Below are 72,089 nucleotides of genomic sequence, written 5' to 3'. Positions count from 1 at the left end.
AGCTTGCAATCGTCGAAGGGCTTGGTGTCGCTGATTTCTTGTCAATCTTGGCATGGGGTAGCAATTCAATAACGAATGAATAGAGCATGAAATGGGGGAACGGATGTGCATTTCAATATGCACGGAACTCACGTGCATCGGGTTACCATGGCCGTTGCCGTGATGCGATCGGTTTTATTGTCATCTGCTTTGTTTTTTATCATCAAATTTCATTTTTCCGGACAAGGTAATTTTAAATTGTAGAAACTTTGACAAAAATTACCCAGATATTTCAATGACAACTTTTCATGCAATGGGTGACGTTTCTTTTGCGGTTCAGTAATGCTGGTTTCACCGATGTGGTAAACGTCTGAGACCTGCATCGCTTCGGACTTTCCTCCCACATTAAGCTGACACGCCGTGATACAACTGGAATACTGTTAAAAGCGGCGTTAAACCCTAATCACTCACTCACACTATCCACAGGCCCAGGCAGGCGGTCTTAAAGTAAAAGGTGCAGGCATCGTAGTTGTAGTGGTAGAAGTAGAAGTTGTAGTGGTAGTGGTGGTAACGGTGGTAGTAGTGTTAGTAGTAGTAGTAGTAGCTGAAGTAGCAGTAGGAGTAGAGGTAGTGTTAGTAGCAGTAGCAGTAGCAGCAGCGGCTGTGATAGTAGCAGTAGTAGTGGTAGTAGTTCTACTAGAAGTAGTAGTAGTAGTGGTAGAAGTTGTGGTTATGGCAGCACTAGCAGCAGCAGCAGTAGTAGTAGTAGTAGTAGTAGTAGTAGTAGTAGTAGGAGTAGTAGTAGTAGTAGTAGCAGTAGCAGTAATAGTGGTAGTTGTAGTGGTTTCGGTGATAGTAGTATAAGTAGCAGTAGTAGAAGTAGCAGTAGATGTAGTAGATGTAGTAGTAGATGTAGTAGTAGTAGTAGTAGAAGTTGAAGTAGTAGTAGTAGTAGTTGTTGTTGTTGTTGTAGTAGTAGTAGTAGTAGTAGTAGTAGCAGTAGCAGTAGCAGTAATAGTGGTAGTTGTAGTGGTTTCGGTGATAGTAGTATAAGTAGCAGTAGTAGAAGTAGCAGTAGGTGTAGTAGATGTAGTAGTAGATGTAGTAGTAGTAGTAGTACTATTACTAGTAGTTGTGGTAGTAGAAATAGAAGTAGTAATGGTAGCGGTGGTAGTAGTAGTAGAAGAAGAAAATGAAGTAGTGGTAGTAGCAGTAGCAGTAGCAGTTATCAATGCTGGTATGTCGCTAGCACAAGCGTGATTCCCGTGTGTGTCAAGCGGTATCGAGAGGTGACCCCAATCACTGAAAGTTGTTGTGTGTTGACAGCCGGATTAGAGTTACCTCCCTTACATCAGTTGCCGCCATCGTGTCACTTCTGCAGGTAGCTGGAGGCCAGTTTTCAAGACATTGGGCTCCTGGTCACAACATCAAGTCAACTGTCTGAAACGCCATGAAACACCGTGTGACCTTGACATGGCCAGTGTTAGAGGTTACACCACAGCCGGAAATGAGCACGTTTATCCTCAGGGTACACATGTGTCATAACAACTCATAAACAACAATAATATGTCTTTGTGTATATTCACAACTGTCATGGTAATATTCATGATTTTAAATTGTGAAAGTAAAGCGACAAAGCAGCGTGAGTTGTATACTTCCCAGGGAGTACAGACTGATCCATTGAGCGGGGTAATAATGTCAGCGCTTTGTGTACGCGCCGCGTGTATGGAGGCAATTGCGAAAGATGTTAACGTATTATTATCATTAATAGTAGTAGTAGTAGTGGCCTTAGTAGTAGTGGTCGTAGTAGTAGTAGTAGTAGAAGTAGAAGTAGTATTAATATCACCAGTAGAAGTAGAAGTAGTAGTGGTAGTAGTAGTAGTAGTAGTAGTAGTAGTAGTAGTAGTAGAAGTAGTAGTGGTAGTAGTAGTAGTTGAAGTAGTAGTAGTAGTAGTAGTAGTAGTAGAAGTAGTAGTAGTCGAAGTAGTAGTAATATTACCAGTAGAAGTAGTAGCAGTAGTAGAAGTAGCAGTAGATGTAGTAATAGTAGTAGCAGTAGTAGAAGTAGTTGTAGTAGTAGTACTACTACTAGTTGTGGTAGTAGCAGTAGAAGTAGTAATGGTAGCGGTGGTAGTAGTAGAACAAGAAGAAGAAGAAGAAGAAGTAGTGGTAGTAGCAGTAGCAGTAGTAGTTATCAATGCTGGTATGTCGCTAGCACAAGCGTGATTTCCGTGTGTGTCAAGCGGTATCCAGAGGTGACAGCCGGATTAGAGTTCCCTCCCTTACATCAGTTGCCGCCATCGTGTCACTTCTGCAGGTAGCTGGAGGCCAGTTTTCAAGACATTGGGCTCCTGGTCACAACATCAAGTCAACTGTCTGAAACGCCATGAAACACCGTGTGACCTTGACATGGCCAGTGTTAGAGGTTACACCACAGCCGGAAATGAGCACGTTTATCCTCAGGGTACACATGTGTCATAACAACTCATAAACAACAATGATATGTCTTTGTGTATATTCACAACTGTCATGGTAATATTCATGATTTTAAATTGTGAAAGTAAAGCGACAAAGCAGCGTGAGTTGTATACTTCTCAGGGAGTACAGACTGATCCATTGAGCGGGGTAATAATGTCAGCGCTTTTGTGTACGCGCCGCGTGTATGGAGGCAATTGCGAAAGATGTTAACGTATTATTATCATTAATAGTAGTAGTAGTAGTGGCCTTAGTAGTAGTGGTCGTAGTAGTAGTAGTAGTAGAAGTAGTATTAATATCACCAGTAGAAGTAGAAGTAGTAGTGGTAGTAGTAGTAGTAGTAGTAGTAGTAGTAGAAGTAGTAGTAGTAGTGGTAGTAGTAGTAGTAGAAGTAGTAGTAGTAGTAGTAGTAGTAGAAGTAGTAGTAGTAGAAGTAGTAGTAATATTACCAGTAGAAGTAGTAGCAGTAGTAGAAGTAGCAGTAGATGTAGTAATAGTAGTAGCAGTAGTAGAAGTAGTTGTAGTAGTAGTACTACTACTGGTTGTGGTAGTAGCAGTAGAAGTAGTAATGGTAGCGGTGGTAGTAGTAGAACAAGAAGAAGAAGAAGAAGAAGTAGTGGTAGTAGCAGTAGCAGTAGTAGTTATCAATGCTGGTATGTCGCTAGCACAAGCGTGATTTCCGTGTGTGTCAAGCGGTATCCAGAGGTGACAGCCGGATTAGAGTTCCCTCCCTTACATCAGTTGCCGCCATCGTGTCACTTCTGCAGGTAGCTGGAGGCCAGTTTTCAAGACATTGGGCTCCTGGTCACAACATCAAGTCAACTGTCTGAAACGCCATGAAACACCGTGTGACCTTGACATGGCCAGTGTTAGAGGTTACACCACAGCCGGAAATGAGCACGTTTATCCTCAGGGTACACATGTGTCATAACAACTCATAAACAACAATAATATGTCTTTGTGTATATTCACAACTGTCATGGTAATATTCATGATTTTAAATTGTGAAAGTAAAGCGACAAAGCAGCGTGAGTTGTATACTTCCCAGGGAGTACAGACTGATCCATTGAGCGGGGTAATAATGTCAGCGCTTTGTGTACGCGCCGCGTGTATGGAGGCAATTGCGAAAGATGTTAACGTATTATTATCATTAATTGTAGTAGTAGTAGTAGAAGTAGTAGTAGTAGTAGTAGTAGTAGTAGTAGTAGTAGTGGTATTGGTATTGGTAGTGGTAATAGTAGTAGTAGTAGTAGTAGTAGTAGTAGTAGTAGTAGTAGTAGTAGTAGTAGTAGTAGTAGTATGTACAGATTAAATTAAAAAATGCAGCAAAAAGGGTTTGGGTGATCCTGGCACAGTCTGGCTGGTTTGGCTCATCATCAGCTCAGGGCTCATCATTCGAGTAGCAAACGGAAAGCCTTCTGTTTCACTTTTCAGGCCAGCCGACCTCATCCAAGCGAAGGACTCTTTAGGGTTGCTGATCTTCTCAACACACTGCACATAAACTCGATGTTCAGAAAGCCTCTCCTTGAAAACTGAGTCTGCGCCGATTTGATATGGCACTTCACATGAACACTCATTGCTGTACCGTACCTTGGCTCGTTTACGAAAACTGTGGAATGCCTTGTTTTCATTATGAGTCTTGACATGCTTCACGAGAGGATCATTAGAAAATTAATGTGTGCAAAAGTGCACAAAACAATTCTATCATGAAGAGCCTCCACATTAATCAAACCACGCCCTCCCATCATAATTGGTAAATATAACCGATTGAGGGAAGAGTGAGGGTGGTGGGATCTATTGTCTGACATGATTCTTCGTGTGAGGGTGTCAATACCCTGAATTTCCTGTTTCGTCCAATCAACAACACCAGAAGAATACGAAAGGACGGGCACAGCATATGGTATTATTATCATAATCATCATCATCATCATCATCATCATCATCATCATCATCATCATTATTATTATTATTATTATTATTATTATTTAACGCCAAAGTCAGCAATAGTCTAGCTATACAAGGCGACCTGTAAATGATCTACTCTGCAACTGGCAAAACTTGAGCATTCCATCATCATTTTAGTTGGCCCTCACCATAAATATGAAGCACTGGAGACCTATTCGGAACAGGTCCGGAATTCGAATTGTCGTAAATTTCGAAAAGGATATGTACCTTTTTTAATTTTCTAAACAGAAAAAAAACTAAAACAAATAAAATTACAGGTATGACAATGAAATTAAAAATCGTTCGTGTGAACAGTAATTCATGAAACGGTATCTGGTAATAAAAGTTGAGCGGGTCTCCCGCACTGCCTTTATCTGTGTCAATATCAGCGAATATAATTGGGAGTTAATTTAGAATCGTTTGTGCATGTTTGGGTAATTTGATTTATTTGGGGTGTTATCCTAAATGGCTTTAATCCGATCGGAAGCATGTCGACCCCTTTGCGCGGATTGTGACCTGTTCTCAGTTGGTTGTTACACACCACCGCACACGGACAAAACAACTGGTTGTTCGCGCCAAACACACGTCTAATTGTGATAGAGCATTGGGTAAACTACGTTATTGATCCCGGTTTGAGGGCTGCAATCAGTCTCACATTGCCGCAGTTTAACATGGATACCCCACTCAGGCACAGTATGCTGACAGTATAGCCGACCAGTCCTTGTTTGATCAGAACATCCTTCCTTTACGACTCTCTTCTCTCCCTGAACAATCCCTCCTCACGACTCTACTCTCTCAGAACATCCTTCCTTCACGACTCTCTACTCTCTCAGAACATCCTTCCTTCACGACTCTCTACTCTACCAGAACATCCTTCCTTCACTACTCTCTACTCTCTCAGAACATCCTTCCTTCACGACTCTCTACTCTCTCAGAACATCCTTCCTTCACGACTCTCTACTCTACCAGAACATCCTTCCTTCATGACTCTCTACTCTCTCAGAACATCCTTCCTTCACGTCTCGCTACTCTCCAAGAACCATCCCACTTCACGTCTCGCTACTCAATCAGAGCATCTTTCCTTCACGACTCTCTACTTTCCAAGAGCCATCCCTCCTCACAAGTCTATACTCTCCCAGAACACCCTTCCTTCACGACTCTCTACTCTCCCAGAACATCCCTCTTCACGACTCTCTACTCTCCCAGGATCATCACTCTTCACGGCTCTCTACTCTCTCAGAACATCCCTCTTCACGACTCTCTACTCTCCCAGAATATTCCTCTTCACGACTCTCTACTATCCCGGAACCATCCCTCTTCACGACTCTCTACTCTCCCAGAACCATCACTCTTCACGACTCTCTACTCTCCCAGAACCATCACTCTTCACGACTCTCTACTCTCCCAGAACCACCACTCTTCACGACTCTCTACTCTACCAGAACCATCACTCTTCACGACTCTCTACTCTCCCAGAACCATCACTCTTCACGACTTTCTACTCTCCCAGAACATCCTTCCTTCACGACTCTCTACTCTCCCAGAACCACCACTCTTCACGACTCTCTACTCTCCCAGAACCATCACTCTTCACGACTCTCTACTCTACCAGAACCATCACTCTTCACGACTCTCTACTCTACCAGAACCATCACTCTTCACGACTCTCTACTCTCCCAGAACCATCACTCTTCACGACTTTCTACTCTACCAGAACATCCTTCCTTCACGACTCTCTACTCTCCCAGAACCACCACTCTTCACGACTCTCTACTCTCCCAGAACCATCACTCTTCACGACTCTCTACTCTACCAGAACCATCACTCTTCACGACTCTCTACTCTCCCAGAACCATCACTCTTCACGACTCTCTACTCTACCAGAACATCCTTCCTTCACGACTCTCTACTCTCCAAGAACAATCCCTCCTCACGACTCTCTACTCTCCCAGAACCATCCCTCCTCACAAGTCTATACTCTCCCAGAACACCCTTCCTTCACGACTCTCTACTCTATCAGAGCATCCTTCCTTCACGTCTCGCTACTCTATCAGAGCATCCTTCCTTCACGACTCTCTACTCTCCCAGAACCATCCCTCCTCACGACTCTCTACTCTCCCAGAGCCATCCCTCCTCACGACTCTCTACTCTCCCAGAACCATCACTCTTCACGGCTCTCTACTCTCTCAGAACATCCCTCTTCACGACTCTCTACTCTCCGAGAACCATCACTCTTCACGGCTCTCTACTCTCTCAGAACATCCCTCTTCACGACTCTCTACTCTCCCAGAACATCCCTCTTCACGACTCTCTACACTCCCAGAACATCCCACTTCACGACTCTCTACTCTCCCGGAACCATCCCTCTTCACGACTCTCTACTCTCCCAGAACCATCACTCTTTACGACTTTCTACTCTCCCAGAACCATCACTCTTCACGACTCTCTACTCTCCCAGAACCATTTCTCTTCACGGCTCTCTACTCTCCCCGAATCATCACTCTTCACGACTCTCTACTCTACCAGAACATCCTTCCTTCACGACTCTCTACTCTCCCAGAACCACCCCTCCTCACAACTCTATACTCTACCAGAACCATCCTTCTTCACGACTCTCTACTTTCCAAGAGCCATCCCTCCTCACAAGTCTATTCTCTCCCAGAACATCCCTCTTCACGACTCTCTACTCTCCCATAACCATCTCTCTTCACGACTCTCTACTCTCCCCGATTCATCACTCTTCACGACTCTATACTCTCCAAGAACATCCCTCCTCACGACTCTCTACTCTACCAGAACATCCTTTCTTCACGACTCTCTAATCTCCCAGAACCAACTCTCCTCACATCCCTATAGTCTCCCAGAACCATCACTCTTCACGACTCTCTACTCTCCCAGAACATCCTTCCTTCACGTCTCTCTACTCTCACAGAACATCCTTCCTCCACGACTCTCTACTCTCCCAGAACCATCCCTCCTCACGACTCTATACTCTCTCAGACCATCCTTCCTTCACGACTCTCTACTCTCCCAGAACATCCTTCCTTCACGACTCTCTACTCTCACAGAACCATCCCTCCTCACGACTCTCTACTCTCCCAGAACCATCCCTCCTCACGACTCTCTTCTCTCATAGAACCATCCCTCCTCACAAGTCTATACTCTCCAAGAACATCCCTCTTCACGACTCTATACTCTCCCAGAACATCCCTCCTCACAACTCCATACTCTCAAAGAACTTCCCTCTTCACGACTCGCTTCTCTGGAAATTTTACCTCCGTGTACAAAGTAACGAAATAACACAAGAATGGAATTAATCTTGATTCTGACCAATACATTCCTTCATTTAGATAGGTTTACACTATTTTTGCTATCAAACTCTTTCCAAAGTTATTCACTGACTTGGTCACATGATAGAGTAACTGTCTTGTTCTCTTGGGGATTCTGGGTAACATGTCAGCAACCTATGTTTATCGTAAGAGGCCCGGTGGCTGCATAACATCGTACCCAGACGATGCAGAACCATGCTGATTATATCAACCACTGAATTGTATGGTCCAGACTCGATTATTTACAGGTCGTTGAAATGTAGCTGGAATATTGCTGAGTGTGGCTTTAACTAAAAAAGTGAACACTTGATCTCTTCGGGTTCTTGAATTTATTTGATCTTAGTTTTATTTATTAAATGCTATCTTGTATTTTGCATTTACGTTTATCCACGCTCAAGCAGTGTTTATTTCCCTAATACTCTCATTGATCGAGACTAATCGTCTGTCCTGTTTAAACAGATATTACTCCTTTGATCGCATAAATAAGGCATTATTACAATTCCGTACTAAAGAAATAATATGCTGTGATCAACGGCCTGTAACGCAAGGAAGTGTCATTTGAGAAACAAAACAATTGTGAACAGGACACCGACTGTCTGTCTAAGTTGTCATCATATGACCTTGACCTTGTTTGACACTGCTTGACACAAAGGCTCGTTCTATCCTGGGGAAGTTTGAAACTTCGCAGAAGATCACTCATGCGTTGATTCTCGGAAATTAGTTGTGTCAAGAAGACGAGGGGGAAATCATGGGGAATCCCCTTATCCATGTGTATAACTGTCTGAATCCTCCAACCTAAAAACATGCATTCTTTCCTCAAGTTGTCCGCACGAGATAAAGTATGAAGAAATATTGTCGTGTAGAATATTTCACACTGAAGTAACTGCAGATAATATTGTTTATTCACAAAATGTGTTAGGCCGTAGGCCTATTACACAGAAGTATTTACAGAGAGAGGGAGAAAAAAGAATTACCACTAGTTTACATATACAGCCATATCCATACACATTCATACACATGCATATACACAAATAAATATTTAGACTGTATGTAATGAACAAAGTCGAAAAGCTTTGTAGACGTAGACTGCTAGATTTCGTATGATTTTAGAGTTAGTGGATGACATAAGAGCATTAAATTTATTTTTAGAAGGGGTTGTAAAATATTTAGGAGGAATGTATTCAGCTCTTAAATTATTATAAGCATTGCATACAAGCACAAAATGATATTCGTCCTCAATAAAATTCTGGTTACACAACAAACACAGTCTCTGTTCTCTTATTTCCTTAATATATCGACCGGTCTCCATTTTCAGCCGATGGGAGGAGCATCTCAACTGAGCAAGAGCAGCTCTGAATTTTGAAACATTTACTACCTTGATACAGCTTTCTAAGCCAAATGAAATTTTGTAAAGAGAGTAACTTTGGGATAACTGCAGATGATATATATAAATTACTGCATTGAAAAAGGAAGGGGTTATCAGCCCTTATGTGGCAAGACAAATGCAAACTTCACAAATCAAGAGACTAACGTCAACCTTTATCAGTTAATTGTTTAGCATCGTAAGATTCATCTGTTTATGGTTTGGTACAGCAAGATTTATCTGTTCATGGTATGGTATTTGCTTTCAAGCTTAATCTGTTATATGGTTTGGTATTTTATCAACAGGCTTATGGTTTGGTATTATAACAATAGGCCAATGCAAGCTCTTTCCGCTAATGGTTTGGCATTAAATCAACATTTCAACTTTTAGCTTTATCTGTTAATGGTTTGGTATCGTATCAATAGGCCAAATGTAATCTTTATCTGTTAATTGATTGGTACCGAAAGGGACTAACCTTACGCTCGATCTCGAAAACCTTATAAATTAATATTTTGTTCCAGAAAAACACAGGGAAAATATTTTTTTACTCAGGTTTTAGTAAAAATACATTGTTCTCTGGACAACATACTGGATGTTTTGGAAAATAAGTTGTGAAAATGTGTGTTTTAAAGTTGATTCGAAAACGTATATTGAAATAGTATTATCAGAATCAGCCAACATGTATTCCCGAGGAAGATAAAAGTGCATTTGAATGCACATTGGTCTGTAAAGTGAGTGAGAGTATGGTTTGACGCCGCGTTTAGCAATATTCCCGCAATATCACGGCGGGGGACACCAGAAATGGGCTTCAAACATTGTTCCCATGTCGGGAATCGAACCCGGGTCTTCGCAAACGCTTTAACTACAAGGCTACCCGACCGCCCCCTGGTCTGTAAAGCTGTGGTTTGGATAATGTGTCATCGTGTGTACACTGTCGGTGTTGGTGGCTCCTCACACATTAAATTAATTTAATAAATAATGGATTTGTAAAAAGCATTTTCCAACTTATTACCACTCAAATGCGTTTTTACCATGATTAGATTCATCAACAGTATTACTCGGGATCAGTGGATCAGTGTGCATTCGATTTTCAGCTCCCCAAGCAGCATGTCAGGCGATTTGAAGTTAACAATCACATTAAGATCTCATCCAACGGGTGCCCTGAGTTAACAGAAGGATATTTTGAACAGACCGAAATACACACGACCAAAATATTGTCCGTATATGTGACATGATGCCGTCTTTTTCCGAATCTGTATCAATTTATCTGACAGTGCATTTGCGTATCTTATTGTCAAGGCCTTCCGATTCCTTCTGTTTATTTCCTTCATAACCATCGATCTTCCGCCAAAAATTGCATATCCGTCCGTTTTCTAGCTGGTTATCTATATCACGTGCGCGCGTCAAGGTCACAGTTTAAGATTGTGCGCCTGCGCAGTGAGTGTCAAGCGGGAGTACGTGCAAAATTGATCCGCCACCAGATGGCGCTTTGCAGGCGAAATAGGTCCCTACTCCAGTTGCCACTCCATCCGCCTCCCACTCAACACTCATGCGCAACAAATGACCCAAATACAAAGAGACTTGCATCAGTCGCGTCAGATGAACTTTCAAGTAGCCATTCAACGTCCAGGATTCCAAATTCCCCGTACGATTGAACGGAGCACTGAGACGAGCACTGTTTTCTGAATCTCGTAAAATGAATGTAATTGGGGAAAGACGAATGCAAACAGTAAATACGTGATATTATCTAATTGTTTTAGAACGTTTGTGAGCGTCACGACTAATCAACCTTAAAGGGTGTACTATGAAGGGCAATTTTGTTTTGTTAAGATCGAAATATCCCAATCCAGATGGTAACGAGATTAAGCCGAATGGTTTGAGAAGGCTGACATCTGATTGGCTGAATAACTCAAACATGCTCCATTTAAATCGGGAGCTTCGCTCAGGGTTCTCCGGAAGAGACCCCTGTGGAAGCATCCTAAGATCTTCCCACAGAGAGGTTTCAAACATCAGATTTTAATGAGATTGAAACTTCGATTTGCATATTCCAAAAATGCGACCAATGTCCCTTGTCCCATACACATCACAGAATTCATTTTGCAGGCGACATATTTGTCAGATGGGAAAATTTGATAAGGATGAACGTTTCTATCTGCCGGTATGTTCTTACAACATCCGTGAAAAACAGGAGATCTCTCCCGATAAGAATGCAAGTAGGTCTAAAGGCACTCTCCAAACGGAAAATGTTACCATGTACGTATTATCTTACGTGCGTATGCCAAATATGTTCGGGTGTGTGAACATTCCAGCCATTCAGGGAAACAATCGAGCCACAAAGACTGAGGGGCGGTCGGGTAGCCTTGTGGTTAAAGCGTTCGCTCGTCACGCCGAAGACCCGGGTTCGATTCCCGACATGGGTACAATGTGTGAAGCCCATTTCTGGTGTCGACCGCCGTGATATTGCTGGAATATTGCTAAAAGCGGCGTAAAACCATACTCACTCACTCACTCACTCACTCACTCACTCACTCACTGAAAGACTTAAAGTGACACGTGACATAACTACACACGGGCACCACTATTATAACTACCACAACACAGCGATTGAATTGTTTTACAAAACAAGGTCTTATGGGCAGAAATATGCTATGGCTATAAACAGTACAATAGCATAAGCCTCGCTTTGACACCCAGCGCTTGCAATAAAATCCAGGGCTACCTTTGAAGTACTTGTCGGGCTTTTGGTTATTTGATAACAGGCATTTAAAATCGGGAAAAATTGTTAAGAACCAGGCCAAATCGGTCATTCATTGTTTAATGTACAGTCAGTTGACGCTTACGACGCAGTTAGGAACATAATATCTTTTCTGACTTCACATAGATAAAAAAGGGATATTATCGCAATAATATCTCGCGCAGTAGCAATAGCCCATACAAGCTGCATGTCGAAAAGCATGTATCTACTTTTGTTGTACGAGTGATGGTAATCTCAAACTTGGTAAGGGCCATACAGGTGAAAGAGAAGTGAAATCGGCATGCTTTTTGCATTATTTCGAGTGGTATCTTAGGTTACTAAGAGATAGACCTGCTGACAAAAAGGAAGTACTTTTGTGTGGTGTTACGTGGCTGCGTGCTGATCCACGAGGCTGCATGGTGGCAGCGAGTCACTGTGCTTAACAAACGATACCCCCACCTACGGTAGAGTAACATCTCGCCCATAGAGGAGCCGACTCGTAATTGTAGCGTTTACCAGTGAGCATGAGGCCACGCACATGAAAGTAAAACATGAATATATTGGCAGGTGCAAGATGAAATGGGGTTTAACGTTGTGTTCGAGATAATTGTACTAATGTACCGACGCCCGCGCGCGTGCGTGCGTGTGTGCGTGCGTGCGTGCGTGCGTGCGTGCGTATGTGACTGCTTGTTTTAGTCCCGGACGTACGCCGGTTTTTTAGTGCCACCGCACTTAGATACAATGCTGCAGTTGAACATGGATACCACACTGAGACACAGTACCACCTGTAACATCTTTTGTATGACGCGCCCGCTCCCCTTACAATTAAGCATATATAAATGAGTTATTACTATCCAGATTAACGATTCATTGGTACGCATCGCCTTGTATATGTTATATACAGGACGCTACCAACCGAAGCCATAGGACAGCAGATTAAATGGGTTAGATCTAAAGGAATTCCACCACATCATGTGTTGTTCGATACATGTTCCAACGTAGACGGCAAACTAGACTGGGAGTTGTGTGAGTTTGAGTATCTGTATGTTTATATCAGGCGAAGAATAAATTAGCAGGGATAAGTTGGTTTCACGTTTCATAAAAGTCATGTGTAATGTTTTCACATATTCTCAGACACAGTGAGTGATATTGTAGGTTTATTATTGATTTTTAATAGTCATGCAATATGTGACAAACACGCAACGTTGCTTGGTTTGTAGGTGGCCTATTTTCATTTGAACGTTTTCATGTTGAATATGAGTGAGTGAGTTTTATTTTACGCCGCCTTTAGCAATATTCCAGCAATATTCCATGTCGGGAATCGAACCCGGATCTTCAGCGTGACGAGTGAACGCATTAACCACAAGGCTACCCGACCACCCTATTGAATAATGAAAACACCTTTAATGTCATTGTTTAATTTGCCTGAAGGAAGTTCTGATGTAAAAAAGCTATGTGATCATGCCATAACTGTTAGAAATCTCCACTAAATGAAGAGCTTATTCTTATCCCGACTATACCATAAGCTTGCGTTTCTGAATCACTATGAAGTACTGATGACGCTGGGGGCACGGGTGGCCCAGTCGTCTAAGGCGCCGCGATTCGCTGTGCAGAGTCGCGTCCCTTGGGCACGCTAGAAACCTTTGATAGTGGGTTCGAATCCCGGTTCGCCCCGATTATGTTTCTAGGTTTGTCAGCACCATACCCGTGCTCGAGGGTTTCACCGAAGTGGTTAACGTCTGAGGCCTGCATCACTTCGGGCTTTCCTCCCACATTAAGCTGACACGCCGTGATATAACTGGAATAATGTTAAAAGAGGCACTCACTCACTTATGATGCTTGGTGTTAGCGACAAGATAAGCGTACCCTGCCCCACGACCACTCCTTTTTTAACTTGACCGGGTTTATAATTTACACAAACAGACGTTATTAATATTTTCTGGAGGAGCATTTAGTGCAACCAACCGTGTGCTACAATATATTATTATTAAATAGCAACTATATTGATAACACTGTGGGATTGTCAGTCTTGGAATCCCGTTGAATAAATATTTCTTTGTGCCACAACTTAGAAATAGGGAAGACATCATGTTGAATAAAGCATGTACAAATACGTTTTATGAAATGAATACATCAGATGTAAAAACAGCAGCCTTACTGAAAACCCCAGTACAAAGATCCTTTTCTTAGGGAAAGCATTGATATGTCAGCCGCCATTCATCCTGTTATGTTCATGAATGCATACATGCATTGCTGATCACAACATTCCATTGCAGTTTGGTTTTAGTGTGTTTTTTCGTTTGTGTTTCTACACAGAATAACTTACAACGCAAGACCAGGTAAATGTCAGACACTCTAGATGGCAGTCTGCTTGATGGTTTGCTGTTTAACGCCGCGCCAAGCAATAAATGGTCCTGTAAATAATTGAGACAATTGAGACAAACCAGTGATTCATATTATGACCAACCAGTCACGCTTGGTTGGACTTCGCACAATTAACTAAGTCACCGACTCAGACTACCCGATCCCGTTACCCGTCTCTGACGACAAGGATAGTCCCTTAAGTTACCTCGTACGACAAGCGGGAAACCAAATGTCACCCTATATCCCCGCGGGAACGTCACTACTAACACTGCTGGATGTTATAGGTGGGCGAGGAGAAATGGGGTTCAAGATTATTACACTTATATACTCTTAAAAAAAAGAAACGCTATACTGATTTTTTTGGCCATAAAAGCAAACTTAGCGGACCAAGAGGTGCAAAATGACGAGGTTTTGTGTGCTCTAGTGTCAGTGACAAATTTCCCGGATCAAAATGATGACAAGGACATGCAAACAATTAGTTGGGAAACGCGTACGATTCGAAAAAACGCACCCAGTGCATTAACAAAAGGGCCATGGAGCTGCCCGTACTGCACGTGCAGCGGTACTACGAAGGGTATTAAAGTGCAGGTTTTTTTTGCCTGGCATCTGCGTCAATCGAACAGTAACAGATCAACAACATGCCAAGATTAACAGAAGTGCCAAGAAACAACGTCATAGGCCGCTTGCAGGCTTGGGAATCCAGATCACCTGTAGCCAGGGTTTTCATTGTAGCGCCCAGCACCATCACAAGGCTATGGGATCGGTTTTAACAGCAGCGGTCAACACGTAATCGGCCAAGGTCGGGACCACTAAGAGTAACCTGTTCCGCCCAAGATCGCTACATCCGACTGCGCCACCTTACGTGAAAGGACGACCACAGCCACCTCAACCGCATCCCAAATACCCGGACTGCGCAGAATCTCCGAATAGACCGCAGGAAACCGTTTAAGAGCAGCAGGCCAGAAGTCGTCCTGTTCGACGCTTCATATTGAGTCGATAACATCGACAACAGCGTCTGCATTGGTGTCGTCAACACAGGGTATGGCCGTAGCTGCGATGGAGAGATGTCGCGTTCAGCGACAAATAAAGATTTCTCCTCCGTCGAGGGGATGGAAGAGCACGGGTCTACAGACGTCGGGGAGAACGTTACGCCGGAATGTGCGTACAGGAAGTGGACAGGTTTGGTGGGGTTAGCGTTATGATGTGGACGGCTATCTCTTATCATGACAGGACAGGTTTGGTCCATATCCAGAGCAATCTTACGGCTCAACGAAATTCTCCTACCACACGTCCTCTCCAATTGCAGCCAACGGCAACGGTGCATTCCAGCAGGATCACGCTCGACCGCATACAGCACGGATCACAAGAGCCTGTCTACACAACAACGTTGATGGTCTCCCCAGGCCCTGCAGATCCCCGGATTTGAACCCGATAGAGCACCTGCGGGATGAGTTGGATAGACGGCTACGCCGACGTCAACCATAGCCCCAGACGTTGAAGCAGTTGGCTTTTGCGTTACAGGCCGAGTGGGCTACCATTCCCTAGGATGTGATTCGCATACTCGTCTCTTCCACCGGCAGGAGGTGTCATACGCTAACATACGCGTTATTGATGGTAGCTGACCTTCACCTTGGACTTTTCCGATGTATTGATAACTGAGATGACTACAATCACCAAGTGTTCTCTCCACAACATTTTGGCTCAATACCTTGTACGGTTCCTCGTATAGATGCATTTTCCTACCTCACACAAATCTGGCTTTGCTACTCTATTTTTGAAGAGTATATATATTATAGCGACGTGCGTGTGTGGATGCTTGTACTGGTTTCTTTGTTTGTTGTTTAATGCCACACTCAGCAATATTCCAGCTATATGACGGCTGTCTGTAAATAATCGAGTCATGCATCAACCAAGTCAGCGAACCTGACCACCCGATCCCGTTAGTCGTCATCCACGACAAGCATAGTCGCCACTCACGGCAAGCATGGGTTGCTGAAGACCTTTTCTCTACCCGAATCTTCCCGGGTCGGTTGCTTGAACTAGTCAGTACTAATGCCACTGACTTACCATGCGATATCTTAACATGGATACCCACTAAGACACATTATACTCACTCCAAGCTAACCAGCCCTTATTTTATCCCTTTGTGCTGAGCTCAAGTGAAAACGAAAAGCGTTTTTGATCTGACGAGGCTGGAACGAATCACCTACCATCCGCTCCCCTGACAGACGCTCTGTCCACTAAACCAAGGAAGCGATCCTCATCGTTCAGCTCAGAAACGATTTCATCTCTCCATTGCAGTTTGTCTCCGAGTGATCCCTTTGTCCCGTTCAACAAAAACAACATGACATGCGATTAACTACCTCATGTTATGTGTGTTTGTGTCACAGGGTCGACAATTCGTTCAAGCAGAGCCTTTCAATCTAAATTTGATCATGTATCTCACTGTTATCACATGCGAAACTATTATGTCATACCATTGACAAAGTTTGTAATGTGTGTCATGAGAAAGGATTGTTCGTCAAGTCGGCGTTTTGTTATATATCCTGAGGGGATTAGAAACGGAGGGATATGCTGTCCCAGCTTTGGGCTTTTTCGGGTTGCCCTAAATCCATGATGAGGTTTCCTATTTCTTCTCCATCTTAACACGACGTTAGGAACACGATTCTCCTAAATTGGAGCTCGTCTACAATTCGCCTTGCCATTGCGTCCCTTGCCACCCTTATTATGTTTTTTGCTCTGTCAGCACCATACCCGTGCTTGAGGGTTTCACCAAAGTTGCCAACGTCTAAGACCTACATCACTTCGGGCTTTACTCCCCCACCAAGCTGACACACCGTGATAAACTGGAATACTGTTCAAAGAAGCCTTAAACCGAACACACTTACTTTTCATCTTAACACAATATTATGAATACGTCTTTTCTAAATTGGTGGCTCTGATATCCAAGTCATCTGCAATTCGCAGTGTAGAGTTGCGCCCCTTAGAGGATCAATACTCTTATGGTAGTGAGTTCGAATCCCATATTTGCGTTGATTATGGTTCATGGTCTGTCAGCTGCTACCGGACGAGTTTCATCTCAGTAATTAACGTCTAATTCCTGCATCACTGTGGGCGTTCATCTCCCATTAAGTGATATGCTAGAAATACTGTTGAAGATGACGTTAAACAAATCATTCACCTAATATAATATCGTGATGTTTACCTTACAGTTACGCCTGTCAACGACATGGTTGTGTACAATCCTATACCAGAATCGGGGCGTTCGGGTAGCCTAGTGGTTAAAGCGTTCGCTCGTCACGCCGAAGACCTGGGTTCGAATACCGTCATGGGTACAACTTGTTTAGCCAATTTCTGGTGTCGACCGCCGTGATGTTGCTGGAATATTGGTAAAAGCGGCGTAAAAACCATAGTCATCCACTCACTCACTATAAAAGAATCGTGTTTCAACCTAACAAAAATGCTGATTCTGAAATTGCATCGTAAACGTGAAACAGTCACTTTGGCACCTTATTTTTTCGAAGTCACTCTAACCGTTGAATTTATGTCGTAGTATACGAAGATCGGGACTGAACGCTTACGGTAAGCTATAGTACCACGACTACTGATTCACCTTGAAATAACATCGTCTTGATTGATAAGGGGCGTTCGGGTAGCCTAGTGGTTAAAGCGTTCGCTCGTCACGCCGAAGACCTGGGTTCGATTCCTGACATGGGTACAATGTATGAAGCCCATTTCTGGTGTCCCCCGCCGTGATATTGCTGGAATATTGCTAAAAGCGGCGTAAAACCATACTCACTCACTCACTCACTTGATTGATACATCGAGATGCCATAGAACTAACTTATTTCAATGTATGTATGCCTAATGTTTACCTGTAAAACATCGTCAGTTCGTTCAAATCTTGTCCGTCCGGATTAACAAGTACTCTGTGTATTCAGTGTAACCGAACAATATATTCAAAAACCTAAACCTATTGCATTCCCGACAATACCAACACATACATTTAACCCCAAAAAATCGTTTAGTAATTGTCGTTATATAGAGCTGTATTGTGCAATGATTGTTGAACCACATCTTCCTGACCTTTAGCTGCTTTATATGTACCAGGAAGATGTAGCGTACTTGCATATCTCACAGTAAAGTGAGCCAATGAGACTTTAGGAAGAAGTAGCTATTCAGACAGGATGACACTTGAACACATCACTTTGACTGTGTTTTGAGATAACCCATGCGAACAGGTGTCATCTGAAAAGTTCTTTGTAGTTGGCATTTGATTTTTTAATGCTCTTATCATCCTTTCAATGTTCGGTTCATTACTTGTTTACATACATGATATCAAAGAAGAAGGATGCTATAACAGGTTAAGAGATAGGAACAAAGTCAATGGCATGTTTCAATAATGAAGTGTTTGACGAGGGACGTCTGGGTAGTCTAGTGGATACAGCGTTGATATTGCTTCCCAACGTGGGTACAATATGCATATCCTATTATCAGCGTTTCAACTCTTGATATAGGCGGTCATGTTGTTGGTTACAGTGTTCGCCGGTCGGGTAGCCTAGTGGTTAAGGCGTTCGCTCGTCTCGCTGAAGACCCGGGTTTGATTTCCGACATGGGTATAATGTGTGAAGCCCATTTCTGGTGACCCTCGTCATGATATTGCTGGAATATTGCTAAAAGCGGCGTAAAACCATACTCACTCACTCACTTACAGTGTTCGCTCGTCACGCCTAAATCCCTGGTTCGATTCCCACAATGCGTGAAGCCTATTTCTGGTAGGACACACCGCGGACATATTGCTAATAGCGACTTACAACATATCTCACTCAAATTTTATGTGTCATTTTGAATGACAAATAGACACGTTCCCGAGCACAAACACATGCAAAGGCAAGTCAGTTGTTCACCTGAAAAACACAGCAGCATATGGTAAAACTCAAAAAAGGGAATTGCGTCCAACAAGTTCCCATTTTGGGTGAGCATTCCCTCCTCTCAGCGATGATCCAGGACCAAATTCGAGTTTTTCCCGCCTTGACGAATCCCATTGTCAGATCGTTGTTGAAATTTGTTAGTTATTTAAGTGGGTGGGTGGATTCAAGAGAACATTACTGCTATTTAACTCGTTGCTTTGCGCCATCCTAACCAAAAAGAATTATATTTTATAAATTCATTCTTCAATCGACCCAGCCAACCGAAAACAATATAATCTACCCACGAATATTCGTCCCCATACATCACTGAACGAGTCATATATCCCTTTCATGTTCAGAATTCCCCCTTCACAAGCATCCCCCTTCACCATTTTTAATATAAGCACTGAGTTTACTGTAGAATAAAGACATTGAACGTCTTCATCAATACACAACTATATCACATGCTGGGACCAGGAGAGTCTTATGTTTAATAAGATTTGAAGTTGAGCAGTTCAGTCTATATCAAATGGTACATGGATAATCACAGTATGGTTCAATGTCGGTTACATGAAAAAGCGAATGCAATTTACATTTTAATAGTCATTAACTACAGCATACATATACAGTAAAGTACCTTTATAACGAACATGCTTACACCGTACTGGCCGATAAAACAAACTTTTTTTTAAATCCCGACCATTTGTTGTATATTTGCTGTATGTATGCTTATAACGAACTACGGTTATTACGAACTAAAATAAGTGGTCCCTTCGAGTTCGTTATAACCGTAGTTTACTGTACAGTAAACTACGGTTATAACGAACACGCTTATAACGAACTGACGGATATAACGAACTGCTTTTTTGGTCCCGATAATTAGCTGTATTATGCTGTATATATGCTTATAACGAACTACGGTTATAACGAACTAAAATTTGTAGTCCCTTTGAGTTCGTTATAACCGTAGTTTACTGTATTACCTTTCGAGTAGATGTAGGTCAAGACAGTCCATAACACAAGGACAGCGGGATACTGATTTCCTTTTATATATTGTTATGTTTTATTATTTAAGTTCGTAGTTTAAATCTCATCCCCTCAAACCCCGACCCCCAGCCCAAAATGCCCCTATCATTCTTCATCGAGGTCCTTTCTCCTTTCTTAAGTCGAAATGCCATCATTGGTTTGTGAGTGAGTGAATATAGTTTAACGCCGCTTTTTAATCAATATTACAGAAATACATTGATGGTTGACACATGAATTGACCCCTTCAACCAAAGATTGTTGCACATCAATCATTGATCAATGTGTGAGCGAGTGAGTTAAGTTTAAGTGAGCGGGCGAGTTTAGTTTAACGCCGTTTAGGACAGTATATCATCGCGCGTCATCTTGATGTGAGAGGAATGTTCCAATGGAAGCAGGTCTTATGATAAGACATAAACAACTTACCCACGAGCACGTGAAAAGGGCTTGCGCCAACAATTGCACCAACTTACAACAATTGCACAACATTACAACAATTGCACCACATTAGAAACAATTGCAGCACTTTACAGCAATTGCACCACATTACAACAATTGCACCACATTACAACAATTGCACCTCTTTACAGCAATTGCACCACATTGCAACAACTGCACCACATTACAACAATTGCACAACATTACAACAATTGCACCACTTTACAGCAATTGCACCACATAACAACAGTTGCACCACATTACAACGATTGCACCAAAATACAATTGCACTTCTTTACAGCAATTGCACAACATTACAACAATTGCACCAAATTACAACAATTGCACCACATTGCAACAATTGCACCACTTTACAGCAATTGCACCACATTACAACAATTGCACCACTTTACAGCAATTGCACCACATTACAACAATTGCATTGCACATTACAACAATTGCACCACATTACAACAATTGCACCAAATTACAACAATTGCACCTCTTTACAACAATTGCACCACTTTACAGCAATTGCACCACATTACAACAATTGCGCCACTTTACAGCAATTGCACCACATTACAACAATTGCACCATATTACAACAATTGCACCACATTACAACAATTGCACCACATTACAACAATTGCACCTCTTTATAGCAATTGCACCACATTACAACAATTGCACCACTTTACAACAATTGCACCACATTACAACAATTGCACCACTTTACAGCAATTGCACCACATTACAACAATTGCGCCACTTTACAGCAATTGCACCACATTACAACAATTGCACCACATTTCAACAATTGCACAACATTACAACAATTGCACCTCTTTAAAACAATTGCACCACTTTACAGCAATTGCACCACATTACAACAATTGCGCCACTTTACAGCAATTGCACCACATTACAACAATTGCACCACATTACATGAAATTGAACCACATTACAACAATTGCACCACCAGTAATTGCACCACATTACAACAATTGCGCCACTTTACAGCAATTGCACCACATTACAACAATTGCATCACATTACAACAATTGCACCAAATTACAACAATTGCACCTCTTTACAACAATTGCACCACTTTACAGCAATTGCACCACATTACAACAATTGCGCCACTTTACAGCAATTGCACCACATTGCAACAATTGCACCACATTACAACAATTGCACCACATTACAACAATTGCACCACTTTACAGCAATTGCACCACATTACAACAATTGCGCCACTTTACAGCAATTGCACCACATTACAACAATTGCACCACATTACAACAATTGCACCAAATTACAACAATTGCACCTCTCTACAACAATTGCACCACTTTACAGCAATTGCACCACATTACAACAATTGCGCCACTTTACAGAAATTTCACCACATTACAACAATTGCACCACATTACATGAAATTGCACCACATTACAACAATTGCACCACTTTACAGCAATTGCACCACATTACAACAATTGCGCCACTTTACAGCAATTGCCCCACATTACAACAATTGTATTGCACATTACAACAATTGCACCAAATTACAACAATTGCACCTCTTTACAACAATTGCACCACTTTACAGCAATTGCACCACATTACAACAATTGCGCCACTTTACAGCAATTGCACCACATTACAACAATTGCACCTGTTTACAACAATTGCACCACATTACAACAATTGCACCACTTTACAGCAATTGCACCACATTACAACAATTGCACCTCTTTACAGCAATTGCACCAAATTACAACAATTGCGCCACTTTACAGCAATTGCACCACATTACAACAATTGCACCACATTACATGAAATTGAACCACATTACAACAATTGCACCACCAGTAATTGCACCACATTACAACAATTGCGCCACTTTACAGCAATTGCCCCACATTACAACAATTGCATCACATTACAACAATTGCACCAAATTACAACAATTGCACCTCTTTACAACAATTGCACCACTTTACAGCAATTGCACCACATTACAACAATTGCGCCACTTTACAGCAATTGCCCCACATTACAACAATTGCACCACATTACAACAATTGCACCACATTACAACAATTGCACCACTTTACAGCAATTGCACCACATTACAACAATTGCGCCACTTTACAGCAATTGCACCACATTACAACAATTGCACCACATTACAACAATTGCACCACATTACAACAATTGCACCTCTCTACAACAATTGCACCACTTTACAGCAATTGCACCACATTACAACAATTGCGCCACTTTACAGAAATTTCACCACATTACAACAATTGCACCACATTACATGAAATTGCACCACATTACAACAATTGCACCACTTTACAGCAATTGCACCACATTACAACAATTGCGCCACTTTACAGCAATTGCCCCACATTACAACAATTGTATTGCACATTGCAACAATTGCACCAAATTACAACAATTGCACCTCTTTACAACAATTGCACCACTTTACAGCAATTGCACCACATTACAACAATTGCGCCACTTTACAGCAATTGCACCACATTACAACAATTGCACCTGTTTACAACAATTGCACCACATTACAACAATTGCACCACTTTACAGCAATTGCACCACATTACAACAATTGCACCTCTTTACAGCAATTGCACCAAATTACAACAATTGCACCACTTTACAGCAATTGCACCACATTACAACAATTGCACCACTTTACAGCAAATGCACCACATGACAGAGAATCGCGCCGCATCAGGCGACTGGGTCACCCGCGCCACCACACGTAATGCAACAAAGGCTGGGTACAAGAGACTATAAACTTTATACCACGTATAAGAGACTCTGTATGTATTGTGTATACCAATCAGTCGCGTCGATTACTTCAGGACACGAAGATATGTAGACGATAAAAGCGGTGTTTGCATTTCATGCATGCCTCTGTGTATTGGTTTATCAACCCTATCTGTCTCAATACAGCACAAGACTAAAACATATAGGTTTATGTAAACACGATTATCAAAGACATGTGTTGCCGGGTGTGTTTACATGCTAATATGCAAACATATGCGTGGGCATATGTAATCACCCTGAACTCAAAGTCCAAAGAGGTTTCGTGTCATGTGTAAAATTAATACATTCAAAGCTATTGGATTGGCCCTTTGTTCCTGAGGGCGAACGGTAGGCAACTGGTTAAAGCCTTCTATCGCCTCGCCGAAGGTCCGGGTTCGATTTCGCACATGGGTGAAATGTGTAAAACCCATTTCTGGTGTCACCTGCCAAGATATTGCTGGAATATAACAAAAAACGGCGTAACACTATACTCATTCTACGGAAGCCTTTCAGGGCAATTCTTTTGTCTTGAAATTTCAATATACTAACTTGAATTTCCAATACACTTAGTTGAAATTGCAAGATACATAAGTTGAAATTTCAAGAAAAGAAGAAAAAAATGTCCATAAAAGGCTTCCGTATCATTCACTTTATTCCTGACTTCTTTAGTAGGAAACCTCTAATAATGGTCGATTACTGCTTGTAAATTATTGGGACGTTACTTCATATATAGGAATGAATAGGAATACTGAGGCTTGGCATGATGCAGAATATAACACTGGAATAGATAAATACTCATTATCAGCTTCTTGAGTCAGCATGGCTTTGCTCGTAATAAATACAGAGAAATTTGTCGCGAGAAATGTTTTTATCACCACAAGTCTTTAGCTATAAATCTACTTGATACATTTAATCGCAGAAACTCGGAAATGTTTGCTCTGACGTGAAATCCTTAAGTCACGTTCCCCAACTTCGTCTATAAGCAGAAATCAGTGGGTTGACATTATAAAAATATTTTGAATATTCGGGATAATATACTGAACCGCAAAAGAAACATCACCATGGATAGATATATGAGAAGCCTTTTTTGTCCAAACACTGTAAACATACTTTGAGACATTAAAAAGATGAAATTTGGCAAAACTGACCATCAAGGTTGAAATTAAAGTGTGTGATGTTCTTGTGAAACACAACACTAGTCTCTGAGAAAATGGCAAAACAAGAAAGTATCTCGTGTGTCCGCCATGTGCATTGATGACTGCCGTGCAACGTCGTTACATGGAAGGCCATAGGCACTTGAGCCCACACTCTGATGTACGCCTGATGCAGTTCAGCTGCAGTTATCGGCCTTGGTCGGACGTCATTCAGCCGGCTTTGAATCTCGTCCAAGGGGTGCTCAATGGGATTTAAATCGGGACTGAGGGCAGGCCACTGCATGGTTCTGATGCCATTTTGCTGGAGGAAGTCTCTTGTTGCTCTCGCAGTGTGGGCAGGGGCGTTATCATGCTGAAACTCGTGGTTCCGGCGAAATGCCAAAGAGGTGTGGCGTGTGTCAAGACTTGATCAATGTACCGATGTTCTGGAAGACCACCGGGCCGACCCTCTGTGCAAGACCAATTCCACTCCACACCATGATGATCGGACCACCCCACGAGTCTCTCTAAACAACACAAGCATCCGAATCACGTTCCCCACGGCGTCGTCAGACTCTCACTCTGCCATCTGCTGTGGAGATACAGTAACGGGTCTCGTCTGAGAAGAGGACTCTTCTCCACTGTTGGTGGCGCCAATGCTGGTGCTGTGTTGCCAAATGAAAACGGTCCCGGCGATGACGTGGTGTCAGAATTTGTCCTCGGTGTGGCCTGTGACAGTTGAGGTGTCTGCTCGTCAATCGTCGACGCACGGTGTCCGGTCTAATGTGTCGTTGGTGTGTCCCCATGGTCTGTCGATCAGTTTCCGCAGCAGTAACAAAGCGATCTTGAAGATGTTGTCGCACAATCTGACGACCCTGACGTCGGGTGGTGACCCGTGGTCTTTCACTACGTGGTCGGTGATCTGTAGTGTTGGTAGTCTGGTACCGTTGCTGGGGCCTGTATATGGTCCTTACGTGGACTTGAAATGCATTGGCTACTTCCCGGGCGGTTTGTCCAGCTTGCAATCGTCCAAAGGCTTGATATCGCTGATTTCCTGCCAATCTTTGCATGTGGTAGCAATTCAATATCGAATTAATGTTATCCGATCTGGGTGGATTTTTACAGGGCAAGAAATGGGGGAACGCATGTGCATTTCAATTTGCACGGAACTCACGTCAAACAGAAAGATGATGTGTCTATAATTCGCGAAAACACATGCAAAGCACATAAACGTAGCGTTTGGGGATCAATTTTACAGCTTCATCGAAACGCAACCGCCTGTTAAAAACGTGCAGCACAGGATCCTACATTTAGGCATGCAGGCCCCCCTGCTGAATGGGTATAAAAATCCACATCAACGGCTGTTCATACAGTCCTTATAACGGCAGTAGAGGCGGTGACAGAATGCCAAGACTGAATGCAGCTCAACGGAACAACGCCATTGGGAGATTACAAGCTGGAGCAACTAAGCAAGAAGAGGCCAGGCACTTTGGCGTATCTAGACAGACAATGTCCGCACTGTGGACCCGATACAACAACACAGGAAGACCAAGGGTGACAACCCAAGCACAAGATCGATACATCCGGCTGCGACACCTCCGAGACCGCACTACCACAGCCACGTCTACAACCACACAGATCCCTGGGGTACGCAGAATATCAGATCAAATGGTACGCAACAGACTGAGGGAGGCTGGACTTTTTGCACGAAGACCTGTTCGACGTCATGTATTGACCCCACGTCATCTGGCGGACCGTCGCTTTGGTGCCAACAGAGTGTTAGATGGGCACGTGCAAGGTGGAGAAATTTACTGTTTACTGACGAGTCCCGTTTCCTACTCACACGTGCTGATGGGCGCGCACGTGTCTACAGACGTCGGGGTGAACGTTACGCCCCCAACTGTGTGCAGCAGGTTGTCCCATTTGGCGGCGGGAGTGTCATCGTATGGGCCGGAATTCATCACGATTGTAGGACGCCTCTCGTGCATGTGGCAGGTGCATTGACAGGTGTGCGTTACAGAGACTTGATCCTACAGCCTTACGTTCTTCCTCACGTCAACGTTCATGGCGGACAGTTCCAGCAGGACAACGCTCGACCGCATTTTGCACGTGTTTTTCAGGACTTCTTACAGCACAACAACATCCAGGCATTACCTTGGCGAGCCCGGTCACCAGATTTGTCCCCGATTGAGCATCTGTGGGACGAGTTGGATCGACGCGTTCGCAGAAGGAATCCACCGCCCCTAACACTTCCGGCGCTTCTTCATGCGATTCAGCATGAATGGCAGCACATCCAACAGCGTGTTATTGACAACTTGATTGCATCTATGGGTCGTCGGTGTCAAGCGGTGATTGATGCACGTGGTGGGCACAACCGATACTGACATTTCTGTACCCCTGTGACATTAGCTGTATCGTGTACGTGTGTCTGTCTAGGTGACACGATTAATGTTTTGAACAGTGTTTCAATTACGCTTTCTGTGTCCTATTTTGAAACAATCGCATTAAATTACATTTTGAAAGTCAGTGCTTGTTCGAATCTTGATGGGGAGAGATATTTATATAGGCTCTGCCTGTTTAGCAATCCCTTTTCACTGTACCAAGTGGAAATAAATATCGTTTGATAAAAAGAGACGTTGATGTTGTTTCGTTTATGGGGCATTACATATTCCAAGATATATCTGTTCCTATTGATGATGACATTAATAATATCCAAAAATAAAGAAATATAAGAGAAGAAATAGTTCTGTCTGCTTTTAAATGTGGTAAAACCGCTGGACCGGATGGACTCTGGAAATTAGGACACAGGGACTTGATAATAATGTGTATAATTACTACTATATTTACCAGTTCTTTAAATAGCATTTTTGATTCTGGTGATCTTCCATCGCATTGATCTAACAGTATAATTTTCCCGCCTCATAAGAAAGACAATACAATGATGTAAATAACTAATGGGGAATTTCTTTCATGGTCATCTGTGGTGAACATATTTACGTGTGTTTTAAATAACCGACTGAAAGAATTTTAATGATTTAATCTGTTCAACAAATCTGCCAGTGTCAAACGGTATTTTGTACTGGGTATTCTAGTACTGACACTATTTTTACACAACAATCACCAATCCAGAAATATTTATGAAAATCCATTATTTATTTGTAGATTTTCATAACGTTTTTGATTCTATCAATAATGAATCAAACCATTATTATACCATTTGTGGTATATGTTAGCTCAACAAGATATTAAAGGCAAAATGCTGAATATAATTTATGATATGTATTCAAGACAACAGCAGCTGTTAACATGCCAAATGTTAGCATTTCTAAATATTTGTATTGTTTAAGTGGAATGAATGAATGAATGAATGAATGAATGAATGAATGAATGAATGAATGAACGAATGAATGTCTTTATTTCCTCCAGATAAATCCGAAGATTCTCAAAACATTACATTAAGATTATGTAATTATATATATATAATTACATAATCTTAATGTAATGTTTGGAGAATCTTATATAATTACATAATCTTAATGTAATGTTTTGAGAATCTTCAGATTTATCTGGAGGAAATAAAGATATCAATGCCCCGCATAATTACAGGCTATAAACAGTGAGAAATATTGGTAAGATTACCACACGTTGTTTAGGATATGTTTAATTTCATAAAAATACTTTGAGAATTCTATAATCGTGAAATGTCACGTCATTTCATCAATGTCATTGTTATCTGCACCAAGAAAGATTGCTACCATGTCATGGCCTTCCACATCTCTATTTTAACATACATTTCAACATAAAGATAATCAATTAGAGTGGAAGAGAATACATCTCTCTCTCTGAAAGTAGACATTCCCAGTTTAAGGTGACATGATGATAATAATCATCAGCAAAAGTATTAAATTTTGTACATTCCTTAGATATTTTACTTCTGGGTCCAATCCTTATTACATACTGCATTTTTTCTCTCAATTCTGGATATATATTACAACGCTGTATAACACATGAGGAGTAAGTGTTATGTGAATTTTAGAATCAGTTCTACATGATAGTTTATATTTCCATACTTCTTCCTCGTGGGTAGTTATTTCATTTAATACAATCTTTCCCCACTTATTCTTCGCGGGGAATACCCCTGTGCAAACGTTGTGAAATACATGATGAAGTAGGTTATATTTCTTAGCTGTTGAAAGCAACACTCCACATAAACTGTGTAAATTGTTGTGATGAAAAATATTAAGTGACGTAGATGCGCAGAAAACAGTTTTACAAATTGAGACACATGAGTTTTTGCAGACAACAATGTTCAGATGTTCCGATCGGCAGCGCCGAGTCTCGGCATTTTCGAACTTGAAAAATGTTGACAATTGAATGACAAATTATTGGTTTATGCTTGCCTTTTTATAGCCACTACCACGAGTTACGAATACCATAACTTGCACGTGCATTTTGCTTCACTGTTTTCCTCCATGACCTTTTTAACAAGTGTGAAAACAATGCCGTTAAAGACATTGCAAATCGACAATGGCTGCGTTTGGACGCACCGTTTGCCGAATATCAGGAGAACCAACATTTTCCAATAACATATATACCGGATTTTTTGTGTAGTCAGGTTCAATGAACTACATACTACCTGTGCGTTTCTTTAATTGTAGCATTTGGCAGGGTATTTTAAGATCAAAGTGTTACTTAAAAGAAGAGATAACTTTGTTCATTTGAGCACAATATAAACCCTGAAACATGAAAAATAACTTCATTAAAAAGATCATATCCAGCATCATCATAAATGGGACAGAAGTCCATGATATCCACAATTCCACTGTTTCTTACATATGATTAGTTATTAATTTTATGTCCGAGGATGTGAATTTCACCAATTTAAGATGGGCGGTGGGGTAGCCCTGTGGTTAAAGCGTTGGCTCGAACACCCGGGTTCAATTCCCCACATTGGTACAATGTGTGAAGCACATTTTTCGGTATTCCCCCGTTGGATTTTGCTGGAATATTACTAACAGCGGCGTAAAACCATGCTCACCAACTCACTCACCCAAACTAAGACCTGCATCGGTTCGTGCTTTCCTTTCATATGAAGCTGACATGTCAAAATTCTGCTTATCTAAGGGGCGTATACAATTCGATCAAATACGCAATAAATGAAAGTGTCAAAATCATTTCTATAATCAAAAGCAGTCTCTCTTATGTCACAAGCATGTGTTTATGAATCACCATATAATTGTGATCATATCAGACGTTCGCAAATAGGTGAGCGTATCCTGGTCCACCGCTGGCAGCCATCACAAACACAAGCAAAGGCATTTCAATTGTTCAACTGAAAATAAACAACAACACGGTAATATAAGGTACAAGTCAAAATAGGGAATTTCATCGAACAACATTATTGTCACTGATGCCACAAATTTGGATATGTCTCCCAATGGATACCATGTGTGTGTGTGTGTGTGTGTGTGTGTGTGTGTGTGTGTGTGTGTGTGTGTGTGTGTGTGTGTGTGTGTGTGTGTGTGTGTGTGTGGCCATTTGTACTAGTCAGGACTGATGCTGATTTATAGTGCTAGCCCACTGAGATACCATGCCACATGAATAACCCACTCAGATACAGTATACTGACTCCGAGGCGACCAGTTCTTGTTTTAACCCCTTAACGCCAGGGTAACAACAAGTACCATCTTTTAACGAATTTTGGTCCGCGGCTCTCCGGGCGGACGTTCTACCACTACATCACGGTCACCTCTAAAAAACAGGCATCTGAAAAACGATTGAACAATTAAATGGCTGTGTTTCGGAATTTTAAGTTAGCACTGCTGAATATATTGAATTCTACCATGAGTTTGGTCAATACACGATTTGGATTGGTCAACCAGAGGTATCAAATCACAATAAACCACCTCTGATGGAAACGGAAGCTAATATTTTCGGAATAGTACTTCTTTTAATGTCCTTGGCGTAAGGCATATTTAAATAATCACATGTACCATTATATGCTACATAATGCAAAGCTGCGGTTACTACTATATTCAAAGGATGTGTGGCAATATTTGCATGCAGAAAACACGATAGAAATCTGCAAGGAGAATGTATTTCAAGCTTTGAGGACGACAGAGAACTTGCTTTTTGGCGCTTTTCTTTGTACGACTGTAACGTCAAATCTTTTGCATCCCAATGAGATATATGACGTCATAATAGAGCGAAACCTTTGCCAGGTTTTCTTAGATTTCTTTAGGGTGCCCACCTCATGCTGGCTAAATTTAACATTTGAAACGTCACACTACGCGTTCGGTTCCAAATTATATTTATCGCGGTTAAATCTACAGGTAACCTGGCTCCACACTGCAAACATACTATGTTTGTCTCCTAAATAACAGTTTCTAAGTGAAGCGGGGATACAGGTGTAACATCAAACACGGGAACATATGGTACAGGCAAAACAGGGAATTGCATCAGACATCATTTTTGTCACTGATGCGTTACGTTTGGAAAAATCCTCCATCATGTCTACCACAAAACTATTTGAAAACTTTACTAAGGCCTTGAATGTTGTAATCCTGTTTAAACAGCTTTTGAGAAAGAGTGATACGAAGCTCTTTGAAATGTTCGTAGAAAGAGCAGTACAGTTATAATGATAGCTGTATTTATAAGTGAGTATGTCCTCTCTTGATAAATAAATTGAGATACCCGTGCCCATTAATAAACAATCTCTAGACAGCTCACGAATCCATTCACAACAAAAGCTGATGCGAATGTCTAAACGAGAATACTATTATACAGAATGTATATCCCATCAAACCCGGAAATTACATTGACATAACATTTGTTTGTCTTTCACTCATGTCTGAACCGAATGTCACGTTGTCTATTTGAATCTGCAGATAAATGTGTTCGTGTTGACCAAGGGTGTTCAAAGTCGTGAATCTCTAAATGGTAGTGTGTGATTTACCTCCTTGTGTTATTGGAACTGTCGTAAAGTACAAAAACTTATGATAAAAATATGACCCTTTCTTTGTCGATATATACACGCTTCAAGAGAGAGAGAGTGAGTATGGTTTTACGCCGCTTTTAGAAATATTCCAGCATTATCACGGCAGGGGACACCAGAAATGGGCTTCACATATTGTACCCATGTCGGGAATCGAACCCGGGTCTTCGGCGTGACGAGCGAACGCTTTAACCGCTAGGCTACCCGACCGCCCTTACACACGCTTCAAAAAAAAAAAAGAAATGCACAGGTAGTATGTAGTTCATTGAACCTGACTACACAAAAAATCCGGTATATAAATAGGATATATGTTATTGGAAAATGTCGGTAGCCTGATTTTCCACAAACGGTGCGTCCAAACGCAGCCATTGTCGATTTGCAATGTCTTAAACGGCGTTGTTGTAACACTTGTTAAAAAAAGGTCATGGAGGAAAACAGTGAAGCAAAATGCACGTGCAAGTTATGGTATTCGTAACTCGTGGTAGTGGCTATAAACAGGCACGCATAAGCCAATAATTTGTCAATTTAATAGTCAACATTTTTCAAATTCGAAAACTCGGAGACTCAGTGCTGCCGATCGGAACATCGCCATAGGACGTATCCAAAGAGGGGAGACTGTTCTTCTGTTCCACGCAACTTCAGTGTCCTTAACAGCACCATTTGCCACCTTTGTGACCGATACACACAGTTCAATTCCACTGCAGACCATCCGAGAACCGGCCGACCAAGAGTTACCACCCCTGCAAAGGATCGCTACATTCTACTGTTCCATCTACGTCATAGCAATGGCCGTCGAGATCTCCAGATCTCAACCCAATCGAACACCTCTGGGATGAACTCGAATGTCGTGCACGTCAACGTCAGAACATGCCACAGACACTCCTACGACTGGCCTACGCGTTTCAAGCAGAATGACGCAGAATTCCTCAGGACAGAATTCGTACACTTATCCAGTCAGTGCCGAGGCGATGCAGAGCCGTGATTGCTTCCCGGGGCAGTCACACAAGATACTGAGTTCAGCGCCACCTTGTGGCCTTATGTGAACAGTTTTCAATGCTGTTGTACAAAGACAACATATGACTATCGATCTCCAAAACTTCATATTTGTATCTATGATATTAAATTAAATATATCGATTTATCAGGTACAATAAATTTACCAAACATCTATCTGTGCGTTTCTTTTTTTGAAGAGTGTAGATATACAAAGATGAACATGTAGTTATTCAAATTACATATAGATAGTATTGAGTTGTGTTTATCTCCGCGTTGAAACAGTCGTTATACAGTTAAACAGTTATATCATGGCGTGCCAGCTTGATGTGTGAAGAAAATAGCAATGATGAGACCTGAGACGTTTACAACTTTGATGAAACCCACGGATATCCTGGAGACAAACCCACTTTGTAATCAAGGCGAATCAGGGATTCGAACTCATTAACCCAAGTCTTATCTCCTTAATAAAACATAAAGGTGACATGTCTCGTTGTGTTCATTCCCCATTAAGCCATTCATCAAAACAAAAAAACGGTACGCTGGCAACCGCCTGCCTTGGTGATTAGGTGTGTAATCATTTAGATTAATCCTTACCCTCATTGCTTTTCAATGTCATACAGATAGGAGCATGCGTGGTCTGTGCAGAGTTGCGTCCCTTAGGCGCACACGAAACCTGTGATCGGGGACCCGAATCCTGGTCCGCCCCGATTATCTTTTTCAGGTTTATCAGCACCATAACAGATTTTACTAAAGTGGTAAATGTCTAAGACATCACTTCGGGGTTTTCGTCAACATTAAGCTGACAAACCGTGATATAACTGAAATACTGTTCAAAGCGGCTTTCAAACCAAAACTCACTCACTCAGACATAAAAAAGTTACATGATCGTATTTACGTTGGCTATTGGATAATCAGAGAGTAACATGAATTACTGATGACCTGGACCCATGGAAGCCCAATGGAGGTAAGTCCCGAGCATTGGCGAGTGGCTTACAGCATAGGTCAGACAACTCGCCATTCCCAGCATCGAGTACGTGACTCTACAAACTTCCCACTGTCATTTAAGAAACAGAATAAGAAAAATCGTATAAGATTCCACCCAGCAGAGAATCGTTACTTACGTCAATCTTTTGTTCAGATGACATAATGTGATCAATTGGTGACGTCATTAACAATATATGACGTCATGACAATATATGACGTGACATCGTGTTAAAAAAACCTGACGGAATATCCACATGAGCCAATATCGGACAGTTATATCATTATCCTTTCTTGTTCCAGGTTGATATAGCACACGCGGTTGGTATTGGATAAATACGTGAAAGGTTGAATGTCACTTTATAAGCCTTGCAGAAGGTGCACAAGAACTTGTCTCCTATGTTATGGACAAGTGCATGTTTGAGACCAGATCCCCAGGTTGATGATGCAGATCGACACTGATGACAACAATGCATCAACAATCTTCTACCCTGTGCGGTTCCATAACCGCTACGATGCGGGTTAGAATTGGTCATCAGCAACCCGTGCTTGTCGTAGAAGGCACCAAACGGAATCGGGTGGTCAGGCTCGCTGACTTGGTTGATGCATGTCTTCTTTACCCGTGAAGATCCGGGATAGAATAGGTTTTCAGCAACCCATGCTTGCCGTAAAAGGCAACTATGCTTGTCGTAAGAGGCGACTAACGGGATCGGGTGGTCAGGCTCGCTGACTTGGTTGATGCATGTCATCGTATTCCAGTTGCGTAGATCGAGGCTAATGATGTCTATCGCCGGATTGTCTGGTCTAGACTCGATTATTTCAAAACCGCCCTCATATGGACGGAATAATGCTGAGTGCGGCGTTAAACAGCAAACAAACAAACAAACAAAAAAGAACACGTGATCGTATCCAAATTGCCTTGATCCGTGCTCATGATGTTAATCACTAGATTGTCTGGTAAAAACTTGATTATTCACATACCGCCGTCAAATCGCTGGAATATTGCTGAGTACGGCGTTAAACAAACAAACAAACCTTCCAGAGCATGTGCAGTATAAAAAACTCGAGAAATGATTAACGGTAATAAAACAATAAATTTATTTTCAAGAAAAATGTACAAAACAGTCTCATTTCGAGCAAGTGTCGTTTGCATAGGAAAAGGTTGAGCAAATTCATAGATACTCTATAAATACCGGTTGTACGGGTAGGAATGCTACTACGACCACACCATACCCGGGAAACATGAGGCACTTTGATGATATAATATCTAGGTTCCCAAAGAGATCGGGATCTCACAGAGATCGAGCTCTCCTGGAGATCTAATCTAAGCATCTTAAGTGCAGTGCTGCCTTGACAATATCGGAAACATTCGTTTAAATCCGATAAACTTACGGAAGTTGGCGAATAGTGTCGAATGCAAGAGGCAATACTGAATCTATGTGATATATTGAAACTCGTACCAAATACACTGAAACGTCTTTAATCCACACCCGTTAATTCGAATCCCTCTTCAAACGAACCTCCCAAATACTCAAAGAACACCACTCTATAAGAGTAATTCGTAATTCCGGAAACGTGTTAAACCAGACGATATAACTTAAAAAGGTTTCAATGTATATACACATAAAAAAGGTTTTGATTCATGGTTTCATAAGGCACTTTTGATTCAAGTTCCCATCGACATTATTGCTATATGGACAAAACAGGGCACTAACCACTGTTTCTTTCAGATATGCAATTGTATTCAAAGCACCAACAGGCAATTACTTGTTCTAAACAACATCCCGGCAATCAAACCGCAATGCCCGCGTTGTCACAAGACTTCCCGTTCTTCTTGAAACGCGTTAGCTCAAAATTGTCTGACAAAGTGACATATACTTACAGTTATCAGATCTTAACGGCATGACAGAATTATATATTTCGTGATAACAATGATAACGGGATCCAATGAAATGAATGTATATGACAACATGAGACAGTTTGAAAATACTTATATCAACAAAGTTTTGCTATGTGCATGCCAGAAGATGTACTCTCCATAGATATCGAACCTTGGTTTTGGTGTTCATATGGTGATTGTTATGACAATATAATGAAAATATTAAACTATGAAAATATGAAAATATGTCTGACAGTGCGTTATGTACAGAGTGTGGAAAATGGAAGAATAAAATGGAATGAGCTCTCAACAATCATCCGCCTTGGACGTGTACTGTAAAGCCTTGCTGTCAGCATTTGAAAGTTACTGTCCGCGATTGACTGAGGAACGTCGTGAACTTACACCCGCCTTTCAAACACAAAGCATCATGGGATTACCCACTAGCTAGTCACATGTCACATCCATCCAATGAAAAACGTTCCTCATGACTGAATGACGGGAATGGCGTCGAGGTTCTTGACTGTTTATGAATTCACACGAACGTGTCATGAAATAGTCACTGCCAACCAGTCGATTTGGGTCCGAACCGGAAGCAAAGTTTTTTAGGGTAGCCACTATTCTTAGGCAGGTCGATGAAATAACCTTCTTTTCTTGAATACCTAAGAAATGAAAGAAAATTGATGTTAAATAAAAATTACACCATATATATATATATATTTATATCATGGCTCATCGCGGTAATGTTGAAAAACTCTAATTAAAGACTCTTTCGATCGAATATGCATGGTCATATATACTGTCAAAAGAACACCAGATTCTTCAATATTTCTATCTTTAGTCTGTCATGCCATCACAATCTTTAACTTCGTTTCAGATGTATACATCAAATCGGCCTGGAAATTTAACATATTGGCTATAAGTGCGTGGATCCAATTTTAGGCCGCTTTTGGCACCATTCCGGCCATATGGTACCAATTTTGAGACGAACACTTTTGAGGATTTTGTGGTCAAACCACACATTAACGTGTTCATATCGAGACTTTTATTCAAAATAGTATTATTAACCCTACAGCCCTAAACAATCGTTTCCATTTCGTTTCTATTCCCAAAATGCAAAGCGAAATAAGGTTCCACTCGAAGCGCCCGTTAAATCGTCCCATCTATCAATGACTTAGACGAGAGTTGCATGGAATAGTAATGTAAATTACTAGTTTTCTAACTATCGGGTGCATACCTCATGGACCTGCTCATCTTCTCATATGTCATCTCCTTCTTATTCTTCTTTTTCTGACCCCAAAGAGTTGCAACTTCCGAGGATTTGACAACTCTGAAGACGCCCTCTTCCCTGTTCTCCCACTGGATGATGCTACCGTTGAATTTGGGATCCTTGAGAAGGTCTCGGATGAACTCCCATAAGTGAAGGACTTTTGATGCTGCAAGGAAATAACACATTGGTAATACTTGCTTAATTTAATTCCTAATTTTACGACCTCGAAAAAGCTTTCGCTATCATCGTAATCTGTCATGGGGTCAGCAATATTGCAGCTTTATAATGACGGCTTGTAAATCATTGAACGAGTGATTGACACCATGAGCGACGTTCCGTGCTGTCGGAGAATGGTGACACACTATCAGTCAAATCACATCGTGCAACCAGATCCTCAACTCAGCTTCAGCAGCTGGGCAGAAATTGCTCAGGAATCCCAGCAAGGATGTAGTAACTCGGAACTCATCACGTAAGAATTTGAAGTTACATTCCCAACAATATCAAACTAATATCGTTTTGACAAGTGCGTTATCATGCCCTGCAGACTGATATGAGGTTATCATGATTGTGTAGGCCATGCACCTTGCAAACGAGATATACGGAATGCATTGACCCAATTCATCCTGAATCCCGGGTTATTGAATGGAACGACCACATGAGACTGAAGAGACAGTTTACCCATTATTCAATAATACGGACATTTGCTAATCAGGACGAGTTCACCTGGAACAGTACCGTCCGGATTAATGGTGTTCCACTGTATATTACAAATAATACATATTTGATATCTGAACTGTGCAAAACATGACGTATCCGAACAAACTAGGTTCTACTTTAATATGATATGTTACAGATAGCATTGTAACCTCTGACAGGCTTGAATCAGGTATGTCACAAGGTGGATGACTGCAGTCAAAGTATTTTGCATAGTGGCGGAGATCAGTGGTGACAGCGTTCGCTCGTCAGGCCGAAGGCCTTGGTTCGATTCCCCACATAGGCATAAAACGTAGAGCCCGCTTTTGGCATCATGGTGTCATCCTGTATCAAGCGCATCTTGTTGGAATATTACTAAAACGGCGTAAAACCATACTCACTCACTTATGTAAAACGGTGTGATCTAAGCAGGGTTACATTCACAACAGTTCGGTGTTTTAGATAGAAGAACAACTTTATGTTTACTTCCGGGTATAATAAGGTCATATGAAGGACCGGAATTCCTCCTTGTGTTGCTTTCAGATAACGCCACGAATTACAAATATTTCAACGTATGTTGATTGTGCCTGAAAAATAGCTATAACATTATCTTCTTACCCTTAAAGTTTTCATAAAGTTTTCTTTAATGATTCAAATTATTACAAGAAGGGTAGAACAAAGTGTACACTTCCATTTGGCTACACGGTTGAAACTGACATCCATCTTAGCTAATTTGCATTGGCATATTAAATTTCAAAATGACACTTACGAATGTAAACTTTATCAAATGTTTATATGACTGCACAACGTTCTAATGTGAAATTTAACAAAACGTCACATACATGATTATTCATAGACGTAACACATGCACGTAGCCCACAGCCACAACACGTGGTATCACAACAATTTCCACAAATATTTATGTCAACTCACTCTGGCCCTTTTTTCGTCCCGGCTTTTTCTTCTGTGGTGGCCTCGCAGGGTCATGACTTGGCATGTCAGACGCGAAGACTTGACTTAGAGGGGGGCACTGAAAGAGCTCCTCTGGCTTGTAGAGGGGTTCGCTGTAGAAGTTGCTTTCGTCTTTGATGCTCATCATACTGGTCGCGTTATCATAGGACTCGCTGTAGCAGCTACCGGGATCACTATAATCTGTGGAGGACAGACGATAAGTCCTTATTTAAAGCTGCTGATATTCCACCGAGAAAGGTCTGAACCAGCTTCCTGTACATTTGTAAATATATCAACAAGGAAGTGTTTTATTGTTGATAAAATGTAACGACACGAGAAAAAAGCAGATGCGTGACCCAGTTAAGGTAAGGGTATTTTAATTGGTATCCACTCAAACTACATAGTCAACATTTACTTAATACAAAGTTGTCTATCATGCACTTTCTTATATGTATCGTGAGAAGTGTTAAATATTTACACAGACGCATGTGTACATATGAACTGTTATTCTGTATAAATGTTCTGGATAGTGACAATGAATACGATTATATGTAGGCTGCCTACCAGAACCGCTGTCATCAACACCATCTGAACCCAAGTCAGCTCGTTCAGACATTAATTCAGATTGGGGCAGCTGAGACATGTCTTCAACGTCCGTCCAAGAGAGATGGGCAAGGGGTGTGTAGTCGGTTCCTTCAAAAGCACCGAAAAGATCTTCTGCAATACAGGACAAGCGGATGAGAAGACATGGTTCATACATTCATCATGTTTGCTGCATACCTGGTTCATCCAAGGGTCATATATAATCACACATACTCCGTACGCGTTTCAAACGTGATTCATGCTTGGTGAATATCTTGAGCAATCATGAGCATTCGTACATTTTTCATATTAAACAAACATTATCGTTCAAACATAATCATATGCGGTTCATACATGGTTCACGCATGACCTATAACTGAAGGTCAGCCATGAACCACCCATGTATCCTCAGTCCTCCCATCGACCCGTGAAGATCCGGGGTAGAATAGGTCTTTAGAAACTCATGCTTGCCGTAAAAGGCAACTGTTGTCGTAAGAGGCGACTAACGGAATCGCCGTCATATAGCTGGAATATTGAGAAGTGCGGCGTTAAAAAATAAAGAAACAACAAAAAAACAATCCTGTGATACATGTTGTGATCTAAAGTCTTTATTTTGGTTGGTTTGTTTGTTGTTTAACGCCGCACTCAGCAATATCCCATCCATATGACGGCGATTTATAAATAATCGAGTCTGGACCACACAATCCGGAGATTGACATCATAAGCATAGATCTACGCAATTGGGATACAATGACATGCATCAACCAAGCGTTAGTCGCCTCTCGACACGCATGGGTACCTGAAGACCAATTCTAACCCGGGGTCTTCACGGGTCGATCTATAGCCGATGTATTTTGATTTTACATATCGTCCTTTAGTTGTGTCTCGTGCACAAAAAGCTGTTTTCACATGTGTCCTTTATGAATGGCAAGTTTATCAATATATATGTATTTCGGTTTTCTGACACGCATCCTCATTTAATGTAAGTTGGTGGGTTGAGTGCCATATTTTCACAGGCAAACAACTTTAAATAATAGCAACGTTAGAAACGTGTCAAATCAGTTCCCTTTATAAAATCTGCAATAGGTTAAAGCCAAGTACAAATAAATAGATGGATTCGATTTGATTCACATGGTCGTTAACATTTATTTTAAATGAATTCCGAATGTTTTTAAACACAATAATCAACAACAGCATAGCTATGTCATCGAGCCTGAACAAAATCGTCATTGAAATTTTGTTTTGTTTGTTTGTTTGTTGCTTAACGCCGCACTCAATAATATTCCAGCTATATGACCTCGGTCTGTAAATAATCTAGTCTGGACCAGACAATTCAGTGATGTCATTGAAAGCATGAAAACATGCAGAGTATCGGGTTATAATGACACCAGACCAGTCACGGATCCTGACCATCGATCCAGTTTATTTGACAAGCGTAGCTAACTGGAGCTACTTCTACCCTGAACTACCAACACGTAACTTCAAAAGAAACACAGGCGTTGTGGCGGTCCTAAATATATGCCCACACAGGAAAGTAAGCCAATCCAATAAATGCATTATATACTTTAACCTTACACGCACAAATACCTTAAACTGTCGTCCACAAGGTAATATCGGTATCACAGAAATGTATTAGTTCCCTTGCCCTGAACGAAGGTAGTTGATCCTCATTGCAACGTTAACAAAGAGAGAGCACTATGCGTGGAAGGTAAATGATTTCGATCATGAGATAAGAACATAAGTATCGATTATCTACTGCTAGAGCAACGTTTGCACAGAGAAAACCACACAGCTTTTTTAAACGGAGCATATATCTTATATATCTAAGAGTAACATTGAGGCAACCCGATGAATTATATAGACTCACTACACATCTTTGATAGGAGGGAAGTACATGTATAGAGAACGTCCCTAACAGGTTCCTCCTTCCCCTTTACAAACTTCGAAGACAAAACGTGATACAACTTGAAAACGTTTTGGTCGAACCTTCGCAACATACCTGCCGACAAATCAGCACTGCAAATTTGTGTTTGGACTCTTTTGTAACGTTGGTAAGATAGATGTTTTAAAGAAGGTAAACACAGCAAGTCGGGAAAGTAGTTTTGACAAGCTGTGGGTGTTAACGCAGAGGCTGTTGTACAGGGATTTCCATAATAAGTTTGCAAGAAACATGTTACTTCGAAATAAAATGACATAAGTTTTACCTTGTTTTCCAATTAATATTCACGATGTTGAGACACTATTCCTTCCGTGTGATAGTCCCAATGTGTAATGAAACTTGTAGCATGGATCACATGAGGAACCAGAAACAGTTGGACAGAAACAAAGGCCATATTGTTTAAATTGTGTCACACAACTTTTCCTCAAACAAGCAACAAGGAAGTGAAACAAATACAAGGATTTTCCTCCTCTCGGGTTCTTCTTGTACCCGGCAAATTTATGAAAGTACCCCCTGAGTGGACACGAGATAGGACGCTCTTGAGTGTAACTCCCAAGCAGGAAATAATTTTCTTCAAGAATGAATATAACGTAATGACTTGTCTAAATTACAACTGTAAAACATCATTTCAGTGCTCTGGGGTCACTGTTCAATTCATGTTTTGCTTTAAATTAAAAAAGAGGAGTGAAAAGGGCCGACATACCCACGTAGTTCACATCACGAGAGGTGGATTGGAGTTTTCTATTTAATGCTTGACAAAGATTCTAAATTTGATTGTGTTATATACAATGAGTAACGCCAGAATCTATAGAATCTTATCTGGGAGTAACGATGTGTCACTATTTCACGAGTAACGTTCTAATACAACACGACTAATAATGATTTATATTAAGGTGATTGTTTGTTTTCGAGTGCAACATAAGCCATGTGGGTGATAAGGTTTCGTGACGAGGAATGAAACACTCAGTGTTAAATGACTGAATTGTCACGAAGTAAGGACAATGTATACACGTTTTGAAACATTTCCTTGGCGGTTTGTTGGACTGTAAAAATACCACTGTGACAATTGATTAAATAACAAACTTTGAGCTTTCTGGCTACTCTGGAGGGAGGGAGGGGGTGTCTAGAACACAAATTGTGAAAATGTAGTTTGGTTTATATAGCTCAGGTTTTGTAAATCCCAATCGATCATTGCTTAATGTTCTGCAATGGTGTGTTGTTGGTCCCAAATTAGTTGCTTTTAAAGCAAAATAAATGTATGTCTGAGAAAAATAATCTCACACAATAAGCTCCCCCTTATTGTTTATGGACATCTTAAAACCAAAATGAATATACGTATAAAAGTCCTTATGGTTTAATGCATATTTATCTATTTTTATTTTGTTCATGCGGTTATTGTTTGTCATCTTTGTAGATGCTTTGTGTCTATATGCATTCCAATAAATATCAGCAACAATTTGAGTCATCTCTATTGATGACAACGAATCAGGGCAGTATTTACTTGCCCCGATATCAAATGCTGTGCAATTAAATTTCACGTGCCTAAGTCATGAATGTCGTGCCAATAAATCGATACCCTCAAATGTATGCGACCAGCCAGCTTATCAAGACGATAAAGAAATCCACGATTTAATAAATTAATCGTGTGAACATAGACATGTGATTTTGTGTGACGTGTGTTCAAGCACATATTATACCTACCGGTGATTTGAGGACAAGCTATTCAATGTTCAGATACATGCAGTGATTTATGTTTTGTTATGTTTCTTTTTTTTATCCGGTGAAGGTACAAACGAAAATAAATACTTTTACATGCGCATTTCTTGTGATGCTTTGTTACACTATGAAGAGTTCTTGATTGTGACTCAGATACATATTAATATTAATACGCTTGTATACACCTGTTAATATATTTCCATATGAAAAAGCAAGTGTTATTGAAACTGGTATTCCTTATTTGTTTTCTGATTAAACACATTTGTTTTTGTTCAAAATGTAGCATATTCATAGTGAAATGGTCATAGTTATAAGCCTACTCTCTCAAATCCTCCCCATTCTTCTTCTGGGGTAGCCTAGTGGTTAAAGCATTCGCTCACAATGCCGAATATCCGGGTTCGATTCCCCACATTGGTACAACGTGTGAAACCTATTTGTGGTGTCCCCCGCCAGAATATTGCTGCAATTACTTTTCAAAGTGTCACAGCTCACTCACTCATCCTGCTTCTTCACACATATGTGACTCAGTATTTGCGACCATCTGAAGGAACATACACTGTTCTTGTTCCTTCTTTTCGGCATATAAGGGTGGCATCTTGGACAATTTTCAACATTTGATCAAAGTTTCATGTAGATACATGAACGTTCCCGTAACATTAAATACATCGATGCTTGTGTAAGATTGATGACGTTTGTAGTTGATATGAAAATGTACACAGAAAATCATTTACGTGTAATTTTATGATATATAAGTCAGTGATATAGGTTAAACTCGCTTTGATTTATGTTTCCGTTATAACTAAGTGTGGGGAAAACCTAAATTTGAACCTATGATCAGCGGATCTCTAACTGATGGTGGTTCATAAGCACATGCATTTGCTAGGAATCGTACAATGGACTACTTCTACAGATATTTCTTAACAGACTGATCTTCGTCGCTTTTATTCAAAATCCTGCTTATTCTGATTCGGATTTCGACCCAAAGAGGTTTCACTGAGTCGTTAATATACCTCATAAACCTTTTTGTTAACGAACTGAGAATTTTTAGAATTAATTGTGAGTGAATATGTGAATGTTGTAAAATGCCGCATGTATCAGCTATCACGCTTTGTCACGGTGGCCGGTAAATGATCGAGTCTGGACCAGGTAAAGCAGTGACAGAAATCATAATAAACTATACGCGGAACACGATGAGACTCAATCTGCCAAGTCGCAATCCGATCACCTTCTTACCCCATGAATATATAAAATATGACATCATATATTATATTTCAGAGTGCACATATCTACCGGCCTGAAATAAGCTCCTTCCAGACAGACTGCACTGTACGCGCATTTCTCGGTCGTGTGACTGCTTAAATTGCAGATTGGATCAAAGTATCCATAGCGTCTATTGTTCGTTTGTAGTATACAATTTCCAACACACATCGTAAACCCAAGGACGAACACAGCCAATCATAGAAGACGACTGAAATATGCACAATGCTTGCTTGTTCTACTTAACTTCCTGAATCATTTTCTGTATGTATGTATGTATGTATGTATGTATGTATGTTATGTATGTATGTATGTATGTATGTATGTATGTATGTATGTATGTATGTATGTATGTATGTTATGTATGTTATGTATGTATGTATGTATGTATGTATGTATGTATGTATGTATGTATGTATGTATGTATGTATGTTATGTATGTATGTATGTATGTATGTATGTATGTATGTATGTTATGTATGTATGTATGTATGTATGTATGTATGTATGTATGTTATGTATGTATGTATGTATGTATGTATGTATGTTATGTATGTATGTATGTATGTATGTATGTATGTATTATGTATGAATGTATGTATGTATGTATGTATGTATGTATGTATGTATGTATGAATGTATGTATGTATGTATGTATGTATGTATGTATTATGTATGAATGTATGTATGTATGTATGTATGTATGTATGTATGTATGTATGTATGAATGTATGTATGTATGTATGTATGTATGTATGTATGTATGTATGTATGTATGTATGTATGTATGTATGTATTATGTATGTATGTATGTATGTATGTATGTATGTATGTATGTATGTATGTATGTATGATATATATATTTCTAGGGTGAGGTTATATGCATGAGAACCTTACTAAATCACGCACAGGGCTGCAAACACGAAAACAGGAACACATATTAAGATTGTGTGACGTGTATGTCCGATTGCGTTTACAAATGGGACAATGTGGGTTTTCCACGGAAGTTACATATTCTACACGCCACTGGACTGGACCGACTTACAGATATTGGGGAGTAGGTGGGGCAAGATGGAGGGGGTGGAGGTGTGTGTGTGTGGGGGGGGGGGGGGGGGGGGGGGGGTAGATGTATAAAAAATATAATATGTTACAGTATAAATTCCCTTAAAAAGATCTTTCGTATTAAAGCAGTTGTGATCTTACAAATATCCTGTGTCTTGTAATAATCGTCCGGTCCCTAATTCATAAACCAAATACATATAAATGATACATGGATTAGTGATATTTCATATATGCGTTGTCCATACACCCCGAAATTACTTTTATCGATTACTGAAACATTTTGAGCTTGACATTATCATAATGCAATATATGTGTATGTAAAGTGGCGGGTTTAAACTTGACATCGAGGTATACACAACGGAGGCAAACGAAACGACATTCCTTAAGGAACAAGGTAACCGGGCGCTTTCAGTGACCGTTATAACGATGTGCAAGAGCTGTTTCACATAGTCGTTAGGTAAACAGCATGCACTGCGCCTGTCCTACTGGTGATTATATTCACCCGCTTACACCCCTTGTGATAAATGAGGGTATGTGGGGTACCCTCAATTGTGCTGCGATATCTTCCTGGTTCGACTTTATTTGTAGTCTTTCACTAATTGGTGTCAAGGCTACCTGAATCGACATAAATATTTATGGAAGCACTTGGAAACGTTGTGTGTAACGCTGTGAATTATTACTTATGGGCTATTATATCAATTATAAGCCAGTGTCGTATATTTCGTGTACGTGTACGCGTTTATCATGATAATATTCCTAAAAAAAACCGGTGTAAACGCCTTCCACCCCTGTCGAATATTTAGATGTGTGTATTCACTTCACGCATCAATGATTTCTCTTCACGGGAACCTACACATGCCATTCTTCAGCGGTCAATGTGCATGCATTCATATAGCATTCACAGCTCAATTGGGAAAATACAAATCAAGATATGTGCATATATGCATGACGTTACGTTTCTGTCTCGCCAGATCGGCATGTCGTGGCTCACGAGACATCGCTGTCAATATCGTGTCCTATACAAGAAGACAAGACCGTGGTAGCAGTGTGCTTATGTAAGAATGAAATAATTTATGGTATATGCGACCTCTGTTTATTGCCATGCAGCGTGGTCAAGAGCCCATATCCACTGTCAGGCACATCCATAAATGAACAACCTCAGTGACAAAGCCGATAAGAACCCAAGACCTTTCCGCATTGACCTTCCGTGCAGCCTCTGTGATTTCACAGATATATTTGACAGCACGGTTTGCACCGGCCCCATCTGATATAACTGTAACGACATTGCACGCAAATGCACAAGAAGAAAATATTGGTAACACGGGTATGCATAGTTGATAACAGAGATTATATTTATAGGATATTAATAGTAGTAGCGATCACATATCAGACTCGTTACAGGTCTCAATGCTTTTTACTATGTACTATGTACTAAGGTGAAGGTCATCGCGGGATTAACGATTAACGATTTACGTTTTTACACAATCCTGTTCAGTTTGAATAGAAACTTTCTCAGAGACATGCCTTCTGTATTTCGTATGTAAGTGTGTATTACATGACACTTGTTATTTCTCCACTAAATATACGTCGTGATATTAATATATATCTATCCGCCCTTAGCCTTTCTCCCATCATTTGAACGCTCTGGTGATGATACTTCAGGCGAGGGACACTTCCGGATATACAACAGTTTCATTGAATTGAGTGTACAGGAAACTGTTCATCGAAACACTTCAACTGTCAGTGTACCCTAGCGAATTTATACACCAAGCTGTCAGACAAATCTACTTTTCCAGGTAAAACCATAGCAATCTATCAACTTTTTTTTGACGTTACTGAACAATTATCATCCATTGTTCAAATCAGATGCATAAACATAGTGAATAATACGTTAGAAATTCCGTTAATCTAACACTTATGTTAATAGCTGTATACATATATGCTTACACATGACAAGTACAAACGTACTATCGAGTGTGTCATAGATCGCGTTAAAAAAACTCAACCATGGTCCATTGCTCAATATGATATAAAAATGTCACGTTTGAACCGTTGATTTATCACTTCAGTTAATAGACGTGGATGTGCATACACATGTCACATGCAATACTTACCATCAAGTGTGTTGTGGACGTCAGTGTTCATAAAGTCATTCTCTTTGAGGTACTCCATTCTGTAATACTCCGGATGAGGGTTCGGGTGATACTGATGATAGTTGAGGTATTGTTCAGATGGGTACTGAGTGATCTGAAACAGGACCGTCCAAAGTAGGAAGATTTTGTGTATGCCACAACCACTGGCTGCCAGTGTTATGAGCCAGCAGTACACAGTTCATATTATCTTATCAACACAAGGAGGAAGTTCGCCGGCTAGGCCAGCCAAACCAGTGCACACTGTATGGTACATGTATGGGGCCTGGAGTATGATGTCATAGTATACATAGGCTAGGGTTTCTCAACACACGTTAAACGGTCATGAATTGAAGTGAAACCATGATACAACGTATAAAAGTGTCGGGCTTGTGAGAAGGTGTTGGGCTCCAGTTCATGTTCTATTTGAGGAATTTTAATCGGGTGTGTGTATCTGTGTCTTTGTGTGTGTGTGTGTGTGTGTGTGTGTGTGTGTGTGTGTGTGTGTGTGTGTGTGTGTGTGTGTGTGTCTGTGTGTGTGTGTCTGTGTGTGTCTGTGTGTGTGTGTCTGTGTGTGTGTGTGTGTGTCTATGCCTGTGTGTGTATGCACGCGTGTGTGTGTGTGTGCTTGTATCAGTCCAGACTAACGTCGGTTTAAAGTGCGTGCTAGTCCTAGATACCACGCTGCAGTTTAACATGGATACCCCACTCACACACATAAACTTGGAGTGTCAGTAGAGGTTTGTAAATCCATCTGAACTTTAGCAAGAGGCAGGGTAATTATTTAAGAACAACTTCATCCGGCCGGGTCACTAATATATTTTCTTAGCTATGTCTGTGATTGTTGTTGTTATCGATTGAAAAAACTTCCATGTGAAAAAAAGTACCTCAGTAACATGACTACAACTTCTATATAAAGCATCCAAGCATCTCATCACAACGCTGTGCTTCTACGAAATAATCTTAATCTTCTACGAAATAGTCTTAGACGAAGAGTGTGATCATTTAGAAATGTCAATTTAGGTTCGATTTATCTGTATTAACATAGTTATCGAGTCATAAAAGGCCGGCAGATATAACGCAACACGTGGCCTAAGTATGAGAAACAAGTGCATTTGTGCATGCGTCATAAGTACAGCATCCTGGTTAACCGTGTCGAGCGAAACAAACAATTAATTAAATAAACATTGTGCTTCACTTTAATAAATTACACCCCCTTAACCCCTTCCCCTCCTCCATGGGAATTCCTCGAGCAGAGTGGGTTCGCAATGTCCCATCATAAGAGCTTAATAAAAATCCGGTCACTAGTTGTTCATCCTGCTATCAACCACTGGTTGGCCTCGTTCATACATTTACTAGTGCGGTTGTAGCAGGCCGTGGAGTCATCCCACAGATGACATCCTTACCATGTCAGCTTGCTGACGGGATTAACCTCTTTGGTCACGTGGACAAGGCGTCCGACTTCTAATCAGAAGGTCCGTGGTTCGAATCCCATCACGGGACTCGGAAATGTTATGGCCGCTACACGGTGAACAAACATATGCACTCACACATAAACATGGTTTTAACATGCATTTTATACTTTTCTTTGCATTTTGTAGAGTAATCTGAAATTCATTTACGTCTAACTATGATATCACAACGAGTTTCACATTTGCCAGAATGTGTTCGTTCTCCACTTTAACATTGTCGTTCTGAACAAAATGCCTTACCGGAGCTGAGCACTCATTCCAGGGGTTATGGCAAACCAGTGTGTTCCATGTAATTGTTTTCTGGGCTATGTATAGCTGGTGTAAGAGTATCTGTTTTAGGGCTACACAATCAGGAAGTTCTATCACTTTACAACCTATTGTCGTGACGGTCAGAAACTAAAAAACGTCAACGCCAGAGAATAACCACCCTCGACTATCCACCGAAACAGATTCTATTGGACATAACCCTTAAGACGAAATATGAAAGGGACACTTAAAATCAGAAATGACACCCGGTGTTCGCGAAAATGCTGAGCATTTCCTACCCTGCCTACAGCACCTTCAACTCACACAATTTACATAAGCAGTGTGTGTTTCGTTAAATCTTGGTGTCATCGCTCATATTCAGTGATCCATTCTCTTATTTTTTCATCGCTATTTTGTCTTTCACGCCATGAAGATAATGGAGACTGGTTATTCTCTGGTGTTGCCTGACACCTCACAGCAGTACTCCTGCCAGGCGATGAGTGAGTATGGTTTTATGCCGCTTTTAGAAATATTCCAGGAGGAAAACCAGAAATGGGCTTCACACATTGTACACATGTCGGAAATCGAACTCTTGTCTTCGGCGTGACGAGGAAACATTTTAACCACTAGGCTACCCGACCGCCCCGCCACGCGATGACGGCCTGTAAGCAAACCAAACAATTAAATATGACCCTATTTTCTCAAGAGCATAGACAGACGGGTAGCGTCCAGGTGGCAGACCGTGTCTGGTGTCGTGTTGTGGAATATTACAATCGACAGCTCGACCCTTGCATCGATCTTGCATAAGTTCAGCCTGCAGTTGGTAATCGAGCTTCAACTGAAGTCATCCATCATTTCTATAAAACTTGGTATGGTGGACCCATTTGTGTTTTTTGCGATATTCGATACCCAAATACAGCCTATTCTATTATATGGCTCTGAGGTGTGGGGTACAAACAGATTTGAAAAGATTATAACCATTTAATTGCGTGCAAGAAATTTCTCAACGTTGGACCCAAAACACCTAATGTGATTGTAAATGGAGAATGTGGGTGATATCCGTTATATATTAATGCACGCTGTAGTTGTATAAAATACCAGCTTAAACGTATCTAAATGCACAATGATAGAATTCCTAAGAAAGCCTGTGATGTGCCTGTGTACTATGGTAAATGTGGATACCAAACCCATGCACCTGCTGTACGCACGTTATTGTTTTCACATAGATTTGTATTTGTATGGATTGCTCAGTGTGTTGGAGATAAATTTCCTTTTCTTAGACCGTATAAAAAGGTTGCAATTGATATGTATCATCAATCAAGGAATAGCATTATTGAAAAAAACATATATGAAGTGTTTAAAAGCCTAATCGAACCTGACCCTTCTAACAGATAGAAAACAACGTAAGACGTTGATAAGACTGAGAGCGGGGTTGTTAACGAAGGGAGATGGTTGGGGTTTGATTTAAGTTTATGTTCTCTTTGTAATCTCGGGATAGAAGATAAATATAATTTTATCTTAATATGTAACTCCTATAAGAACATAAGACACCCCTATCTGCCTTAAATGTATTGCCATAATCCGAATATCTACAAATTTAGAATGCTTCTGTCTTCGAACGGTGTGAGGTTATTAAGAAACTTATGTAAATATTTATGTTAAAGTTATGAAGTAAGACAAAGTTTTGCAAACACTAAAATATATACTATGATATAAGTTACTTATGAATTCATGAACCATCGCAATATGTATGTATCCACTTTATCTGTATGTGGGCCAGTGGCCTTCAATGGAATAAAGACTTGACTTGAGTATTAACCACATGGGGATTCCATCACAGGTTCCCTGTATTCCGTGTGTGTGCCGTAAGAGCCGAATTAAGAGAGCCGGGTGGTTTTTGGCCCAACCGCGGGACTGCATGGTCTATATTCGATCACTCACTCACTCACTCACTCACTCACTCACGCACTCACGCACTCACTCACTCACTCACTCTGCGGGAAGCTGACAATGCTCACTGTCACATTGAAACGGAGTAATTTTTTTATTGCAGCGCTGTGAGCAGGCTAGGTGCAGTAGAAATATACCTATCTACACAATTCCACATCTGGCTACTTCTGCCTGATCATACCTACCTCGTCCTACTCCTGAAGACATATCGGCCTACTCCTACTCCTTCTAACATGAACTACACGACACTCCCTACCGCTACTGATACGATCTGTGTACCTCTTCTAACATGAACTACATGACCCTCCCTACCCCTACTGATACGATCTGTGTACCCCTTCTTACATGAACTACATGACCCTCCCTACCTCTACTGATACGATCTGTGTACCCCTTCTAAAATGAACTACATGACCCTCCCTACCCCTACTGATACGATCTGTGTACCCCTTCTAACATGAACTACATGACACTCCCTACCCCTACTGATACGATCTGTGTACCCCTTCTAACATGAACTACATGACCCTCCCTACCTCTACTGATACGATCTGTGTACCCCTTCTAACATGAACTACATGACACTCCCTACCCCTAGTGATACGATCTATGTACCCCTTCTAACATGAACTACATGACCCTCCCTACCCCTACTGATACGATCTGTGTACCCCTTCTAAAATGAACTACATGACCCTCCCTACCTCTACTGATACGATCTGTGTACCCCTTCTAAAATGAACTACATGACCCTCCCTACCCCTACTGATACGATCTGTGTACCCCTTCTAACATGAACTACATGACACTCCCTACCCCTAGTGATACGATCTATGTACCCCTTCTAACATGAACTAAATGACCCTCCCTACCCCTACTGATACGATCTGTGTACCCCTTCTAAAATGAACTACATGACCCTCCCTACCCCTAGTGATACTATCTCCCAACCCTTTCTCATACGATCTCCTTACCCCTTCTGATATGAACTACATACCCCTTCCCACATCTTCTGATACGATCTGCATACCCCTTCTGGTGCTATCGCTCCGTCAATATCAAGAGATCGTTGCAAATAATTGAAGAGCCCGACCATTGTTCATGACGTCACAGGTAGCTTCAGGCGACGCCGTTCCAAAAATACTCAAATAAATTTAGAACAATAGGCAAGAATCATATTTCTGTTTGGTAGTATTCCAGTTATATTAATTTAGTCATGTTATGTAAGTTTGTGAATTGCAGATTGTTAAGAGAAACAAATCGCTGCTGTGGTAACGATGGTAATTAACTTCTCTCCCTGTTGTGTGAACATGATGCAAAGAGTAAGATAATAGAAAACTATTTAAATCAGAGTAAATGATAAGTAAATGATACAGATCATATTTCCCTCCATCAACCACCCATCAACCATCCATCAACAATCCTTCAACCACCAATCAACCATCCATCCATCCAACATCCATGTATCCAACTACACACCTACCTATTAGCTCCAGTTGTATTTAGTGTAATTGAAGTACAGACTTTAGACATACACTAGACATAAGGTATAATACCGTGCAAGAACCAAGGTAACTGTTAGAAGCGAGTGAGACACCTCCATCATATACGAATCATATACTAGTCAAGGACAACATAAACAATTTGTTTCCTTGAAATCAAAGAGGGTGGTTAGGTTTTCCTCGTTTGTGAGAGATTATGTTTTCATACCACCAATCACAGTTAGTTCCGCAACGGTGGAAAACGGAAGTTTCCTTGTGGAGATAAGTAACCACGTGATATGTCACGTGACAAGTCAGCTGTGAGGAAAATATCCATATTTGGAAAGAATCATTTCAGTGACACTCGCGTTGATACGCCATCATAAATAACACTAGGACAATTGCTAATTTGATAAAAGGCAAATGAATATGTATATATTTCGTTTGGTTTCATACAAATCATTTGACAACATTAAAGGTCATATACTTATGCGTGTATTTATATTTTAACATAGTTTGCACATTAGTTTATAGTGTTTCCAAATAAAGGATTTGAAAGCGAAACGAAATAAACAGCGGCAATAAATGACTAGATACACAATCGTTCACAAATCCATCCAGGAAAGTTTCAGAGTTGTACCTCAATATTTCAATACAAACATAGTGAATGGAAGTCTAGAAAGTTTCCTGAAGAGAACACGATTGAAAGGCGCAGATTACACGCCTTTCCTTTCCAAAATTAAATAAACGGATAAAACCTGAAGGGTTAAAAAAAAGGCACAATGACACATGAGGATAAAGCGCGTGTTGAGGGGTGATTTACTAGTGCATGTAATCCTACGTTGGGTAATTCGTTGATGTAAATTGATTATCTACTTACCTACTTGATAATTAGTTATCATGTAATCTGTATTCTTTTTCCAACTTAACGGATAATCAAACGAAAACGAACATGCTTTTCGAAGAGCAACCGAAAGAAAAATGCTATAATTTGATCTGTTTAAATAAATGTCGACCGCAGTAAAAGTTGGAAATAAAGATGTGGTTGATTGAAAACAATAAGGAGCAATTATGTCTGAACATTCCTGGAATAATTTAAATGTGTACTTACAGCGTTGTAAATGGAATTCGGGAGGGAGGCAGCCATGTTTGTACAACCTGCAGCAGAGTAAATGAAAATATCTGACCTGAGAACATTTATAACACATTATAACAAACTCCAAAGATAAGAAACATAATGTATATTGTTGGGACGTATTGGTTTTTGAGCGTTGTTGTTTACAGTGTAGCTCAAAGTATTTCCCAATACTGATAACGTCAGCCGATACCCCAACCCAACCCCTTCTACTGGTGCCTGTACACAAATACACAACTTCTGACAACAAAGGGCATTGACGACAAATTTCCTCACTCAACTTCATTGATGATAAGTCTATTTCTGTTTCTTTGTTGCTTAACTCCGCACGCTAAAATATTATTATATGATCACGCCCTGTAAATAGTCGAATTCCGACCGACCAAAACGAGTGATTGATATGATGAGCAACGATCCGTGGAGATACAATGACACGCCATCAACCTGGTCACTAATCCTGACCATCCATTTTTTGAACCACAAGCACATATTGCCGGGAATAATGCTAACCTGGAATCACCAAGGGGTAGTCCACTTCATCATATGATGAAGAAAGTGTCAAAGATAATATTGTTAAAGTACCAGTCGTTCATATTGGCTATTTGATACAAAGAGGTGTTTGCTTATATTTATGGGAGATTCGCCACAAGGATTTTCAGACTAACTGCGAATAGCTCACAACATGAGTATCCGGTATACTCGGAAGTCTTCGGCGAAGTAGAGTCAACATATTAACATATTATTGAGAGCATCTTCAGGAACAACAGCTTACAAAGGAACAACACCTTCTATGCGTAGATAAACCACAGCTTCACGTATGAAGCAGGATATTTTGATTCATATACTGCGTATTACTTTCACCGTATGAAGCAAGATGCAGGACTTATACAGTATGATGCAAGATACGTTAACTATACAGTATGATGCAAGATACAGTACTTATACAGTATGATGCAAGATACAGTACTTATACACTATGATGCAAGATACAGTACTTATACAGTATGATGCAAGATACAGTACTTATACACTGTGATACAAGATACAGTACCAAAGTATTATGAAAGATACAGTACCTTTACAGTATGATGCAAGATACAGTACTTATACACTATGATTCAAGATACAGTACTTACACAGTATGATGCAATATACAGTACTTATCAAGTATTATGCAAGATACAGTACTTACACAGTATGATGCAAGATACAGTACCAAAGTATTATGCAAGATATAGTACTTACTCAGTATGATGCAAGATACAGTACTTATTCAGTATGATGCAAGATACAGTACTTATCCAGTATGATGCAAGATACAGTACTTATACAGTATGATGCAAGATACAGTACTTATACACAACGATGCAAGATACGTTAACTATACAGTATGATGCAAGATACAGTACTTATACACTGTGATGCAAGATACGTTAACTATACAGTATGATGCAAGATACAGTACTTATACAGTATGATGCAAGATATAGTACGTATACAGTATGATGCAAGCTACCGTACCAAAGTATGATGATTGATAAAGTAAATATACAATATGATGCAAGATACAGTAATTACACTGTATGATGAATGGTAAAGTAAGTATACAGTATGACGAATGGTAAAATAAGTATACAATATGCCGAATGGTAAAGCAAGTACACAGTATGACGAATGTAAAGTAAGTACACAGTATGCCGAATGGTAAAGTAAGTACACAGTATGCCGAATGGTAAAGTAAGTATACAACATGACGAATGGTAAAGTAAGTATACAGTATGACGAATGGTAAAGTAAGTATACAGTATGACGAATGGTAAAGTATACAATATGACGAGTGAGTGAGTGAGTATGGTTTTACGCCTCTATAGCAATATTCCAGCGATATCACGGCTTCACACAATGTACCCATGTCGGGAATCGAACCCGGGTCTTCGGCGTGACGAGCGAACGCTTTAACCACAAGGCTACCCGACCGCCCCTATGACGAATGGTAAAGTAAGTATACAGTGTGGCGAATGATAAAATAAGTATACAGTATGACGAATGGTAAAGTAAGTATACATTTTGATGAATGTTAAAGTAAGTACATCGATTATAATGAATAAAAATGTAATGATACATATAATGATGCAAGATGAAGTAAATAAACAGAGTATGATGCAAGATAAAGTATATACACATAATAGTGAATATACAGGAATAAGTCAAGGCAAAGCGTTCTTTTATTGATCAGATCGTGTCTTTGAAATGAAGTCATGCGATGTGTCACAGCTCAACTGATCATCATGACATATATCGAATTATTTTTAGTTGTTAAACACCATAGTGATAAAATGATGTGTTTCTTGTGATATAATGCTCCTTTACGACAATTCCAAACTAACAGAATAATATATACTTACATGCGCGTTGGTGTTGAACAACAAATATGATATGATATGATCTCGAGTTACAATTTCGTACACTCCCACCCAGTGCGGATTTAATTACAAACTGAACGTTTCCAGGGAAAGAAAGAAACGGGAAAATAGACAGTACGCTCCTATGCACAATTAAGTGTCATCTGATGAATGCTAGCGTTGGTTTAGCTCCGAATACTTTGGGAACGATCGTTTCCTATTCTGGCGTGCGGTTGGGAATATTGTTAGAGACGGAATGAGTTCAACCCACCATGCATAGTTCTTAGAACATTAAATGAACACTTGTTAAGTTTTATTACAAATCTGAAGTATTTGGCAAGTATTTTGTTTCATAAGGACAAGTTACACATGTCTTATAATATCATATTGTTAAACCCTAAACCTATTAATTATAGTCTGTGTCACGTCTATTTAAATTGAAGTTTTAACAAAATAAACCGCCAAGATTACATTTGTTCTCTTGAGTGTACAGGAACAACTAATTAATGCATGTCGCTAAACGAGGGATAAAGAAGTAAAGATGGTCTTTCCTTTTATAGAGCCTATTGTAACACGATAGTACATTGAACGGAACGTGTTATCTACAGTAAAGAGCAATCTCCTGTGAAGTAAGCAATGTCTGTTTTCGTGGTTGGGAAAAAAAAAATTTGTCAGTCATGAATTCGCTTTACAATGGGTATTTACATTTTGATATTATTACGTAATTGATGTTTATTCGTAATTCGATGTTTCTTTCACAAACTTGCCATGAATTCATGGTTTGATACAAAGAGTCATAATATAACGTTCGTACACGCTTTGTGTCAGATTTTTTTAATTATGAGCTAGAAAATATCATGTATGCAAAGGAATATGGTTACAAGTTCCTCCTTTATGTGAAGCAATGTCTATAGATTAAGGTCAATAACACAACTAAAACACAATGAGACAGAAATAGGCCACTCGGTTATTACAAAACATAGTAAATAGAGGGATCTGTTAACTCGGAACGCATCCCAATCAATAAACTGTTCCATGTAGGTCTTCCTGGAATTAAGTGAAATGGAGCATGACAGGAATATGATACCACTCCAAGGTCGTCCTCATTGTGGTATCATATTCCCATTCAAATTAATTCCACGGAAGATGTTCATCGTCACCGCTGGCATATGTTCCGTGAACATAACAGTGAAGGGAACATTTGAAGAACACAGTTAGTAAGCAAAGGGTCACAAAAGACAAAGAATGAACACGAAATGAAACATTATTCCTGAAAAATAACAACTCCTTACCTTGACGACAAATGAGTATTCGTGGTCCAAATTCAGTAATCGCGATGAATCTGTGAGACTGAATTATTCAGATTTGTTGAAAGTTCTAAAGAACAATGACCAAAAGTGTTGCCACTGCTGCATTTATCTAGACGGTCCAGTGGTTGGTTATTAATGACATGGCCTGTATCAGACAAGCGACTTCAGCATCTGCATCCGGAACGGATGGAGAAGTTTCGCTGATATCATTACAGACGGTGGATCTACACCAGCGAGTATCATTGTCAGTCTTGCGACGACTCTGTGGGAAGGATGGACTGTTGTTATGAATAATCAAGTTAAAGTTAGATTAGTCTCGAACTATTGGTAAGACAATAATTATTCATCGGTCTCGAAGATTTCTTGATAATTAGGTTTCACTGTATATAATATTTAGAATTCAAACAGCTGGGTTTTCAAATATTGAAATATTCATTCAAGTTCAGAAACACTAGAACAAAGAATAAAATGTTATGAAATGCTAACACTAATATTAGTCAGGTTTTTTCTCTATACAGTGAATTGCGGCGCCTTAGTCGGCTGGACACCCGCCTCTCCCTAAAAGTAGTTCATCCATTTTTGTAAGGCTTATAAAAAAAACCTATACGTCAAACGGTGTTCGATTGGAGATGAAATTACATTTAAAACAATAGTTAGGTTTTTTATTTAATTCGTTATATTTTGGCAACATCCGACACATTACGGCCACGGTTAATAATACATGGGGAAATATATATATATATATATATATATATATATATGTCCTATTTTACGATGACACAGACATGCTAAGTGATTTCCTTCCTGGCTGACTCCAACTTACGAGACAAGCAGAACTTTCTAGGAATATAGTTTGTCCTGTAAAATATGCATCACGACACAAGGGAGATCCGTGATCGGGGCGCGGTGATAAATATGAGGTCATCATCGGGAGGTCATTTCACAAATGGCTTGTTTATAAGAGTTTGTCTGTTTGTTTGTTTATTTGTTTATTCTTCAAAGCCGCACTTAGCACTATTTCAGTTTAATGACAGCGAATTTGGACCAGACAATCCAGTGATTGATGCATCAACCAAGTGAACTTGTACAGCCACTCCCGTTTGTCCTAGCCCGGGACGGGTGGTCAGGCTCGCTGACTTGGTTGATGCATGTCATCGGTCCCAATTGCGTGGATCGATGCTCATGATATCAATCACTGGATTGTCTGGTCCAGACTCGATTATTTACAGACCGCCGTCATATAGCTGGAATATTGCTGAGTGCGGCGTTAAACAAAAAACCAACCAACCAACCAACAACCAACCTAGCCCGGGTTTTCACGGGGATGTAGGCTTTTGTAACGAAAACACAGGCACTATAATATAAAATATATAATATTTACACAGTTTTTGTTTGGCGATATAAGTTTAATCAAGACGTTCTGTGCTAACGTGTACAGGAAGGGAACTCCATTTTGACACATTATGTCACAAGATACTTTAAGTCTTCCAGAATCGGTGAATATATTTTACATATTTAAATACCAGCATAATGTCATAAGGAAGAGGATTTATGGATGGCAACTTCATAATTATGAGGAACACAATGTTTCGGAGTCAATTTCAGTGCCAGACTTCCCTTGTTAAATTTCCACCTTTTGTTATCTTATTACTTTTGTTGTTCTTTCATGTACATATATAAGCTCTCTGCTGGTAGCATTAGTTGACCTGATGGAGGAGCATGCATATACTCCGAAACGTTGTGTTCCTCATAATAAAGAAGTTGACATCCATAAATACGCTTCCTCATGTTTATCACTTCTAAATGCCGTTTAAAGACATGAATGTCATATTCCACTTTCTTGTAAAGTCCGTATGCAATTAATTAGCCTTACACTGTAATTAGTTACACTGAAAATTCGTTAAATCGAAGGTTCAATATATCGAGTTATCCGAGTTTCGATAAGCGCGTGTCGATATCCCAAACATACCGACAAGAATTTAGCTAGTTTTTTCTGTACTTATGTTTAACAAAATCTGAAATTGATGGGTGCTTGTAATAAATGTTTTATTGTATTTCGAAAAGTATTTGTCGTTGATTTAGCGAATTGTTGTTTATGTTCAGTGTTCCGAATATTATGAAATAATAAGTCGACTGCAACATTTATGCAGCACAAAATCGTTTCAATTATTTTAGTTCACATTAAATTTATATAAATGCAAAAGTTTTTTATGTCACCAATTAGAGCAATGACATTAAAATGCTCCTAATTTGTTTTCTACTTCATTATCTGATATGTAGTTGGTGTACTACGATCTCTCGTTCTCTCTCGTGCTGTTTTCTTCGTCTTATTTTTTTCTTTCATTTCGTCTTTGTCAAAATGCGTTCTCTCTACGTTTTTGCGTTCTCAATAATTCCTTTTTAGCTTTTTCACTCCAACCCCCCTAATTTCATTTAATGTAAATTTTCTCTCTTCTTCTTTGTCTTTCATTCACTGACATCATTAAGCGTACATCCTTCTCACACTGTTCTCTCTCTGTCATTCCTCCATTCCCTCGAACTTTCACCTTTAGTCCCTTCCACGCTTTTCAACCGCTGAACTTGTTGGACCGGGGACAGCAACCAACGTCCATGTTGTTAATTCACAATATATCTAACACTTCTAACTATCGCATTACTATACATTCTTTATGTACGTTCATTGTTACATAGAAACAAGCATAGTCCGTCTCAACATTTAACCGCCTGTGTATTGACAACGAAATATGATAAATGCAAAGAGCAAAGCATGCAACCTTGACGGATACCACGAAATCCGCATCGCGTAATTGAGAATTCATATTTTCCGAATGATGCTTTACGTCATTTAGCCACAGGCCCACGGGTGGTCTATTTGGCTGGGGCAGACCAGAGTTGCGTCCCTTAGTCGCACCACGATCCGTTAGTCATGGGTAGAATATAAACTTCGTAATGATTATAATCTTTGTCTTTGTCAGCATTATACACATGCTCTTGGCTTTACTAGACATGCAACCATCTACATATTCCGGGCACATTGAGCTTATCATGACACGCCGTGATAACACCGATGTCCTGTTCAAAATGGCGTCCAGCTTACACTGCAACCACACGCAAGTAACGACTCGCGGCGGAGGGGTGGGGACGGTAGGGAGGGTGGGACGGTGGTGAGGGTGGGGGCGATGGTGAGGTGGGGAGGATGGGACGGTGGTGAGTGTGGGACGTGGGGAGCGTGGGTCGGTGGTGAGGTAGGGACGGCGGTGAGGGTAGGGCGGTGGTGAGGTGGGGAGGGTGGGACCATGGTGAGGTGGGGACGGTGGTGAGGGGGGGGGGCGGTGGTGAGGATGGGGCGGTGGTGAGATGGGGACTGTGGGGATGGCGGGACGGTGGTGAGGGTGGGGCGATGGTGAGGTGGCGAGGGTGGGGCGGTGATGAGGTGGGGACGGTGGGGAGGGTGGGACGTGGGGAGGGTGGGACGGTGGTGAGGTGGGGGTGATAGGGATTCGTAGACGGAACAATTCCGGGTAAGTTATGTTTGCTGATCTAGACGATAACTAACTTCCTCTTTGGGGCCAGTGCCTGTCGTAGGGTCACGCATATCTAATAAAACGTCTGTCACAACTCCGATCTGGTTTTCCCCGAAGCCATAGCGGGCTATAACGTGATAAAATATCTTAACACGATGCAATTTATTTCTGTTGTGACACAAAGAGATAGCATCAGGCACGTTATATGGAGATATGTGAGCGTAAACGCCTGTTTACATTATTCCAATCACATCGAATCAACAATAACCATACCTATGCTTAAGATCGGCACGGTTTTCAAACAGGAACGACTTAGGCGATGAATAAAGCCTTAGGACAGAGAATGGACTTCTTAACCCCATCCAGAACAAACATCAAAAGTTGAAGGACAGACCTGTTGAATACCTTCATAAACTTTAAAAATATGAATGAGTTTGGTTTGATGCTGCTTTTAGAATTTCCAGCAATAATACTGTAAGGGACTTCAGAAAAGGGCTTTATCCTTTGTACAAAGTGGGGATCGAACTCAGGCCTTCGCCATGATGATAGACGCTTTAAACATCAGGCTAATTCACCGCCCTTAAGGAAGAAATGGGTGTGTAGGTAGGTGTATGGGAAGCAGGGTTGATGGTGGTGTAGTTCTTGAGGTTTCATGCCGTTTTAACGATATTCATTGCTTTTTTTCGTATTACTCATATGGGAAATCGAACGCGATCCGAATTATTTTTTTTACCTCTAGGCCAGATACACAATAGGAAAGGGGTAGTGGCGGCCCAACCGTCTGAGGTGCCGCAGTTTGTAATGACCAGTTGCACATTTACTCACATATAAGGTGGTGGATAGGTGGGTGTCACGAATAGTATACGAAATATTAAAGCCCAGCTGATATGTTTTAGCTCAATATAAAATTAATAGGTCAGTACTACAAAAAACCTGCCCCGTCATTACTTACGAACGAAGTATGAGGTTCGAATGACCACCGAGTAGCAAGACGACCCCTAAACTGTTTAGGGATCCCTGTCGGTCAAGACACATGATTTCGCCACGGGCTATGGGCCTGGGAGAGAACAAGATATCTTGGTCAGCCGGGGGAATGCAACAGACTGGTGAGGTAACCAAAGTGTGTTTTCCAACTTAGGGAAAACCGAATAGCCACCTTACTACTAAACCAATACTGAAGATATAAGTACTAAAATAAAGCGCTGAACATAAGCTATCCCACGGTATCGAGATGACAACAATTGCCATTAATACATGAGAAATATCTACCTGTATTAGATAATCGCGTTACTGCGTGAACATCAAAGTGACAAAAACATTTCCAATACACGAATACGTGTGCATACATATGTCAGATAACATATATCAAATCAATACCTGATAAAAAGTATGCAATTAAACCGCTAGCGAATAAAATTTTCTAACAATAAATTTCAAGACACCGGAGTACGACGACCGCCGAACTTCCCCGAATGGTGATGGAAGCCGAAGATAAAGGGAAGACCGTGACTAGACTGATTTAAGACCCGGTGACAGTGGGTACCCGGTAGGATGAGATGATAGTACTGTGATAGTTAACCTAGCGCCTCACAGCTTGGTTGCTGAGAATAATAATTTATATCCATTGACTGGTTATTCTTATTCTTATTCTTTATTAAATAGGTAGGGAGGTGGGTAAATTGGTAGGTACGTGATGGGGTTAGTTTCATTTGTGAGTGAGTTTTGTTTAACGCCGCTTTTATCAGACTGTTGCTTGTTTCTGTCATATCACGCCGTGTCAGTTTCATGTTGGAGGAAGTCGTGTAGGCCTCGGGTATGGTGCTGACAAACCTAGAAACATAACCAGATCGGGGTTTGAACCCACGACCATAGGTTTCTTGCTCTCATAAGGGACGCAACTCTGCACAGAGAATTCAGTGCCTGAAACGACGGGGAAACTCGTGCCTCCACTCAATATGGAACGACAACATATAAAAGACATTATTCAGATCCTACGATTCGTTATTCTGGATCCGTGTCCGGAACCGTCCGGTTTAACGAGGTTTTATTTTAGAATTTACTGTCCTCAAATGACGGATAGTAGAGCGTAAATAAGCCATACATAGATGACATAGAATGTGCACTGACAGTCAAGGCCGATGAGGCATAATAGATCTCAAACGTCGCTTGTGAAACGTCGACCACCACCTCATTGAGGAAAATACAACATTATATCTGTTTGTTGGCTGTGCAGTTACGCAGTGTCAGATAAGCCCTGGGCACGTGGGGCTCTTTGCGCGTAGTTTCCCATATAACAGTTGGTTGTCACGCAATGTGCAAAAGAGGAATCTGGCGCCTATACAAAAATGTTCTTTGTCTAGGCGCTCATTTTCCAAAGCTGCGATTTGGTCTCAAGGCCGATTGCGTTTGTATGCTATTATCCTTACAAAACTAAACAATTATTTATTTGGTTATCATGTGCATATGGTTGGTTGAGTGAACATACATATGGTATACGCAGGTAAGTTTAATGCGTGAATTACAAGCGTTCAGTGTAGATTAGACGAGGGACCATGTTAGGGGTCAACTACAGTCGAACCCCGTTATCTCGAACCTAGAGTGACCGTCTTGTAGCTTTGATATATCCGGACATTCGAGATAACGAGTTACGAATATCCAGACAGATCAAGTATGTATTTGATATTTTGGTGGGAGAGGGTAATTTCGATGCAGGTTTTAAAATATTAAAAAATAGTCACCGAAAAATATGCTGTTTGAAGTTTGGTTGCCCTTTTTGAGACAACAGTCACCCAAAGCAGTCACCCAAAACATATTCCGCAAAATACTTCAATCGAACTTGCTCGTTCCTCCAGTTTACCCTCGCCTTGTCCGTACCTCAAACTTGTTTTGAAGACAACAAACCCTTGTAAAGAAATTGTACATGTGTTTGAAAAGAATAATATTTTAGTTGTTTATTTTGTCATTACACCAAAACACATAATTAGACATTAGTCACAAGCGTTACTTGTGTCTGATGATGTTGCTTGAAGTATTGAAGCGGTCGCCTTAAGCCGCAGAAGTTTTGGGAGTTTTGTGCCTGAGTAGGGTACACATATCTATTGGGAGATTGTGTGTAATAGACTTGGCTGTTTGGCTATTCTTATTACACTGTCGACCGCATCCGTGGTCTAGTGGTAGAGCGTCCGCCCGGAGAGCGGCCGCGTCATACCAAAAGACGTTTAAATATGGTACTTGTTGTTACCCTGTCTCGCGCTCGGCATTAAGGGGCTAAAACAAGGACTGGTCGGCTCGGAGTCAGTATACTGTGTCTGAGTGGGGTATTCATGTTAAACTGCGGCATGGTATCTCAGTGAGCTAGCACTATAAATCGGCATCAGTCCGGACTAGTACAAGCAGCCACACAAACACATACACGTACTACACGTCGCTATATAAGTGCAATAATCTTTGACGCGACGTTAAACCCAATTTCACCTCACCTCACCTTATTACACTGTAGTGCTAAGCGACAGTGGAAGTTGCGTGCCAGTAATGGTATATATTTGGTAATTAAAGCTCTGCACAAGCGCCTTTGAGTATTAAGTGTTGTTGATTATTAACCGCTGTTGGTGAAATAGAGTCGATGATTCCTTTCACCGAGGCTCCACTCATGCTCGGGCTGAGTATGAAAGTATTGTTTTATGCCGCTTTGACCGCATCCCAGCCAAATCAGATAGGGCGTTGGATACCAGAAATGGTTTGGAATTTTACCATTGTGGGAATCAAACCCGATCGTTCGACGTGATGAGTCAACCCTTTAAACGCTAGGCTATCAACCAAAAAACGCGAATATAGGGTACATCATTTATAATATGCGAACATAACTGTACAAATTTCAACATCACTCTGTGTTCCTTGTCGTCTTACTCAAAAAAGAACACCACCACCAGCATAAGTGTGTATTATACATTCATCATGCAGTCAAGGTTTTATAAATTGGAATTTGCTTTGTTAGCTTCTCGAGGAAATAATGTATATAATATGAAATGAGTATGCTTCTTCACGGAACAAAGATTGTCCTGGAGAACTACCTGTCTAAATCGTAATACTTTGCCAGATGTACGAGAATTGCATTTCCACGAGATTACATGGGCTAAATGTAAAGCCCGTCAACCGAGATGTTCAGACAGCCATGTAACATGACATACCATCCATTAACTGCACCTGTTTTGTCAACAGTGTGTGTGTGCTTGGGGGAGGGGGGTGGGGTGGAGGGGGGGGAATGGGGGTGGGGGGGGGGGGGGGGTGTAGGCAGTGCTATATGATGATACTACTGCTACTGCTACTGCTGCTGCTACTACTACTACCACTACCACTACTACTACTAATATAATAATATCTGCTTTCATTTATTTTAATCTGTACATAATGGTAATAATAATAATAATACCGCTCCTATTTTGAAAGAAACGTATTCATTGTGCACACTGTTACTTATACCCATGTCAACGGATCCATGTATGTTTAATTTGCATTCACAGCTCTGGGAAGAGATATCGGGCTTATATAGGAATTAGTGGTCGATAGTGTGAGCGTCTATAACAAACATTCAGTCGTCATTGCGAAAAACCATTTCATATTACAGTCACTCGGGGGACAAGCATGAACAACGATGGAGCTAGTCTAGCCTGATACCCTCAATAGTGAGGGTTTGCGTCAACTTCCATAACCGCAGACACGTGCGATAACATCTGGACACTTAAAATGACATATGAGAACGGAAAACAGCAATTCACGAGATCTTAAGAAAACCATAATCACAATGTTAAAGGCTTTCTCAAATAACAGATCACATGTCAGTTGCACACCTGCGCAAAACAAATCTATCGTTCGCAATGGTATTTAGGTGTTTATAACATCAAAACAATATAATGATCGGTGTCATAAGATGGTTAGACCCTGTCGTTCAACGGTGGACTGGATCTAGGGCAAACATCATAATGGCTTTAATGCATGTGTTGTCTTTACAGGATCCAGTTCCGTTGCCTGTACTTAAAATGCACGCTCGACTGGCTTCCTGAATAACCAGATAACGCGCATCAGACCGACTCGTCTGTTGTGAAAGAGGAAATATACTCTCTGCTCCAGATCGTAGACAGTGATGAAGATATCTTTCATTTAGGTTTATGCATAAGACGTTGATTCGCTTAACGGTGCATGTGTCGGTTTGTGCCAGTCTGTACGTGCATCTCCGTATATATTTCACGAGAAACTTGTATTAAAGAATCTTTCGCTCCAAACAATGACGTTTATTAAGACATTTGATGTATTTGAACATATCTTGATATTGCAATAAGTTCATAACTATATTTGTTTATTGGAACTGAACACAATTCAAATTCAATCTGTGGTGAAAATACATCGGAAAAGTGCCATGCTGGACAAGCATCGATACAAGGTACCCGTATAGACATTCCGCGATCACACCCCGTTCAATGGTTAGATATGGACAAACCACATGAAACGAAAGCTTCAAATATATTCAAAGAAAGTAAATACTACTTACTCATATTTTGTATGTGAGATGCACTGCAGATGCTGATGACAGTAACTGTTTACTTCTGCACCGGTTACAGTAGCAGACGACAGGCTCACTTCCGCTATAAGGAGCAGCAGACGACACTACAAACTTATGGTGTGCTCTTTCCAAGTCAGTGACGGAGATCGTTGATCCAGAATTTGTTAGTCTTTATAAAGCGTGGGAAAAGCAAATTTAAACAAAAACGAGGCTGACAATTCCAGATTATTAATTGGTAGGAAAACATGCATGTATAACGCGGGGAATTTCCCATTATTCGATCTCCATTGTAGAAGACGAGTAATGATTGGCCCCTCAACCTTGTGTTTACCTCCACCTAACTAGGTCATGATTTTTAGCGTTCGGTGTGCAAAGCTTTCCTAATTTCTCTATTTTTGTTCTACTTCCTGGATATATCAGGTTGACAGTGACAGGTGATATGCACATCGTCGGCCGGGGATAAGAGGCGTTGACTCGACCTCGGGTGCTATCTTTTCCCAGGAGGGCATCTTCAATACAGCGAATGATGCTTGAAGTATCATTATGTGTGAGTGCATGCACAAAAGAAAATCGAGTTATCGAGTTTGCATTGCTTGACGAGATAAGAATAACAACAACAATAATAATAATAGTAATAATAATAATGCAACAAAAGTTCATTGCAGTACAACACATGTTGGTTTTAAACATTATTGGGAAAGTAACTCTGGCCTATGATTTCATACTGAACCTTTCATCAGCTGATATAAGAACCGTTTGAGTTCAGAAGTGAGTGAATGAGTTTTACATCGCTTTGAAGTGTATCTCAGGTGTATAACGGCGTGTCAGCTTGATGTGGGAGGAACGTCCGAGGTTATTAGATGTTTACCAACATGATGAAACCCACGTGCACGGGTGTAATGCCGACAAACCTAGAAACATATTCAGGGCGAATATGGGATTCGAGCTTCCCTGGACGACTGGCACACCGTACACTCTTTGAGATAAGGAAGTGGTTTGTGGTACCAGGACATTTTATTCAATGTTGCTCTGGAAAACACCGCGTCTTTGGCAAAGGTTCATATTCAGAAGTTTTTGTTTCCAAAATCTGGGGTAATGAATTATTGCGTTGCTATATTCGGGAAAATGGTTACGAAAGGTAGAATACCCTACGGTAATTGCCATTATGGAATTATATATACAGACCTTGTCCACTAACAGGCAACACATTGGGCGAGTGAGTCTGGGCTGTACTCACAGGGAGCACTGCTACTAAAGCTACGTCAGGGGAGACATCAAGAATGGGTTTCACATTCATCCCAATGTTGGAAATCGAACCCCATCTTGAAGGTGACGAGTAAAAAACTTCAACACTTGGCTCGCCATCACCGTCGTCTTCATACAAGTGTCAATGACATTTTGAACATTTTGACGTACATTTTGAAATGCTTGTGTCCGCTACAAAAACGTTCACAATTTTTATTCTGTCATGTCATTTGCTTTGATGCACGAGTGTGGTGAGGATCCATAACTTCACCACACTCTAGTCAATAGATCGTCTGCCACGAGAGCGAAAAGGTTGGTAGGTTCGATCCCCTGGCCGCGTCATACCAAACGTGCGTTAAAAGAAGGTAATTGTTGTTACCCTGTCTGGCGCTCGGCATTAAGGTGATAAAACCAGGACTGATCGGCTCAGAGATTGAATACTGTATCTGAATTGGGTATGCATGTTAAGTACAGGTCCGCGAGTGCAATAATCTTGTACGCGACGTTAAACCCCATTTCACCACACTGTACGGAAATATATTCAAAGTGTTCAGGTGCATGTGAGTGAATGGGTGAGTATGGTTTTACGCCGCCTTTAGCAATATTACAGCAATATCACGGCGGGGGACACCAGAAATGAGCTTCACACATGGTACCCAAGTCTGGAATCGAACCTGGGCCTTCGGCGTGACGAGCGAATGCTTTAACCACTGGGCTACCCGACCGCCCCTGCTTGGGAATATATAACCCAGTTTATAGTTTTAATCACGTAAATATACAATATATAAATCTGACAAATTAAAAATAATCCTGTTCTGTTCTCTTCGAAGCAGATACCTCAAAACATTTTCCCTTGGAGTTTTAAGGCACTGGTATTGAATTGTTTCCAATTTGGAATTTCAAATGATATTAAGAGGGGATCGCACAGTGTTTAAAACATTGGTTCAACTCAAAGGCCGGGGTTCGATTCCCCACATGGATGAAGACAACATTTGAATGCCATTTCTGGTGTTTCCGATGTGCTGTTACAACAAGATTGCTAAAAACTGCAAACTATTTTATTAATATGAATTAAAATCAAATTTAAACTTTAGGCGACGGCAGCGCAGAATATCACCGTCATGGGTAAATTAAACAGGGAAAGTTCATTTCATAAAGTCTGAGTATGTGCCGGGGAAATTGGAAGATGATTATGTCTCTTGTTTGTCTTCCCTGTTGTTAGACAAGTATTAACGTGTATTAAATGAAGCTCCACTCTTCAAGGAACTCTTCCTGAGCTCACGACTTTCCTTACTGACCTTTCCTGCAAACTTTAATTACTGACACAACAACCTCAAAATGACCTTTCGCATAGAAATGAAAAGTTACATTCAATCTACCTCTGATGATTTGGATACGTTGGTTTATTGAGTGCAAACGTGTGTTGCGAATTGATGAAGATACAAATTATTAGAAGAGAACACGGAATAGCTTTCTCCGGCAGATGATGGAGAGAAATGCAATGGTGTCACTGCATGCATGTTAAGTTATTGATCAGCTTAACGTCTTGCTCCTCGCAGTCAGTCCCTTCGGGGTGCATTCAAATGTGTTTGTGTGTTTGTATATCGTGTTTTTGTTGCAGAAATAAAATATTAGGTTTGAAAATTGAATTGAAATTACTATTATACTTAATTCATCCAAGTCGTATTTTTCCCGTGTTTGTGTCTTTTTCTGAAACGGTAAAAATATCTACAATTTGCGTTGTTATGACACTAATACTGTTTGAAGTCAATTTGAATTACATTTGAATACAGAGTGGTGACGTAGATGCATTAATGTTTCATAATATATGACATATATTCTTTGAAGGGTGAGTGATTTGGTTTGTTGGTAAACCTCCCACAATATTACAACGGGGATTCAAGACCTGGTCTTCACGCTGTACCCATATGGCGAGTCGAACTCAAGCCTTCGATGTGACGAACAAACGGTTCTACCACAAGGCTACCCCAACGCCCTTAACCGGCAGGATGCCATAGGAGGTGAAATGGGGTTTGTCAATTCAATTCGATTTATTTCGTAAGTGTAGGCCATCGGCCCATTGTTTCATTTGTATTACAATGGACGTAAATGGGGTTTATCGTCGCGATTACTGTACTCATATAGTGACGAGCATGCACGCACGTGTGTGTGTGCGTGTGTGTGCGCGCGTACGTGCGTGCGTTCGTTCGTTCGTGCGTGTGTGCGTGAGTGTGGCTGCTTGTACTCCGTACTACTGCCGGTTTTAAAGTGCTAGCTCACTGAGATACCATGTCAAAATTTAACATAGATATCCCACTTAGACAATATACTGACTCTGAGCCGGCCACTCGAGCACTCTCACTATCATGCCAAGCGCCAGGCAGGGAAACAATAAGTCCAGTCAGGGAATCGAACCATCGAACATCCTCTCTGAATTACACAGGAATGATCACGAGTTATGTATGAATCATACGCATGTTTCAACTATGTTGAATCAAAACATGTTAATGTAACTCGCGTGGATGTTCGATAACAACGTCGATAACGATTGAGAAAGGCAGGTCTACGTTTAAGAATGAGTGAGTGAGTTAGATGTAACGCCGTTCAACAGTATTTCAGTTATTCCACACCGCGTCTGCTTGATGTGGGAGGAAAACCCGAAGTAATGCAGGTCTTTGTTATATAATACCTTCGTGAGAGAAGGTTTTCAACTTGTCTCGCCCATCGCCCTAGAGTCATGATCGCTTAATTTTGTAACTTAACTATTTTCGTCAAAGATGGTTTTCTCCGTAATTTTAAGTAAGTATTTTGAGTTTCCTGATTGTAAAATATTTCAAAATGTTATTATCGCAAACCTCAAACCTTCGGTCTTTTCTAAAACAGAAAACGGTAAACAGGGATGTGAGGTGAGGTGAAATGGGGTTTAACGTCGCGTCAAAGATTATTGCACTTATATAGCGACATGCATGTACGTGTGTGTGTTTGTGTGGCTGCTTGTACTAGACCGGACTGATGCCGATTTATAGTGCTCGCTCACTGAGATACCAAGCCGCAGTTTAACATCAATACCCCACTCAGACACAGTATACTGACTCCGAGCCGACCTAGCGCCTTAATGCCGTGCGCCAGACAGGGTAACAACAAGTACCATCTTTTAACGTCTTTTGGTATGACACGGTCGGGGATCGAACCCCGGACCTTCCGCTCTCCGGGCGATCGCTCTACCACTAGACCACGGAGGCGGTCGAAACAGGGATGTATTCTAATTAACTAAGGACCAACAGAAACAATACCTCTAAGTTCGTATGTTCGTATGTTTGATTTTTAATGAAAATATCTTAAGTTAGCGAGGGGGCATAGGTGGCCCAGTCGTCTAAGGCGCCGCGATTCGCTGTGCAGAGTTGCGTCCCTTGGGCACGCCAGAAACCTATGATTGTGGGTTCGAATCCCGGTTCATCCCGATTATGTTTCTAGGTTTGTCAGCACCATACCCGTGCTCGTTGGTTTCACCGAAGTGGTAAACATCTGAGACCTGCATCACTTCGGGCTTTCCTCCCACATTAAGCTGACACGCCGTGATATAACTGGAATAATGTTAAAAGCGGCGTTAAACCCAACCCACTCACACTCACTCACTTAAGTTAGCGATATTATATCCAACATATGAATTGTACTGGCACTTAGTCTGCACTCAAAGAATACTTCTACGTGGTTTCAGTTCTTAAAATACAATTTATTAAAAAACTTTAAAACACTATTTAAAACAAATTCGGATAATTCACAACAGCTGATGGATATGTTATCTTAGAAAATCAATAAATGTGCTTTTTCGGGACAAATGTACATTTCAAACATGGTAGGGTCATGTAATTGCAAATTCATTTCTTGCTTAAGACTTCATTGAACCAATATAATATTTCGCTCACAATTCCACAACCACTGACTCTTTACAAACTGTTAGAGAAATGAGTGGTCTTTAAACACCGAGACATAATCAAATATATGAACAGTTCTTTTTAATTTTCAATTATATAAAAAATAAACTCGGTATGCTTTTGCTCCCCACTTTAAAGTCTTTGCATTATGTCTTTGCATTATGTCAAACTTTTTTTATTGTTGAATCATGTGCCAACAATAAAAAATAATTTCCCTTGCCAAGTTTTCTTATTGGGTGGCAGTATTGTAATTTAACGGGAAAAGGGGACACGAAATTCCTTATTTGTCGAACTTGGATTTCTAAAGTTTTCCTCACGTAAATAATAGAGGTGAACAGAAACACGTGTCAACTTGTTTGCAAGGTGGAATCTGTCTTCCTGTTCGGGCAATCCACGTCAAAATCTTACTGTGTGCCTCTACTTGTATAAATATTATCTATGAAGAAGCCACGTGGCACGATATCCCCTTGTTGAGTACTCTCCATGATACAGTATCATTAAAAAATATTCTAAATTGATGCACTTGAGGGCATGATAGTTGATCTCCGTGGATTCAGGAAGTGAAACACGATTTATTGATTTTTCAAAACTAAAACTAAATTCCCCTTTATTTTTGAAAATTGAACAGTAGGTTATGCAACAGAACACCATCACTATGTGTTAGCGAACATACGATCAGCGGGTCCTAAAACCGCATAATTCCACGATAACCCATGTTGTAGGATTCATATACAAATGTAACACATAGGCCAACATAACATTCGTGGTAGGGTTGACTGGCGTTCCCACAGATGGGAAGCTGTTATGTATGCAGTATCAATGCAAAGCCAGAAACGCGTGGTTGCCTCT

The 72,089-nt window shown here is 40.7% G+C and overlaps 2 protein-coding genes across 6 annotated transcripts; one reads left to right on the top strand and one right to left on the bottom strand.

Annotated features, from left to right (window-relative positions):
* Positions 1 to 3,290: 3,290 nt before the first annotated feature.
* On the top strand, positions 3,291 to 7,534 carry LOC125374690 (mucin-3A-like). The gene is made up of 2 exons (XM_048385938.1): positions 3,291 to 3,368; positions 5,198 to 7,534. The coding sequence occupies exons 1-2, from the start codon at positions 3,291 to 3,293 to the stop codon at positions 7,532 to 7,534; spliced, it is 2,415 nt and encodes an 804-aa protein (XP_048241895.1).
* Positions 7,535 to 34,582: 27,048 nt separating this feature from the next.
* Positions 34,583 to 66,293, bottom strand: LOC124151646 (ETS homologous factor-like). Of its 5 annotated transcripts, none has more exons than XM_046524211.2 (7): positions 66,049 to 66,262; positions 53,244 to 53,290; positions 46,969 to 47,101; positions 38,863 to 39,015; positions 38,281 to 38,499; positions 36,622 to 36,820; positions 34,583 to 36,046 (listed from the first exon to the last, which is right to left on the bottom strand). In XM_046524211.2, exons 1-7 carry the CDS (start codon positions 66,050 to 66,052, stop codon positions 35,944 to 35,946), a joined length of 858 nt encoding a protein of 285 aa, XP_046380167.1. In that variant the 5' UTR covers positions 66,053 to 66,262; the 3' UTR covers positions 34,583 to 35,943. The 5 variants fall into 5 exon arrangements, with proteins under 5 accessions (XP_046380167.1, XP_046380169.1, XP_046380168.1 ...); XM_046524213.2 differs by lacking the exon at positions 66,049 to 66,262 and adding an exon at positions 56,962 to 57,080; XM_046524212.2 differs by lacking the exon at positions 66,049 to 66,262 and adding an exon at positions 55,673 to 55,768.
* Positions 66,294 to 72,089: the final 5,796 nt, after the last annotated feature.

This window comes from Haliotis rufescens, unplaced genomic scaffold (assembly GCF_023055435.1).
Source record: "Haliotis rufescens isolate VD_foot unplaced genomic scaffold, xgHalRufe1.0.p SCAF_6, whole genome shotgun sequence".
In the NCBI taxonomy this organism is placed as follows: Eukaryota; Metazoa; Mollusca; class Gastropoda; order Lepetellida; family Haliotidae; genus Haliotis; species Haliotis rufescens.
This window is presented reverse-complemented; position numbering and strand designations above follow the sequence as displayed.

What these genes read in the sequence shown, in the direction of transcription:
- LOC125374690 (XM_048385938.1), top strand. Translation starts at nt 3,291, where the DNA reads ATGAAACACCGTGTGACCTTGACATGGCCAGTGTTAGAGGTTACACCA. An exon ending in TGAGCACGTTTATCCTCAGG is followed by an intron (nt 3,369 to 5,197) that starts GTACACATGTGT and finishes CTACTCTCTCAG; the next exon opens with AACATCCTTCCTTCACGACT.
- LOC124151646 (XM_046524211.2), bottom strand. An exon ending in CGAATTCCATTTACAACGCT is followed by an intron (nt 47,102 to 53,243) that starts GTAAGTACACAT and finishes GTCCTGTTTCAG; the next exon opens with ATCACTCAGTACCCATCTGA. An exon ending in GGGACGAAAAAAGGGCCAGA is followed by an intron (nt 36,821 to 38,280) that starts GTGAGTTGACAT and finishes ATTTCCTTGCAG; the next exon opens with CATCAAAAGTCCTTCACTTA.